General features: G+C 37.7%; 1 long non-coding RNA gene and 1 other non-coding gene across 11 annotated transcripts; both read left to right on the plus strand.

The window, feature by feature from the left end:
- Positions 1-8,957: 8,957 nt before the first annotated feature.
- On the plus strand, positions 8,958-48,659 carry LOC107010001. 10 transcript variants are annotated; one of them, XR_003575984.1, is made up of 6 exons: positions 8,958-12,837; positions 12,937-13,440; positions 13,544-16,521; positions 17,775-25,280; positions 26,756-26,885; positions 48,433-48,659. It is a non-coding gene; the product is annotated as an uncharacterized LOC107010001 (long non-coding RNA). The 10 variants fall into 10 exon arrangements; XR_003575980.1 differs by lacking the exons at positions 26,756-26,885; positions 48,433-48,659 and adding an exon at positions 25,979-26,688 and having other exon boundaries at positions 13,544-15,917; positions 16,002-16,521; XR_003575981.1 differs by lacking the exons at positions 26,756-26,885; positions 48,433-48,659 and adding an exon at positions 25,979-26,688 and having other exon boundaries at positions 13,544-15,601; positions 15,689-16,521.
- Positions 33,575-33,647, plus strand: TRNAK-UUU. The gene has a single exon. It is a non-coding gene; the product is annotated as a tRNA-Lys (tRNA).
- Positions 48,660-72,089: the final 23,430 nt, after the last annotated feature.

The raw sequence follows: 72,089 nt of genomic DNA on the forward strand, positions 1-72,089 counted from the left end.
GAGGATACACACAATGTGGTGATAGTCTCATGTTGAGCGTCGATTAGTAATTACACTATTTGTGACGCATTTTTCTAGCGTCTTTATGATGAATTATGTACCCTATACTTTGAAGGATAAGAGGTAGAGGGGGGTAAAACTAGATTACCATGCTAAAGTCACAACATTCAAGAGAACATATTCGATAATGTTTTGCAATTATTCAATGGGTAGAAATATGTGGGCTATTTGGGTACGATCTTATGGATAGGTATGATGTGTTCTAGCGAGGTATCTAATGGACTTTCACGGCGTGGCAGTACTAGGGTTATGTGGAAACGGGTACGTCGATTGTCAAGTAAGAACACTAAATACTAAAGGAATTATCAATCGTATGACATGGTCAGATAATAAGATTTAGTGTTGCATTCACATTTGAGAAACCAACTAGTTTATTACTACAGATGTTTAGATTGAGCATTATTTTAAAGGAAAATTTTAGTGGTGGATATTTGGTACAGTATTAATACATTTAGGTTGTGAAATGTATCTCGAGGGTTTTGAATAAGGATTGACGATTTTATCATAAGCTTCAAAAGGTAGATTGATACTAAAATGACAAACTTATAGGGAAAGAAAGTCTTATTGAGTATACTTGGGTGAACTAAATTGAAGATTTTAGTAAGAAAATGCTTATAAAATTGAGTTTGTCCCTTAAATTTGGTTGGTATACCTAACTTTAAGGTGTCATGTTGAGGAAAAGGTTCACATCTTGATGATGAAAAGGTCTAGCTGAGCATGATGGTAGAAAGAGAAAGTGATATATGAGATATATGATTTATGTTTGTTGTACTAGTATCGAAAATTCTCATTTAGAATCAGTTTTAGTGGTAACAAAGACTTAAAAGTGTTTCACCGGTTCTGATATCAAATTTAGTATTTGCTTAAGAGTTGGACACTAGGCCTAATCCTACTTGAAAAAACATTGAAATTATTCTCTTTATTTTGTTTCCAATTCTATTAGGAAAAGAATTGAAATTGTAATCATATTTGTGGTTGATTTTGACTTTGTAAGGAAAAACACAATTGTATAAATAGAGGATGGTCTTAAGAGAAAAAATTGTACTACTAATTAGTATTCACCTTCAAAGACATTAGGACATAACAGAGGTTTTGAGAAGTTTTCAACAAGAGAGAAGATAGAAGAAAAAGATTTATTTTGCTGCATATTTTTTTCTCCGATCAGCACCCTTCAGTTCGTTTTTCTCAATTAAATAACCGTTGGATCGGGCTAAAATTTGAACTACATGTTTCTGACATCTTGGTGTTTTATTTGAACAGTGGAGATTGAATTTGGATGTTCGCACGATCATTGTTTTTGTTCCGAACAACAGCTGTATTTAGGTGGTGCTTACATTAAAATTGTAGAGACATTGTATTTATAGTGTGTATTTTGAAGTGTTTTATTATAATATTTAATAAGAGGAATCTTAATTTAAGTAAATGGAGGTGATTAGAGTTCGTAAAGATGATAAGGGGTTGGTGATGGATTGTGGTTGAGATGAAATTATATAATAAGGATTATTGGTTAAACGAGTTTTGTACGGTACTAACGAATTGCGAGCATCTAATGTTGTGATTTTTCATTATATGATAATTAATGTGGTTGTATGGAAAGTTATAGGAGATGTGGGGACACCACTTTAATTGAATTTAAAAGAGTTAGAGTCACAATGGAAAAAAAAATATAATTTGTGGAAATAAAACAAATCTTCAGAAAGAGGTGAGAACAAGAATGTTTTTTCTAATTGCAAGGGATAAAGAGGTATCTTTTGGAGGTCTAGAATTGAGTTTTATAACATGTGGTTTCATATATTTTAATATGGTTATGGTTTTAGTGTTACATGTTTATCAAATTGGTTAAAAATTATCGAATAAGACTTAAGAAAGGTGTGTATATGCTCTCAACTCGAGTGTGATGATAAGTTCTCTTGTGATTTTGATTTTATTAATAAGCGCGTCGAACTTTTAGCGAAGGATATGATAAGATCGATGAAGAGGCGATCAACAATAAGTTAAGATATGTAAATTCATAAAAATCTTCAAGATATCAGTCATCTTGATAGATAAGGAGATTGAACTACATTGTTCGATTTACAATTCAAACGTTTCATTTTGAATCTACTTTTGTGGTGGTATATTTTATAAAGGTATGAATTTGTGAGGTAAAATAAAAATAAATAAAGTATTGTTTACATCAGATATTAAACATATGGAAGGACTAATGTCTAATGCATAGTTTTGATTGAAAAAAAATTGTTACCTTTGATTATTAAAGAACTGAAGGAGGATTTCACTTTAAAGAGTTAGTTTAGAGTATAAGGTAAAATATTATAGATTATTGTTCAAGGAATAAGATTGCTGAGCGAGTTAGTGAAATCAGCAATAATATGGTGTATTGAAGCATTCAAGGTATATGAAATTTGTGTCATGTGTAGAATTTAAGAAAGGTAAAGTAATCAAACCTTTCATATTGACCCGTGGATCAAAGTTGAATGTTGTATGAATTTTTTCTTATAAACTTAGATATGACTGTGAGATGTGAAATAGTTCGGTACATGCTTACTAGGAACTTATCATCAACTTTTATAAAGATTGAGTTTGGGTATGGGTGACAAACAAATGAGGTATGTAAAGTTTAGAGTTTTACGTATGGTTAGATTGCTCAAATTAAGATAGACGACTTGAGAATAATGCACTAGGTGTGATATAATTCTACATGGTTATTAATAATTTAGAGTTGGATTTATAATACTCTATTGATGGGACTACATAGAATATTATGATGTGTTACATAGATTATTGATGAAGGATAGAGGTTATGAGCTTAGAGTATACATAATAATTTGAGTGACCAAGAATTTTCCTAAGTGTTGGCATGAGGCATGTGATGGTAGCTAAAGCATGGTATGTGGAAGTAGTGTGAAGTTGACTTTGGGTTTGATTTAATAATTTTATCACGGTGGAAAGGTACTATCAAATTTTAAATTAGTATTTTTAGCCTTGTTTGGGACTCGTAATTGTCATTAAATGCTTAAATAGAAAGTCATAGTTTGAACATATATTTTATGAGAATACTTTGATACTAATGATGGTTTGGGAGTAGGGTAGATGATCGTTGTGGTTATGATACTTTGTTAGTATTAAGAGGGTTGATTTAAGTGGATGTGGGGAATAGGGGCTATGGGTTGCTAGAAAATTAATGAGATAGAGTCAGTTGAATGAAATTGTTTGATATGGACACTATGGAAGGAGTATTTAGAGTTTTCCACCTTGGTTATTTTTGATATGACATATTTATTGTTGTCTTGGTGTAGTTGAAGTATTTGAGTGGTTCTACATGTACCACTTTGCTTATGAGAATTTATACGAGAGCTACCATAAAAATTTATAGTTTTTCGATAGACTTAAGATTTATCACATCATTGGTATTATGTTTTGGCTACGTGTGATGGAATATGAGGACCATTGTAGTTTTCTTTCTTAAAGTTTGTTTACAATAGCTACTAATCTAGCATTTTGACAATGTAGTTAGAGGTTATGTATGCTTGGGTGTATCGCTCGATGGATGGTTACTTGATTTTTTTATTTTCTTTTTCTTTGGGTTAGATAAGTTTTGTTCTCCCTTGATGAGTATCTGATGTCTAAAGATTAAATTTGTATGACTTAAGCTCGTGGAAAGTTTATGTTGTGAGAAGATAATATTGATAAGATTTATTATGGTGTGTGCACTATGAGTGTGTGGTGGTTGTTTCAAGTTCACTACTTATTATAGCCCGTATTAGTTTTGAGATTTTATCATGGTTATGTGGAAAAAAAGATTTCACCAAATGATTGTGCCAAGGTTCTTGAGAATATGTTGAGGATGTGAATACGGTTAACACTGGTGGTTTGTGGAAATTATTTTGTTGCTAGTCGAGTTTCGATACAATAATAGTTATCATTAGAGTATTGAGATGACCCCATATGAGGCATTGTATGAGATAAGGTGTGGATCTCCAATTGGTTGATTTAATACTTTCGATATAAGACCTTGGGTACTACTATTTTGAATGAATTGTTGAGAGATTTACCCATTCTTATCCTTGTGTTTCTTTAATCGTTTGAGGACGAACGATGGGTAAATTGTTATCTATTGTAACGATCCTTTTGGTCGTTTCGAGTGCTAAAATATTTTATTTCATAAAATACTTTTCGATAGACTCTAAATGAATATTTTGAACTATTCATAACAATTATGAAATTAGTAGGGAAGTTTTAATATTTGAGTTTGTTGGTGGTTAAAGAAGATAATATTAAAATTGATAGTGGATCACTTTTCCTATTTTTATAATTAAGCATGTATTATAAATAGGGTAATAATAATCTGTAGAAGTGTAGAAATAAGAAGAGGCGAGAAGACTAAATAGAAGACCTACGCGAGAGGTAGAGGAAAGCCTCAAATCATACTTCATTAGGTAAAATCTTATTACGTTTAATTCATGTATGGGTTGATGTAATATTTTGATTACTATATTAATTAGATGGAAAAAACAGAAAAGTGATATTGGTGAAAGTGTTTATACGTTTGGCTATATGTTACTGCCGCAATAATCTGCCTGCAATCATGGGTAATGATTACCAAATGATTGAGGCATTGATTTGATTAGTGATGTTAAGATTGGAATTTGGGTTGAGGGTGTAATTGTTAGGCATGTATTTATATTATTATTATTTAGGGATAAGAAGATTGAGGTGTTGCTTTTATATGGTTCTACATATTAATAAAAATATTAATGGCTAAATGCAATAGTAGATTATATTATGAAATTGAAAACTATTTGAAGTGCGCTATAATTGAAAATTTATGACCATCCATTAATAATCATCAACTAAAATGTTGATTGGAACTGTTAATCAATTTGATTACTAAGGTTATAATTGAAGTTTAGGTGGACACTAGCGTGCCACTGGTTTTCGTAACCCAGTGGCTAGCATTTCATATTTTTGTTCTTATATTATTATTTTATTATCATATACTAAATTGAGTTTTAATATATTGAGATAAGTAATTAAATATTAAATGCATTATATAATATGAATATCATTGGATTAAGTTGTTTGGAGGAATATAGTCTTAGCCTTAGGCTTGAAGTCGAGAAATATAGGATTTGACCTATTAATTGAGATCAAGGTTGAAACTTCATATACAATTGAGTGTGTCTATTTACAAATATTGTATATTTGTTAGGTTGGAAACGTTGCGAGGAACAAGGAAAAGAAAAACGTTGGGAATGGACTTGTTTGACTCCGGTTCTTCGGTGGGGGCAGGTTATGATTTATGCTATTTAATAGTAAACTCTTAATAGTGATTGATATGCATTGAATGATATTGTGAAGTTTTCTATGTACTTGATTGTGTGATTGTGTGGCTTTGTTGTGTGTTTTGTGATTTGTCTGAAATCCTGAGACCGTGAAATTTATAATCTTGAACCATCTTTATCGAAGTGATGCCTTGAATAAAGAAGCCTTGATGAAATATTATCAATGAATTGAAAGTAGTCATAATAAATGATAAATTAATGACATTATTGAATCGGAGTGTCACGTTCCAACACGGTATAATTGGATCGGAGTGTCACATTTCGACACGGTATAATTAGATGGGAGTGTCACGTTCCGACACGGTTTTCTTGAATCGGAGTGTAATTTTTCGACACGGTATAATTGGATCGTAGTTTCACATTTCGACACGGTATAATTGGATCAGAGTGTCACGTTTTGACATAGTAACATTAAAGGAAAAGGATATTGAACTAATTTAATGTACTCAATCTCAAAGAACTCATTTTCTAACGAACGTGGTGTGGAGGCAAGAGTCCTCGTGTGTGCTTGATATTGTGATTGATTACGTACTTGCTTCAGTTGCTACTTGTTCATGTTGTTTGTTGCTTATGTCCTAGTAAGTGCTATAGTTGATTTTATACTATTATTATTTGTATGTTAGTTACTATTTTGGGTTGACTGATGATACCTACTCAGTACATGTTGCCTTGTACTGAGACCCTACTTGTATTTTACTTTATTTTTCTTTTATGGAGTGCAGCAAGTGTACCAGAGAATTTGACTTACCTTTAACTCTATCAAGTCTCGGCATATCATGCTCAAGGGTGAGCTATTTATTTGAGCTTGGGTTGGATTCTCTCGGTCATTACCTGATGTCCTTAGTTTTTGGACACGAATTACTTTATTTTATTTATTTTATTGTCTTTGATACTCTTAGACTTAGTAAATGAAGATTAGATGTCCTTGTTGTGATGACTTTCAGGTTTTGGGAAATGATAGTTAATAAGTTTTGGAGCTTTTGCATTATTTTGTTATTTATAGTTGAATTATTGGTATATGTTGGGATTGGATTCCTTGGTTCGCCCACCTAAAAGTCTAAGTGTGGGTGCCGCTCACGACTCATTTTGGGTCGTGACAATTTAATATCACAAAATTTAAAAATATTTTAATACACAAAATTTAAATAAACCAACAAATTAAACCCCAACATTTACCAATAGTTCAACTATGAATAACAAAAATAATGCGGAAGATCCAAAANGCTAGAATTAATAGCTTACCCTGAACTCTGATGTGCTGGAGACTGGCTAGAGCTGAGGGCGAGTCGAAGTCGATGGTACACTTGCTGCACTCCACAAAAGAACAGAGAAGAAAATACAAATAGGGGTCAGTACAAAGAACACGTACTGAGTAGGTATCATCGGCTAAATCAAAATAGAAATCAATATATATTGAATAATAATATAAAATCAACTACAATACTTAACAGGTGGCAAGAAACAAAACACATGAACCATTGACAACAACACCATAACAGGTACACCATCAATCACCAAATCAAGCACACCTATGAGGACTCATGCCTCCACACCATACTCATTTGAAAGATAGATTCTTTGAGGTTAAGTATATTAAGTTACTTCAAGATTCCTTTAATGTTATTGTGTCGGAACGTGACACTCCGATCCCATATACTGTGTCGGAGCGTGACACTCCGATCCCATAATATCGTATCGGAACGTGACACTCCGATCCAATAATATCGTGTCGTAACGTGACACTCTGATCCAATTATATTATAATTTTATTTCATCAAGCCTTCTTTATTCAAGGCGTCATTTTAATAGAGAGGGTTCAAGATTAGAAATTCAACAGTCTCATAATTTTAGGCCAACCAAAAACCACACAATCAAAACATACAGCCACACAATCAAGTAAATAGGAGACTTTACAATATCACTCAATACATATCAATCGCTATTTAGAGTTTATCTATCAAATAGAATTAAACCGTAACCTACCTCCACCGAAGAACCGAAGTCAAGCAACTACTTCTCCTATGCCTTTCCTTTCCTTATTGCCTCCGAACCGTTCCAATCTATCAAGTATATATATACATAAGGTGTAAGTTAACAAGACCATAAACACTCTGATTATTCTGTGTCTAGCCTAATACCCATCAATTCACCTAATTCTATAATCAATTTCCTAAAGTTTAAACTTAAGGGTAAGTTCTNCCGAAGTCAAGCAACTACTTCTCTAATGCCTTTCCTTTCCTTATTGTCTCCGAACCCTTCCAATCTATCAAGTATATATATACATAAGGTGTAAGTAAACAAGACCATAAACACTCCGATTATTCTGTGTCTAGCCTATACCCATCAATTCACCTAATTCTATAATCAATTTCCTAAAGTTTAAACTTAAGGGTAAGTTTTATTTCCTCTCATTAGCATAACTTTAATGTAATTCATATAATATACTACACCTTATATTTAATTACTTATCTCAATATATCATATAGTTTATAATATAATAACAACATTGCAATTTTTAAAAGTTAAAGCCACTGGTTAAGGAACCAGTGGCAGCAAACACTTCACAATATACCCACCTTTTTATATTCCAATTCTTAAAAATGAAATTCAATTTTTTTCTTGCAGTTTCTTCGATCCAGCTACTAACACAAGGCGAACCTAACCTTAGCTTATTTTCCATTAACTTTCACGTGAGAACAGGGAGGAATAGCCACGTCAATTCAATTATTATTTAGAAAATATATGTGACCCATCTTACCATGCTTTCTAAGGCAAATTTCCTTCTCATTCAAAATAATCTCACTGGAAATTAACCTAGGGAGACAAATTTTCCACGAACAACCTAATACCACTATCCATTCTAGATTCCTATCATGCCATAATTATATAAGAATAATCATAACACTACCACTGTTATAACCTCGTCCTTTCCAATATCTCTTCTAATTCTAATACTATAGTAATATTACACTATATAACAATGATATGACCATGCACATATAACCAATATCCAAGTAAAATTTTGATTACCTGATGAGATAATTGTTTCTTGACTGCTGCAGATAAGGTTTTCAACGCTAAATCCTTATTTCCCCTTTTTCAGAATATTTCCTCCTAATTATTATATGACTTATTATAAGAGTGGTGAAAGTGACCCACTATTTATTTTACTATTAACCTCTTTAACCACTAACTAAATAAATTATTAAAATTACCCCACTAATTTAATAATTATAATTATGAATAGTCCAAAACACCCATTTAAATCTATAGGAAAGTATTTTCAGACATAAAAAGTTCTAGTGCTCAAAACGACCGAAAATGGTCATTACATATAAGTTATGATTTGATTAAAAAAAACGTTTATATGTATGTGTCTATATATTATTATTATTATTATATTATTTATAAAGTGTGACGTTTTTATTAGAAAATATTAATGATGATAAAAAACTAATTAAATACTTCTAATATATTTAAGATTGTAATATTGGGCGAGTTATAATATATTATATAGAAAATAAAGATTTTAATAATAATAAATTAGAGACCGCCCTTGGCCGCCTTTGTGATGTTCTATTCCCTTCAACCCTGTAAATGTACTAGGCAGGAAGGCAATTGTTGAATCACCGCTTTACTTTCCCCCTTATGATTTGGCGTTATTTCGGTTATTGTTATTATTGATCAGAATCTTGGTAATTAGTGTATGATCAAAATTCAGGATAATTATTTTGTGATCAAGATACAAGTAGTTATTGTATGATCAAGATTCCGGGTAATTGTTGTGGCTTATCTTTATTTTTGATATGGGTCATTTATTGTTGATACTTGGCTAATTTTCGTTTAATTTGGATAACTATTGTTGTTCAAGATTCTGGGTAGTTATGGTTTGTTCAAGATACTGGGTGATTATTGTTGATCAGAATAATGGGTAATTGTTGCATACAATTCTCTTCAGAAGATGAGTTGATGCCTTCCTTTGGGAGCGCTCGATTGTGCAATGATTCCATTCCGGGATTCCGTGCTTCGAAAAGTCTTTTTTGATGTGTCGGTGGCAGCCTATGTGTTTGATTTTTGATTTCTTGGTCATCTCAGGATTATATAAATCTGAAGTTTTTGATATGGTTAAATTACTGTTTGATCAAGATAATCGGTAAATTATGTTGATTAAGATATAGACAATTATTGTTTGATCAAAGATAATGGGTAATTATTGTATATTATTCTCTTCGGAAGATAAGCTGATGCCTTCCTTCGGGTAAATATTCCGCACTTTAAAGTCCTTTTTGATGTGTTCCTGTAGTAGCATATGTGTTTGGCTTTTGATTCTTGTCGATCTCAGAATTATTTAAATCTCACGTTATCTACTTTCCAATCTATGGAAATCTTTGATCATCTCTTTAGAGAAGGAATGCTAGGGGTTTGGGGTTTACCTTTTCAGTTTACAATTGTTTTTTCTAATTTATTGATTCTTTATTGTTGTTTGTTTGATCAGGTATGGGTAATGACCCCTGTTAATGTTACCTTGGTCTCAATGTTAAGTCTTCAGATTTTGTTGTGACAATTCGTGTGTTTTGTCAAACTCTGTAACCTAGAAATTTCCTTTTGTTGAATCACAAATCACAATACAAGTATGATTGGAGATTTGGTTCGCATGCATTGCTTGCTTGGATCTTCTAGTCTAGTGGAGATGTCAGTTTGGATTTGATATCTTGACTTCCATCTTTAATGCTAATTATGATGCTAATCGTGTGTCTCCTCACATCAACTTCTTTTACCTTGTTATGTTGTTAATACATAGATGGGCATCTAGGTGCAAGTGGTTCTACAGGGACAAGTGTCTTGCTATGGTGTTTGTGGCCGGGAAAGATGTGGCAATTCCCAGGTCTGTAAAGGTTTTAGAGTGTTCAGTCCCTCAAAGCTTTGCTCAAAACTGGTATGAAATGGAAGTTTGTGTATAGTGTGTTCAGCTCCCAGTTAATTTTAGTTTTTAATTCAAATGTTCGTGATTTTGATGATCCTAGTGTCTTATGGTGTTATAGGCACTAGATAAAGTCAAGAGTAAGTTCTGGATCTTTGATAGTGCAGTAAAGTGCTCTTCTGCTACTTATCATCTCGCTGTTTTCCTTTGTTATCTCGCCAGCTTGTTTGTGTTCCTTGGTGAATGAATGTGTAGACCACATGGTGACAGTAACAGAGTAGTAGATTTGGGAACTTCTAAGGATTGTATCCGACATGCATTCATGTGCTCCTTGTTTATTGGTCTTCTTGGTCCTTGCACTTCAAAATGGATATTGTTAGGCTTCAATCAAAATAGGGGTTCTTTATCTTTTCTCTTGCATCTCTCTTGATTTCTTAGGTGATATGGGAACTTCTAAGGATTGTATGCGGTATTCATTCCTGTACACCTTGTTTATTGGTCTTCTTGGTCCTTGCAGTCCAAGATGGATATTGTTGGACTTCAACTAAAATGGGTTTCTTAGTCCATGTTTCTTGCATTTATAGTGTTTTCTTAGGTGATATGGGTTCTGTCAGCTTTGCACTTAACTGGTTCCTTTTTTTGTGCTTGTAGCTGGGTCTTACCGAGTAGGGAATTTTTTTTCATGGAGAGGCTTTGCTTGGCCATTTGTGTTGAGGTTTCTTGGTTCAGATAATTGTAAGTATTGAACCAATTTGTCAAAAATTGCTGCTGTATGGAACTTGCCAAGCTAAGATAGTTTTTCGTGCACTCTATCTGGATGTGTATGTTCCTCGATGATCTAATTGATGAGATTTCTAGTGGTTGATTGGTATCTAGTCGTATTGACACCGGATAAATACTCCAAACTCAATCCTGGATCTCTTGACAGCACGACCGCTATTAGACCATCTCTTTGCTGTTCTCTCTGGCTCATATTCTCCGGTACCTTTTTCTTGCATCACCCCAGCTTGATTTTGTTTGTTGGATGGATGCTAGTTGAGAGGAATAGATTTGGAAAATTTTGAAGATTGATGCCCAGTGTTCGATAAAGTGGTTTTCCAAAGTTTTCTTTGCCATTTTTGTGCTTGCATTGCAATCTGAATATCATCAGGCTTTGAGAGAGGGGTTTTGCAATCTTGTTGGCCTTTTCTCTAGTGGGTTTAGTCAGCTTTGCATGTAACTCTTCCTTTCATTCCTTAGCTTGCAACTATTGGGTCCTACAAAGCAGTAAATTCTTCTTTTCATGGAGGTACCTTATTTTTGTCCATATGTGTTGAGGTTTCATTAAGTCTTTTATGAGTATAGATAAATTTCTCTTCCCTATTGACTCCTTTGTCTTTGTCATAACTACTGTTGTATGGTATTTTTTTTCAATTAGAACATCATTTTCACCAATGTGTACTGTATTTTGCTGCCTTGGAGTTCTTAGTTCAGATGCTTATGTTCTTATGGTGGTACAATTGATAAGGTCTCTTATAGTGATAATGTCTCTTACTCTCTTATGGCTATGGATACCTGATAAGTACTTGACCAATGCTGGATCTTCTGATAGTGGCGTATATACTTCTGAACTTTTCTTCTTTTAGCTACTTAACAAACTGCTCTCATTTTTTTGTTATATCACTAGTTTTTTTGGTTGTCCAGATGTGTAGACCATGCGGTGACCACTATTATGGACGTTTAGATTTGGAGATTTAAAAGCTTGGTTAACTAACACGTGATCCTTTGCCTCCTTTTGATCTTTTTGGTGCTTGCATTGCAATCTGGATGTTTTCTGGAGTCTGACAAAAGGGGGTTTCAGTCTCATCTATAGCATCTCTAGTGATCAGTTAGGTGGTTTTGGGTTCATCAGGTTTGCTCTAACTGTTTCCTTCTTTCTTTTCTTGCAGCCATTGCCCAGGGCAGTGAATTTTTCTTTTCATGGAGCTTCTTTAGTCAAGTCTTCTATGAGTAGAGAGATTTTCGATTCAATCTCTTACCTAGTGGCCTTTTGTCTTTGATCAAAGCGAGTGTTGTATGGAAGTTTTTCAACTAGGACATTATTTTTCACCGGTGTGTGTTGTATTCTGCTGTCATGAAGTTTGTCCAGATGCTTATGTTCTTTAATCCTCCAATTGATGAGTTCTTCTATGGCTTATGGATCCTTGATAAGTACTCGTCCAATTCTTGATTTCATTTGATAGTGGCGTAGAATACTTCTTTACTTTTATTCTACCTACTTGCTTAACTTCTCTGCTTCCCCGTATTTTTCGTTGCCACACTGGTTTGGTTTGGTTGGATGAAAATGTACTAGTATACTCGGCCATGTGTTGTTTTGGTTGGATGGATATGTAGTAGACCATGTGGTGTCACCGTTATGGACGTTCAAATTTGGAAATTTCAAAGGTTGGTTTACCAACATGAGATCCTCTGCCATCTTTTGGTCTTTCTAGTGCTTGCACAACAATCTGGATATTGTTCGGGCTTCGACCGAAGGTAGTTTTCAGTCTCGTCTATGGCATCTCTAGTGATTACTTAGGTGATTTTGTATTGTCAGATTTGCACTTAACTGTTCCATTCTTTCTGTTCATGCAGCCATGGTAACATGGCAATGAATTATTCTTTTCATGGAGTGGATGTGCTTGCCTGCTTGTGATGAGGTCTTTTCAGTTTAAGTTTTATGAGTATCAAAATTTTTTATTAGGTTTTATTCGGGAGTTCCTCTACTAAGATAGTATTTTTCACTAGTGTGTGTTGTTGTTCTGCTGCTGTGAAGTTTGTAATCCAGACACTATGTACTTCGATGATCCAATTGATAAGGTCTCCTATGGCGATGGACACTTATTAAGTATTTAGCCAATTTTGGACTTCTCCTTAGACAGTGCCATAAATGGTCCTCTACATCTGGTCTTCTAGCTACAGATATCGTGGTTATCACAACTTAGTTTTTTGTTTGGATGGATGTGTAGACTACAGTATAGAGGTTAAGAGATTTGGAGATTTCAAAGGTTGATATCTAGAATGGTATCTCTGTACCTTCTCGGTCTGTTTGATTCCTGCACTGCAATTTTGATATATTGGTCAAGGCTTCAACAAAAAGTGAGTTTTAAATCTTGTCCATATGGCATCTCTAATGATTTCTTAGATGGTATGGGTTTCATTAGTTTTTAACTTGACTGTACCGTTCTCTTTCTGCTTGCAGCCATTGGGTCTGACAGAGCAATGAACTATTCTTTTCATGGAGCAGCTTTCTTTGTCAATTTATAACAAGGTTTCCGTGGTTCAGGCTTTTATGAGTTCTGACATTTTCAACTAAGATAGTTTTTTTTTCATTAGTGTGTGCTGGTATTCTACTGCCATTTGAGTGTTTAGTCCAGATGCCTGTTTTCTTTGATGATCCAGTTGATGAAATTCCTGATAGTTGATGGTATGGAAGTGTACTAAATTTTGGATCTTTCAAAACTTCATAAATGGTCATCTCTTTTGGTGTTCTTGCTGCTTATCTTCTCTGCTTCATTTTTCTTTTATTACGCTAGCTTGATTTTGTTTGTTTATTGTGGATGTGTCGTGACAGTTGAGAGTAATAAACTTGGATGAAGGTTGGTGGCCAGTGTGCATTTCTCTGCACCCTGTTTCTTTGCCATATTGGTGCTTGCATTCTAGTTAGGAGATTATCGAGCTTTGAAAGAAGGCGGTTCTCAATTTTGTCTGGAATTCGTAGTGAATTCTGTTGTGTTATGGTCTTTGCCGGATTTGCACTTGAACTTGTTCCATTCTTTCTGTGCTTGCAGCTGCTGGGTCTTACTGAGTGATAGATTCTTCTTTTCATGGAACGACATGATCTGTCAATTTAGTATTGAGATTTATTGTTTGATGCTCTAATGATTGAAGTCTTTAATTCAGTAATCTTCCCTAGTCAAAATGGGTCACTTCTTTCTTGTCAACATTGCATCAGTACTGTGTATTTTGTTGTGATATTTATTATTTAATAATCCAGATGCTTATGTTCTTTGGTGATCCAACTGATGAGATCTTTATGGTTATGGACAACACTTGATAAGTGTATCCGAACTCAATCATGTTTTTCATATGGCCCTGTAACGCATTCATGTACTTTCATGCTCTCGCTACTTAACCTCTCTCTGATTCGTTTGGAGATTTTATAGTATGGTTGCATCCATCCGTGGACCATGATTCTTGCCATTTTGGTGCAATCTGTTTGTTGGATATCACCAGGCATCAGGAACAGGGCACCTTGCAATATTATCTTGTTTGGCATCTCTAGTGCTCTCTCATGCATGGTATTTTCTACTTGCCTGTTACGTTCTTTTTGTGCATGCGACGATTGGGGCTTCCAGCATGAAACTCAGGTTTCTTCCTAATCAGTAGGTCCCTTTTCTCTTTGTCAAAACTTCTGTTGTGTGGAAGTTCTCAAGAATAATATTTTTCACTAGTGAGTGTTATACTCTGTTGACATGAAGTATTTAGTCTAGATGCATTTTCTTGGATTTACCCACGATGATTAGATCTCTGATTGCAATGGACACCTGAGGAGTACCCAAGCACAATTTTGTATCTTCTTATGGCCCATGGAGCTCCTCCTACTTCGGTGTTCGTGCTACTTATTGCCTGTTACATTCTTATTGTGCATGCAACGGTTAGGTCTTCCAGCATGAACTTCAACTCAGGTTTCTTTCTAATCACTAGGTCCCTTTTCTCTTTGTCAACTAACCTTTTGTTGTGTGTGAGTTCTGAAGAAATGATAATATTTTTCACTAGTTTGTGTTGTACTCTGCTGGCATGAAGTTTTTAGTCTAGATGCTTTTTCTTGGATTTATCCAAATGATGATGAGACCCTGATTGCTATGGACACTTGAGAAGTACCCAAGATCAATTTTATATCTTCTTATGACTCATGGAGCTCCTCCTACTTCGGTGTTCGTGCTACTTATTACCTGTTATGTTGTTTTTGTGCGTGCAACGGTTGGGTCTTCCGGCATGAAATTCAACTCAGGTTTCTTTCTAATCACTAGGTCCCTTTTCTCTTTATCTTAACCTTCTGTTGTGTGGAAGTTCTCAAGAAATGATAATCTTTTTCACTATTGTGTGCTGTACTCTACTGGCACGAAGTTTTTTTGTCTAGATGCTTTTTCTTGGATTTATCCAAATGATGATGATAAACCTGATCGTTACGACGCCTGAGAAGTACCCAATCTCATTTTTATATCTTCTTATGGCCCGTGGAGCTACTCCTACTTCGGTATTCGTGCTACTTATTACCTGTTATGTTCTTTATGTGCATGCAATTTGGCATGGACTTCAACTAATTTTTCTTCCTAATCAGCAGGTCTCTTTTCTCTTTGTCAAAACCTTCTATTGTGTGGAAGTTCTCAAGAAATGATAATATTTTTCACTAGTGTGTGTTGTATTCTGCTGGCATGTAGTTTTAAGTCTAGATGTTTTTTCTTGGATTTATTCAAATGATGATGAGATTCCTCATTGTTATGGACACCTGAGAAGTACCCAAGCTCAATTTTATGTCTTCTTATGTCCTGTGGAGCTCCTCCTACTTCAGTGTTCGTGCTACTTATCTTCTCTATTTCCATTTTCTTATGTTTATCCCACTGTTTGATTTTGTTTGTTTGGATGCATGTTTGTAGACTACGTGGTGATCATGAGGGAACCAAATTTGGTATATTTTGAAGTTTGGCCTCTGTGTGTGTCCTTCCCTTGTTCACCCTGCATTTTGGTGCTTGCGCTTAAACTGCAATTTGGATATTACCAGGCACTGGCAAGGGAGTTGCAAATTCTTGTCTGGCACCTCTAGTGATCTCTCCTATGTTGCATGGGTTTCGCAGCTTCAACTCTAACTGTTCCCTTCTTTTTGTGCTTTGCTGTTGTTGGGTCTTTCAAGATCAGAGGGATTCTTATTTTCATGGAGAAGCCTTGTTTGTCTTAGCGCTGAAATTCCCTTATTCAGGCTTTGTATTAGTACCTAGGTCTTCGATTAAGTTCTCTTCTCTCGTCATACTGATCCCCTTATCTCGTTGGTGGAAGTTCTGTTAAGCGGAAGTCTTCAATTATGATAACTATCTCCACAAGTGCATTTTCAGCTTTCAGTCCAGATGCTTTGTTTTGCGATGATCAAACTGATCAGTTATCTTATGGTGTGGATCTCTGGTAATTAATCTCAGTTCTGGATTTTTCCATAATCTACCTTTTGTGTTATAGCTACTTATCTTCTCTGCTTCCATTTCTATTTGCTCACCGCACCAGTTTGAGTTTGGTCTATTGGAACGATGTATATACCACAGAGTGAACAGTATTTGAGGATTAGATTTAGAAATTTAAAAGCTTATCTTCATTAAGGTGGTCGGTTAGGTACTTGCGTTGCAATCTGGATACCGTTAGGGCTTTAAGAAAAAAGGGGTTTTTTAAACTTTGGATTTAACTGTTATTTCTGTGCTTGTAGCTGTGTTCTTAAAGATCTAATTTCTTCTTTTCATAGAGCAACCTTTGTTGATTATGTTGAGGTTTCGTTTGGTTCCAGCTCCTGTATGTGTTCGGTTCTCTTCTCTAATCAGTATTTATCTTTTCTCACCACACTCTTTTCAAAGTGGTGCTCTTCTAGTTATTAGTTTAAACTTAAAATTTTACATGTCAGTGTGTTACAGTACATGGTCATTTATATTTGATTTTTGGTTCATTTATTGGGTGCAGCATCTGCACCATGTCACTACAATTTTTAGACTAATTATTATTAGGTAAATGAAGCCTCTTTTTTTTGAAGATCTCTCCCCTATCCTTTTTCTGAAACATGTGCATTATATACAGACATTGAATCATTTGACGAGCCGCTTCAGTGTCTTAGCTATTATGTAAAAGTTTAATATGAAAAGGTAGCTCCTGCACACTTGTTTTCTCCATAAAGCGTTGCCCGTCTTTGCACCAAAGAGAGAAATTCATTAAAACTAGAACAAAACAAGTAAACGAACATGCCTCATCTTTTGCGTGACAGGTCATGTACAGTCTTTATGTATTTATATCACAAAAGTAACTATTGTTTTTTGTGTAAAAGATCTTCTCATGAGATACCCTTGTAGATCCATTACATATTAGATCATTGTGCATGTTGGGAATTTTTTCAATGAATTTTGTTTTTCTAAATACTCTTCTCAGATGAGCTTTGTACTATATTCTTGATAAGGTTGAAATTGCCTTTGATTATAGGTAACTGTTGTGTTGTTTTTTCATTCGGTGTATTTTTGATGTATGTTTAGTCAAATGTCACTTCACTGATTGTATGTTTCCTAAGATGTCACTTAACATTGAATTTGTGCAGCCAATGTCACTTCACAAGTCTGTCACTGATGGTTTCTTTACTTCGTTCTCGTCATGTTCTATTCCCAGCTATAACTCATTTCTTATTTCAGGAAATTTCCTTCGTCCTTGGAGTTCTCTTATATTGTGAGGGATTAGGAACGTTGCACAGCCCCACCCAGACCAAGTTATGACAATTTTGAAATGTGATGCTGTCTTGTCTTGCCTTCATTCATCAAGTGCAGCTCTCCAATTCACCTCACTTACATATGGTTGTTAGACTTTAGATATCAAATGGTTATAGAGGAATTTCCATTTTTATCATTTCCCCTTGTAATATATATGAGTCTGTTCCATTGTGCTTTAATTTTCTCTGTTGCATCATCCGAATAATACTTTGGTAAAGAGGGATCCGACTATGATTTTTAAGGTATTCAGGTTCTTAGGAGTTGTCATATTTGTCCATATGTGCTGCTGAAGTTCCATTAGTTCAGTCTTTTACGAGTATAGATAGTTTTCAGTTCAGTTCTTTCCTAATGACTCCTTTGTCTGTCATAACTAATGTTGTATGCAAGTTTCTCAATTAGGACATTACTTTCACCAGTGTGTGTTGTATTCTGCTCCCATGAAGTTCTCAGTCCTGACGCTTATATTCTTTGATGATTCAATTGATGAGGTCTCTTATGGTGATGAGGTCTCTTACTCTCTTATGCTATGGACAGCTGATAAGTACTTGACCAACTCTAGATCTTTTGTGAGTGGCGTAAAATGCTTCTTACTTTTGTTCTTTTAGCTACTTATCTTCCCTGCTTCCATTTTTTCGTTGTAAATCTTTTTTTTGGTTGTATGGTTGGGCTGACCATCGACGTTCAAATTTGGAAATTTCAAAGCTTGGTTAACCAAAATGTAATCCTTTACCACCTTTTGGTCTGCACTGCAATCTGGATATTGTCCAGGCTTCAGTGTATGGGATTTGTTTTGGTCTCGTCTATGGCATCTCTAGTGATGACTTGGGTGGTTTGGGGTTGTCAGATTTGTTTTTAGCTGTTCCCTTCTTTTTGTTGTTGCAGAACACAACCATTGGTTTCAAGGTAGTGACTTGTTCTTTTTACGGAGTGGCCATGTTTGTCCGTTTGTGTTGATGTTTCTTAAGTTAAGTCTTTATGAGTATCGAGATTTTTGACTCAGTTTTCTTCCTTGATGTCGTATCTTCGTCAAAACTACTGTTTGGTAAAGAGGGATCTGACTATTATTTTTTCAGAATTCAGCTTCTTAGTTCTCTTGGAATTTGTTGTGTAATCAGGTAAGTGTTAGAACTATCTTCTTTCTTACCTCCCCCAAATCTGAGTAGAGCTGTTGGTTGGCTGCCTCTTCCTGATGGTTAAGAGATGTTGATGGTGGGTCAATTTGTGCAAGATTTTTAATCAGGTCTTCCATACTGTGATGATGAGAATGTTCTGTTGTCAAATTTGATTACATGATCTTACGGTTTTCACCAAGTTGTAACTGTCTATGGTGGTTTGAATTTGATATCTCTACGTAATGTCGTACTCATTTGTTTCATCCCACTGCCCTCTATAAACATCCCGTCTTGGTCGGAATGGGTATGGCTGGCACCTCGAGTTCTTTTCTCCCTCCAATAGTCTTATCTGATCCGGTGAGCTTAAATTTTGTCCCAGATGCATGTTTCTGCTCCTTGGTTGTGTCTATTGGATGTTTCGATGGAGGGGTCAAGGATTTTTTTAGGTTTCTTACATATTGCAACTAGTTTTGTGTTAGCAGTGAAAGTTGACGAGTTTTGGTTATTTACAGAATTGGATAGATCTGGATTCATTGATGTTGTGTCCTATCCAGAAGTTTTCTGATTTTGCTATATAGGCATGGAACATGAGGAGATCTGTCAGTTGAAGAAAAAAATGTCTGGCAAAATACTTGGCCTCCTGTGCAGGAAGTTAGACCTGAAGGGTAATCTTATGGTGTAGGATATCATTTTCTGGGTTTGCTGATCTATTTTTAAGTTGACTTGGCTGTAAATTCTCACTTTTGTTGGTTTCTTGAAGCATCCAAGGACTTCCTATTTAGGTTATGCCAATTCCTTTCTGGTTCTGCCCGAGGTAATGATTGTAAGGGCATACACCATGCAGTTTCTGTTTTTGGATGTCAATAATCTTTGTAACGAAGTAAACCTCATATCTGATACATCTTTTTCTTGCATCTTCTCCTCTGGAACACTATTCAGTAGAAGTTTCTCAGCCTTCCCTTGTAGATGTTGCTCTCTATATTCCATGTTATTAGGCGATTGACTCATCAAAAATCATGAAGAGGTCTCCCTCTGAGGTCTTCTGGTTTTCTTTATCTACCTATATCTTTAAATGGAGTACGGGTGCTGGAGTAGTGGAATTTTTACGTGTTATCTACCATGAACAAGTCTTAGTTGGGCAGTGATGTTGTGTTATCCACCCAATTAGTTAGATGGGGTCATACACCTAGAATGAGAAGGAACAATATCAAAGTGTTTCTGATAAGCAGTCTGTTATAGTCATTAACAGTGGTTATTAATGTTTGACTCCTGTATTTAGAGCATTTATTGTATTTGCTTATTTGGATCTCTTACCTGTAAAAGCACTAGATGTGAGTGTGCTATTTTTGAAGTTTTGGAAGGTATTAGCATCTTGAAGTGGCTAGGTTGCTTTGGCTTCAGTTTGTTGTGGTATTTCTTTTTTTAAATATGGCAACTGAATGTTATTTCTGTTTTCTCTGAGTTCCAGTTGTCCAAATTTGCCTAAATGTGCCAAATAATTTGAGTGGGGTATTTCTCTTTACGCTCTAGTTGTCCAATATCGCTAGATAACTCTGAATGTGGTACTTCCTCTAAGATCCAGTTGTCTGAATTAGCCAGTTTAGAATTATCTGCTCAAAGATGTTGCTTTGGAGTAACTGTGAGTCCAGCTTTCTTCCTCTTTTCTCTTAAGTTCTTATAGCTATTATGATAGCGCTAGGACTATAAGACATTTTTTTTGGCTAAAATACCCAAAGTTAGTTACATATAAGCGTATTTTCTCTCCTAAAGTGGAGAGAAGTTGGGAGGATGATGAATCGGTTGTTGTGGATCATGTCAAATAGAAAAGGTCTTAGTACGATATGTTAAACAGAAAAAGGTCCCGGTATGATCTCTTTGATTCCTGTTTTTACATTGACTTGTTGTAGTCATCTTTGCATGTTGGAAGTATTTTAATATGTATTTTGGATTAAGATTACAAGTTCTTCTTGTTATTTTGAATGGGGGTGTGTTCAACTACGCTCGAGTGTTCTAGTCCCTAAGTACTGTCTAATGTGCTTTCTCCTAGAATATTTATTAATCTATGTGCACCTTGCTGTGTATGGGAGGATGAGTGTTCTATTAAGGTGGCAGTGTCGGTGTCTTAATTATGAGTTAAAACAGAATGTTCTAGCTGTGTATGGGAGGATGAGTGCTCTATTAAGGTGGCAGTGTCGGTGTCTTAATTATGAGTTAAAACAGAATGTTCTCAAAATAATTGTCTCCCCTCACATGTCGAAATGCAGTTACTGAATATAGGTAATATTTTAACTATTATAGGTGTGAAGTAGCTTTCTGTTTTGGGCTGTTGATGAGTTGGGTATATATTTTTTTGGCTTATCTCACATGCTTATTTGGTCCCTTTTGGTTTGGGATTGGTATTTGTGGATTTGTATCTTTGATGTGATAAAGCTTGAGTACAGGGAAGCGAGGAAATACTTTTTCCCAAAAAGTGGACTGATGGAAGTTTAATTCTGGAAGAAGCACTTGATGAAGCATCCCGAAATTTCATGTGTGTAGTGATGTTACTGGTGCAAAAAGTTTATATCAGGGTTCATGTTATTCTCTCTCTGTGCAAATACGTTATTGCTCTAGAACTGGAGAGTCTACTTTTTGGATATTATATATACTTTTAGTTTTTGAAGTTGGTATGTTATTGTGGAGTTTGCGAATGCAACTTCATCATGGTAGAGATGTATTTGAGTTGTAAGATAGAATTGATTTTGTAGTAGGGTTAGTTTATTTGATGCTACATTTTGTGTTTAGGGAATCCTTGTAATTCTGCCTGTTAAATCCCCAAGCCCGGACCAAGGAGAAGGGAAGGTGTGTTAGTATGAAATTAGTTCCATGTTCTTTTTAATTAATAGAAATGTTTCTGGAGTTACATATGACCATGGTGCCTCCCTAATCAGAGTGAGTCCCTTCTCTCTTGTCAAAACACTGTTTAGTGTGTATTTTGTTTCCATATTTGTTTTTTAATGATCCAGATGCTTTATGTTCTTTGGTTATCCAACTGGTGAGGATCTCCATGGTTATAGACAAGACATGATAAGTGTATTCAAATTCAATCGTATTCTTTTGATGGCCCTGTAAAGCACTCCTATTCTTTTCGTGATCTTGCTACTTACCTTCTATGATTTCGTTTAGCCTACAAGTTGATTTAGTTTGGTTGGATGAATATCTGTAGGCCACGAGGTGGTCGAAAGAGGATGATAATTGGATGCTTTGTAGTTTGGTTTTGGTGTACATACCCTGTGGACCATGTTTTTTGCCATTTGGTGCTTGCATTGCAATCTGGATATTGGGAATCACCAGGTAGTAATAAAAAGGTGCTTTTGCAATCTTATCTTGTTTGGCATCTCTAGTGATCTCTCCTGCGTGGTACGGGTTTCCACTTACCTGTTATGTTGTTTTTGTGCATGTAACCATGGGTTTTCCAGTGTTATGTTCTTTTTGTGCATGTAACCATGGGTTTTCCAGTGCATGAACTTCAAGTTTTCTTCCTAATCAATGAGTCCCTTCTCTTTGTCAAAACTACTATCATGTGGAAGTTCTGAACGATGATATTTACACTAGTGTCTGTTGTACTCTGCTGCGATAAAGTTCTTTAGTGTAGATGTTTTTTTTTGGAGGGTCCAAATGATGAGACCCCTGATTTTCATTTACACCTAAGAAGTACCGAAACTCAGTTTTAGATCTTCTTATGGCCCTAAGAGCTCCTCTTCTTTGGTGTTCTTGCTGCTCTTCTGCTTGCCATGCCTCTTGATTTTGTTTGTTTGGATGCATGTTCGGTGATCAACATGGTGATCGTGAGGGGAACATATTTGGTAATTTTGAAGTTTGGTTTCAGTGTGTCCTTTGGTTGTGCACCCTGTTCCTTCGTCATTTTGTTGCTTGCCCTTGCACTGGAATTTGGATATCACCAGCCACTGGCTAGGGAGTTGTTCTATCTTGTCTTGCATCTCTCTACTGATCTCTCCTCTGTTTATTTTTGGAGATCTCTCCCTCTATTGTTAACATTTTTTTGGAAAATGTGTATTATGTTCAGATATTCAATCATTTACGGAGTTGCTTTAGTCTGTTAGCCGTTGTGTAAACAGCACATTGTTTTTGCCACAGAACATTGCCATTTGAACAGTCAATTCATTGAATCTAGAATAGATGAAGTAAAAAACATGGCTTATCTTTTGTGTAACAAGTCATGTACACTCTTTATGTTATTTATCAACACAACCAGTTTTGTGTTGCCAGAGACGGTTGATGATTTTTGGATATTTATAGAATTCAGTAGGTCTAGATTTGTTGGTGCAGTTGTATATCCGCGAGTTGCAGAAAAGAATGTCCGCAGAATGCTTGGTCTCCTGTGTTGTGGACGTGAGACCTGAAGGATGAGATGATAACGCAGGGAATCTCTTTATGGGTTTTGCAATTTTATTTTGAAGTTTGAATTTGCTGTGAATTCTTACTTTTGTTTGTTTCTCAAGGCATCCAAGGACTTCCTGTTTAGGTTATGCCAATCTCTTTCTGATTCTACCCGAGGTAATGATAGTAAACATATAAACCATGCAGTTTCCGTTGTTGGATATCAATAATCTTTGCAGTGCTGTAAACCTCATCTCTGGTACCTGCAACAGATATATTTTCTTGCATCTTCTCCTCGGGAACACTATTCAGTAGAAGTTTCTGAGCCTTCCCTAGTATATGTTGCTCTCTATATTCATTTTGTTATGACTAATTTCCTGCTCAAGTCTTCTGGTTTTTATAATCTACCCATAAGCTTTAAATGGTGTGTAGGTGCTAGAGTAGTGGAATTTTAATGTGTTATATATCATAAATAAGTTTTAGTTGGCAGTGACATTGTGTCATCCAACCAATTAGTTAGGTGAGTTCATGCAGCTAGCATGAGAAGGGATGAGATTAAGGAGTTTCTGAGAAGCGATCAGTTATGTCTTTTAAAACGGTTTTGATAATGTTTGACTTCTGTTTTTTGAAGCGTTTGTTGTATTTGCTCATTTGGATCTCTTACCTATAAAACAACACTACACATGTGAGTGTACTATTTTTTGAAGTTGACGAAGGTATTAGCATCTTGTAGTAGCTAGGATAGTTTGGCTTCTGTTTGTCATGGTATTTCTTATCTAAATATGGCCACTGTATGGGGTATTTCAGTTCTAAATATGACCACTGTATGGGGTATTTCAGTTCTAAATATGACCACTGTGTGGCGTATTTCTGTTCTCTTTGTGCTCCAGTTCAAGTTTGCGAGATAATTTGAGTGGGTATTTCTCTTTTTTTAAGATCCAGTTGTACAATTTCCAGATAAATCTGAATGGGGTACTTCTGTTCTTCTAAGCTCCAGTTGTCTAAATTTGTCAGCCAAGAGTTATCAGCCTCAAGATGTTGCATTGGAGCAACTGTTGGTCCACATTTGTTCCTCTTTTCTCTCAAACACTTTTTGTTACTCCGGTAGCATTAGAATTAAAAGGGAATATTTTTTTCGGCTAAAATACATGAATTCAGTTCCATATAAGTGGATTTAATCTCCAAAAGTGGTGAAAAGTTGGGAGTAAATCGGTTGTTGTGGAGCATGTTTGACAGAAAAGGACCTATTATGATGTGGAGCATGTTAAACAGATAAACGTCCTGGAATGATCACTTGGATTCCTGTTTTTACATTGACCTATTCTGGTCATTTTTTCATGTTGGAAGTACTTGAATATCTATTTTGGATTAAAATTACAAGTTGTTCTTATTATTTTGTGGGGGTGGGTGTTCAATTACACTTGAGTGTTCTAGTCGCTCATTACTATCTAATGTGCTTTCTCCTACAATGTGTAGTGATTATTAATGTATGTGCACCTTGCAGGATATGAGTGTTCTATTAGAGCGGCAGTGTCGGTGATAGAGTGTGAACTGAGTGAGAATTGGATACTCCCAGAATAATTGTCTCCTCTCACTGTCTCACGTGTATGAAATGCAGATACTGAATATAAGTGGTATATAGGTACTATTCTAAAAAGTATAGGTGTGAAGTAACTTTCTGATTTGGGTTGTTATGAAGAGTTGGGATCTCTTTGTTTGGCTTATCTCACATGCTTAGATTGGTCTCTTTTGGTTTGGAATTAGTATCTTGGATATAGTAAAGCTTGAGTTCAGGGAAAACAAGGATATACTTTTTCTCAAAACATGGACTAATGGAAGTTTAACTCTGGAAGAAGCACTCGATGAAGCATCCCGAAATCTTGATGAAGCACTTGATTCCATGTGTAGTGATGAAGCTGATGCAAAAATTTATTTCAAGGTACATATTGTTCTCTCTTTGTGCAGATGCTTTGTAGCTGTAGAACTGGAGAATATGATTTCTGCATATTATATATATACTATTTGTTTTTGAAGGTGCAATGAAATTGTGTATGTCACGACGAATGCCATTCTTTATGGTACGAGATGTATGTTGAGTTGTAAGATAGAATTGATTTTCACGTAGTGGTCCAGTGTTTCTTCCATTTCACAATCACCCCTTGGGGCAATCTCATGAAAAAACTAGGACCTGTTGGAGCCATGACATTTTTGATTTCATCTGCTATGCATTTGTGAAGTAATAGCTTTTCATTCAAAGTCATGTTTTGCCCTTTCCAGGACCCGATAGTTGTCTTTTGACATTTTTACTTTTTAGCTGTGATGTATCTCTCGAGTCTCGAGTAGTATGTTGTCATTTGAACTCATGTTTTGCTCTTTGGAGCCCAAAAGTTGTCTATCATATGACATCATCATATGTGAGAGAATTTCATTATTTTTCCAAATTAATTTGTGAGAATGCTCCGTAGTATTCTTACACAGACTTTTCTTCAATGAGGTTTGAAACAACATACCAGCACTATGAGTCTGTTTGTTTCTCCAATTCAAGATAATAGAATACAATACTTTTCTAGCATCACGACTTAGGAATTTCGATTTTGACTTGTAATTTTCTCCCTCATTTCTTTCCTGGAAGGGCAGGACCAAGTCTACTTAACTACCAAGTCTTCTTGTACAACAACACAACAGACCCAGTGCAATTCCAAAAGTGATAGCATAAGTGGGGTCTGGGAGGGAAGGACGTAAGAAGACCATACATTTCAACTTTGAGGAACAAAAAGGCTTCTCTAGTAGATCTTGGAGGTCATTTCCCAGTCTGTTCCTCTCTGTCTTCATTTCCAAGTTGTTCCTCGACTTTTTGTGTTTATGTTTGAATACACATTTATTTGAAGATTATTTGGTTAGTTTCTATGTAATCTCACATTGTTTCGGCAACAATAGCAGTTCTCCTTGTGGTTTCTTTTGTAGTAGTGTTGATTTATCTGTTGCTGCATTTTGTGTTTAGGTGACCCCTGTAACTCCGCCTGTTAAATCAGCCGGTCCCAAGCCCGGACTAAGGAGGAGGGGAAGGTGTTCACGTTTCTAGAGTCTCCTATGAGCAATTATGGCATCTCTAATTACAAGTATCACTTATTAGTAATGTACATTGGATGAAATGTAAAGAGATGCAATTTATTTATGATCCACCTTAGCACTGGAATTATTGTTTTCCTCATTGGTGTCTTTTGATGGTTTCCAGCACGGAATTCACCTAGGGGTTCTCGTTACATGTGCCGATTCAGGAATCACGTGTGCTATGCAATATATGAATGTCTGTTCAGGAATCATGAATGTGCTCCTCTCTTGATTGATCACCTATTGAGCTGATACTCTTTTCAACTGTTTGCTTTTTGTTTGTGATGTCGTTCGTGACTGCAGGTTAATGTTTAGCCTTCATGTTCCTGTGTTGAACAATGTTACAACTGTGAGATGCAACGCAGGATGTTTGTTCCCGTCTTTGGTCTTTTAAGGTCGATGGAAAAACATTGGAACCTGTTCTCTCAGGAAGGTACATAAAATTATGTGGTTCGTGAAGTTTACTTTTTTTTTTTTGTATATATTTCAAACAATAATAGGGATTTGAAAATATCGTGATACCATATGTCAAGCTACTCTAAGGAATATCCATGTTGTCGTGTGAGGGGCATACTCTAGGTAGTATTTTTAGGCCGTTTTCTAATATATAGAAGACTACATCAAGCTGGTGTTCATCGTCATGCCTGCTACTTCATAGATTAATTGTCGTTTCCTGCTTATATTCTTCATGCGGTGCTCCAAGATATTTCTGTCTCTATCCGCATCTGAATTTGGACGGTCTCACAACTTTGCAAACAATTTCTTCCTTCTTATTTGTGATTTTCTTCTTCCAATTTTGGGATTTCCTTCTTCCAATTAGTCTTTTTCGTGTTTAGTGAAGATTTTGTATAAGCTTTCTTTTACAGTCGGCCTATCTGATCTCAAAATCTACTTTCTGTGAGTTCCCTTTTACTTTTGATTGGGAAATTTTTTTTCCTCTATCGATGTTGCCTCTTCTGTTTAGATGGAAAGGACTATTTGGTTATAAGGGCCACCAGCAGTAGCAAGTCATTGTGCTGAACTTAAACCGACTATACACATATACACATGCATGGAACTTTTTGCTTCAATTGTTAGGTTGCGTGAGAAATTATATGTACCTTCATAGTATTTTTAAGCATTTTCTCCAATAATAGGTGATAGGAATTGAAGTTTGAATGACTATCTATGAACTTGACTTAGACATAGGCTATGAAAACCCAGCTTTCCTCTTCCTCTAGCTCAATTCCTTGCATATATCATTGTTAAAAAGTTTTGCTAGAAAAGATTTTGCCCAACTAATAGAGAGCTAACTTTCTTCAAAATTTCATTGTAACATATTACTATATAATATTAGAGATGAAGTAAAAGGCTCTTAAATAGAGCAGAACAAGGTACTGCCACAAGGATATTACTGGAGTATAGTTCTCAAGCCTGACTACTCCTCGACTAGCCAAATATTACTTTATTTTCACTTAATTCAATCTATTTACACTCTCAAAGATCTACCATTAGAAGCATGTAGAATACACCCATACTCATCCGATTGCAAGAGTGTTTTTAGTATAAGGAGCAAGCCGCAAGGTATTGTAATGAAGAAAAAGATTTAGTGATTGAAACAATGTCTACCCAAATCCCTTCTCAAGAACCTGTCAAGTTTTCTTTCCTTTTGGGAAGTTCATCATGTCTTCATTAGTAAAATGGACTAGAACAATGTTCTTGACCCTACACATGAAAATGAGAGAAAACCTTAACTTAGATAAGGCAGAACTTTAATAATACTCCCACTGTCCTAATTTATGTGACACATTCGGATTTCAAGATTCAAACAAGTTTATCTTTGATCATAATTTTTTTTATATATCTTTTAATTATTTTGGATTATCAATTATTGAGAATTATAATACTTTTTATTTAATTTACAAATATATAAATTTCATTTTAAAAAAATTTAAAGATTCCATGAGCAAATTGTTTGTCAAAATTAAACTGTTTGACTTTCAAAAAATGAAATATGTTACATAAATTGGAACAGAGAGAGTAAATTAATACCGTACTTTACTACTGGGTCTACTAGTGCTAAAATATTCAAACAGCAAATTCTAGATTAAACTTAAACTGTTTGACAATCGAAAAATGAAATGTGTCACATAAATTGGGACAGACAGAGTAAATTAATATCGTACTTCACTACTGAGTTTACTAATAATAAAATATTCTCTCTGTGGAGTGTAGCTTGGGCTGCCAAAGAAAAACACTTACATGGAAAGGTAAAGCTCAGTTTTTGAATTTAAACAAAAAAGAACTCTGTATAGACTATGCAAATTCAGAATTTAAACATATCAACTACAATTATTCTCCTATATTATGTAGTTTATGAACGACATAACGTGGACGAGTGAATGAAAATTGTTAATCTACTATAGCTTTCTGAAGTTTCTCCGTTGTTGTTGCCTTTAAAATGTTCACACAACATTGCATGGTAACTACTTTCTGATTTATATGGGTATTCAACACTTCCTCTCTATGTTGATAAAGTCATAAATTTCAAACCACTTTGAACTCAGCAGCTTGTCAGTTCATAATTAAAATTTCTAATTTTATCAAACACCTCAAAAGTGCTCTAATACTTACCCAGAAGATGAGATTCCTTTGTCGTTCAATAGCATAGCAGATTAGAACTTCTTACTTTCAGTAGAAAGTAATTATATTTTCTTTGTCATAGGTCGCATGTGGACTTTGTGTGTTTTGTGTACACTGAAACAAAAAAATTGGGTCTATTCGTTATGTATATCTATTATAGTCTCTTCCCTTTTCGGTCAAAATTATATACGAGACAAAGGAAGAAGAAAATGGAAGTGGATGCATAATGCATCCATACTCGTCGCAAAGAAAACAAGTTAAGTTTTTATGAGAATGTAGTTTTTGCCTTCGCTTCTTCGCCCCTTTTCAGAAGTGAGGGATGATTGCTAATGTTGCTTCAAGATATATCAAGTAATGATTGGAAACCTCTATTTTAGCTTAATCTATCAATCTTATACAAAACTTTTCTCATATACACAAGATAGCTTGATCTCACTTTTACACGTCTATGTTTTCCATTAATTGTATCATAAAGTTCTTTTGTTATAGTCTGATTTTTAGCGGCTGGATTCCGTTATTCACATATCTATCTATTACTACACACCGTTTATTTCATATTATATTTTTGCTCCTTTACATTTATTTCATGTATTGATCTATTACGCCTGAAAATACATAGACAATTTCAATTATTTACCCAACAGGATGGAATCGAATTCAAAATCCAGGCTTCAAGTTGGTCTTGTAAAAAATGACTTAGAAAAAGCAAAGCTACTGGAACATCCAGAGACTGTTCCTCAAGCGGGAAGTGAAAGGCCGGAAAGCAAGAAGGCATTGGATAGATGTCCGGACATTGAGAAAGATATGAGGCTAGCTAACACATGCAAATCTCTCTCGACGGCCCCTCCGTAAGTAACTCAGTGAGAAGTAGCTCAGCGACTACTTTCTACGCCTATCAAAGAAAAGGGATAGACCAATGTGGGTTCCAAACCTCACCTTGACTTCAATTCGAGCGACTCTTGCCTAGAAAAAGCCGATGAAATGGGACCGCGAAGACAACCACCATTGAAACTTGCTTTGCTCTCGCTCGGCTCGCTCCCACCTGTCTTCTTCCCACTATAGTGAAAGATCTTTCACTTCACCATAGCAGGAACCTCACTAGCCTTCTCGGCCAGTTAGTCTAACCACAGGGATCCCTTCCTGCTTATCCACCCACCGTAAACGATTACTAACGAACTTGGAATACGAATGAGATCAAAAAGGCCATCATTGGGGCAAACGATGCAATAGCTTCGGTTAGAGCAAAGCCCAAAATGGCATAACCAAATAATTGTTTTGCCAATGATGGATTTCGCGCCACGGAATGAATCGAGGGTTCGGAGGAGAATTGGCCATTCAATCTTGTGAACTAATCGAGACCGAAATTGGAAAAAGAGATACGAACGGAGAGGAATAACCAATCGATGAAAGAACATGAAACCATTCTGTTTCAATAGAGGTACGAGAAACGGTTGGGGGCAATGAAGTAGGTGAAGTGGTTGGATTTTGCGAGCTGTTCCAACCACTGCTGGATGTGATTCCAAGAGCCGAACGAGAATGAATACCACACAGAAGAGTCAAGACCAGGCTACCTAATGGAATGTTTAACCGATCCATTCCGGATCGACCGAATTGGTACGGAAGTTGTAACATGGGAAAACCACGGAAAACACGACTTATTTGAATAACCCGGTGACCTACCAATTGTAGAAGTAGGATTTTTGGCAAGCAATAAGCACTTAAATAATACAATTCAAGTGTACCATCTTCTTTCTCATTTCGAGGAAAAGGTGCGGAAGGAAAAGGAAACAACGGAGGGATCCGAATCGGACCTAAATGGGAATGACATGAAAAGTCTTTTTCAAAACCTAGCATTAAGGGCGTTACGACGATATACGAGAGGAATAGAGAAAAACTCGTGATTGGTGTGGAGGGGAAGATCTGTTTATGATATAGTTCAAGAAAGAGTCGTCTCATTTCCTTACTTCTTTATAATTCATTCACTTCAAGACTGGTTCTGAACGCCGCGTAAGATCATCTTCAACCAACCTCCACCGTACTTTCGGTGCGACCACTAAAGAATTGCTTATACACTAAAGAGCTGCTTATATACGTTTACTAAAAGACTGACTTTCATTCATTATCATTAGTCCAGCGTGAAACTAAGAAAGAGAGATGTGCCTAAGGCGGCATGTAAGCAAACTGTGCACGCTAAGAGAAGAGGAGAGATGTTCGCAATTACTACCACAAGAAAGCCGCCCCCTATCTTCTAAAGGGGCCCGTCACTTCGTTCGTACCTTCTTGGCTTAGGCTTCCAACTGAACAACATGGCCTTGCCGCCCCGCCACTAGCAGAAGCTAAGCGCTTGAAAAGCGCGCTAAGAAAGGTTGCTTCTGTCGCCCTTTCTGTGCAACAGTCCACCAGTAGCGGAAGAGAGGGTTACCGTACATACAAGAGTCTTCCAGTTCTTACGGAAGCTCTTTCTTACCAGTCAATCAAGTAGTACAAGAACTGTATCTTATCTTATAGCCCGGCGCGGCGGGTCGCCTTTTAAATTAATTAAGTAGATAGAAGAAAGTATTAAATAGATAAGGAGTAGATGAGTGAGTGAGTCCTCACTGACCTGAGCGATTTCGATCACCTAGCAGGCCTTTTATTTGGTAGGTAACATCGCCAAAGCGTATCATCAGATTTGACTACGAAGGAAGGAACTCGAAGTGAAAGGGCACCGTCTTGTGCAAGGCAACGATAGTTGGCCCTCTATCATCTTCTATCTGGTAGACTTGGTAAAAGGGCCCCGACTTATTTCCAGAATTTGAGTTCGACCGCGGCTTCCCCCTTTTTTTGGGGGGGATCAAGTTCCTTGCCAACTGCCACCTATCGACCCCGATCTCTTTTCATTTGTTTTGGATATTACCAAACCTAGCCTAGCCTTCGTAAATCACACTAAAGCGGACACCCAACTATGGAAAAGCCTCCTTAAGGGTGGGTTAGGTTAGTCAATCCGGCCCGAGACGCGTTCGTTGACAAAACCGCCGTAGGAATTCCTACTTTTCAATAGAGCGGAGGCGAACTGATCAACGAGAAAGAGGCCCTACTCACTACAAACGAATACACCACAAGATTGAACTGCACTCATGCCTCTCCCGCATCAAGTTGACCGCCCCCCCTACGTAGTGATTCTATCAATCATGTACGTAGGTAGGACCCTCCATTCTGATTGGTATATCATGAAAAAAGAAAGCCATTTGCACCAGGCGCACTGCGCTTTCCCTTGCCCAGATGTTCGCCTTTCTAAGTCAAGTAATGGTGACCCACCGAAGACTGGAGCTTCGTAACATGTTGACGAAGGCCCCCGAACTGAGGGTTCGGTCAGTAGAAGGGACGACTTTGTCTCCCCGGAAGAAGAATAGCCCCGCTCTCTAGCCGACTGATCCCGTTGACCCTATAACTGGGAGGGAACGTGTCACATTAGAGGTGAACGATCAGAGGTGTCCTCTAATCACCACGACGAGGCGGGTCCCTCTTTTAGTAGACTCAGCTATGAATATTCATTCAGAAATGAATGCCGGGCTCTTTCTTTCACTGCTAACCCCATTTTCAACATGCTGAAACTTTCTGTTTCGTCGAGCCCCGAGCTTGTGGTCCTCCTTTGAGTGTGGGTTCAATTGAATGAATCTGTCAAGTCAAGGAAACCGTACGTAGCAGCAAGGATGGTGCATCGCCTATTTATCGTTCTCGCTCGGGAGCCAAAACGAACACGCCTGCTACCTACTGTACTGGACCTTCGACCAGGCATTCTACCTTTGTCGAATCGGAACCAACACCACTGCATTGCGCTCGAACAGTTGAGAGGCCGCTAGCCAGCAACTTCCGTGCACAGATATAGATTCATTCCTCGTACCTAGTCCAGCCTCACAACCCCTCGCGGGTTGGTAAGAAGTTAGTCTTGTTTGTAAGACGGAATTGGACAAAGAAAAGAGAGTGCTCGACCAGAACAATGGCCAACAAAGACCGTAATTACATATATAACTGCTCCCCCCTCTCCTTAAGGCTTTAAGGCGAACCGTATGGCGGCTGGAAAGAAAGACGCCCTCACCTTCTGTGGTGTCAGTAAGATCAATTTGTGTATCCCCCGTTGACCTTCTTTTGTAGATAGAATCTTCAATGAGTGGAAACAAGCAACCTTACTAAGAAAGGTGCTTGTTGAGTAAGGCCGACTTTCGAGCCCAAGCCCCTTGTATAGGTTGGGCGCTTGAGCGCATCTTTCTCATATCGATCAAGGCTTTCCTTTGAGTTAGAAATAAGGGGCAAGAAGCAAGGGCGTAGCAGCTGCGCGAAAGCCGTTGCGCCTTAGTGCATCCCTTTTCTTGCAGGAGTGCTAACGCGCGACCTTACGTTTTCTTCCGCTTGCTCTGCAATACGAGCCTCATACAGAGCCGCACTCCTTTAATATGATGAGAAGAAGGGGGGCCGGCCTCTTTTCCGTACCAATCCTTATTTACTGCTACATCTTTTTTTGGGTGTATAGCTAAGTTGGCAGAGCATTGGGCTTTTAACTTAATGGTCGCAGGTTCAAGTCCTGCTATACCCAAACCTACCTTACACTCTACTATGAATAAGGATGCATAGTAGCCTTCAAAGATGACTCTTTGGCCTTTCGACTCGCTTCGGTGACTTCGCCCTTTAAGTGACAAGGTGGTGAGCCGCTCCAAGCGGAAAGTGATAGTGAATCCCGAACTTGCCCACGCTCATCAAAATCGGCCTAAAAAATCGATCGGAAAGCGAAGCCCTTCCTTCCAATCCAAGCCAGCGAAGCCGCCCCTATATCTAACCACCACTCACCCCGATCACATATTGGCACGTTCATGATGCATCATAATCAAAAGGCCGTAAAGTAAAGAAGACCTATGCATCAGTGTACTGTCATTATCACTAGCTCAATTTTATTGACGGCTTGAAGGCGAAGCCGCCTATTTCTTAGGGCAAAGGGCGCTCCATCCTCCTAACTCCTTCCACTTCTCCCAGGGACAGGAACTACGGCTTGACCTTCGGGGAAGAAGTCCGTGGGACCCCTCCTTCGAGGGCGCCTAGATAGTGAAAGGTTATCCCTTTGCAAGGCTGGAAGCTAAGCAAAGTCACGAAGCTGGCTGACTATGCTCGAGCAGAGCCCAGACCCGGAGGTGGTGGCTGAACTCGCCGCAGAGTTCAGGAGCGGAAAGCCACTTGACTGTAAGGAAAGGAGCGAGCAAGACTATCTTGGTGAATGCAATAAGAACCAGCTGCTCGCCGCAGCAGAGTGCTTTGACCATGCTGCTATCCGCCGCCGAAGTGCTCAAGGGATTCGTGCTTGAATGTCGAGATCAGGGGACTCTATCCAATCCATGCGGCAAATCTGTTTGTGGTGGAAAAAAGTCAACAATAAAGAAAAAAGAAATAAATAGAATATAGAAATTCATTGAATTTGTTTGCTTCGATACAAGAGATCGGCCCCGAAGCAAGATATGGTGGGTGCCAACAACTTTCACTTGTTAGGAGTAGGGGCTGAAAAGAGATCTTTGTATAGGTTGGGTTTTCTGGGCTTTGATGCTTACCTTCTTATTATTAAAAGGGGAGGGTTTAATAAAGGAGCTGAAAGCCACTTGACTGTAAGGAGAGGAGGTCAATAAAAAAAAAGAGATAAAATTAATCAAAGGTCCAACTGATCACCACGCCTGTATTGTAAATATGCAGTTTGGAATAATCCAGCCAAAGTAATAGGAATTAGGCCTAACACAATTCCAAATAGAAAAACTTCAACCATTTTTCTTTGTTTGAAAGGAGAAAAAAAAAGAGGTAATATCTATACCTAAATGTTAATCCGAATTCACATGAATCTCAATGACAATGACCAAGAATTGACAATTGGTAACATAAGTAAATATAGAATACACGTAATCCCAAAGAATGATTTCTTTTTTTGAATTGTTCATTTTGAATATTCAGTTTAAATAAGTCGTATCTTGCTCAGACCAATAAATAGAGCTGAGGTTCATTTTTCTTTGTTTGGAATGAAATTCTAGTTATACCCCGGTCGCTTTCTTGGAACTAATTGATAGGCACTTAGTTTTCTATAGAACAAGCGGGCGATATGCAGCATCAATCAAGGTAAAAGGGTAGTCATGACCTGTGCTATAATGCACAAAATCCCTCCACCCCACCAAAAAGTAAAGAACCCGTGGTGCCTGCTTGTGACACATAGGGCTTGCTTTTCGTGATTACTGTGAAATAGATGGCGGACTCAATTCATCAGGAATTGGAAGGACGACATCTCTCTCATAAAAAAGGGAAATAAAAGACGAGAGAATCCTGCCTTTATTTTGACTACCCTAGGCTAGAGGACTTGACGGACCACCTCAGAGGTCGAAAGAAGATTCTTGGAGACCACGGCAACCCTTGCTGAAAGGGGTATGGGGGACAAGCAGGGCATATAGCCCATAAAGAGGTGGAATCCGTTCGTTCATACGCACACCGACTGGATCATCCACAGAGAAGATAATACTCGAAAAGGGACTATGAGTCACCTTTTTTGAGCAATATTCTATTTTTCAGAGAGAAGAATGACCAAAAGTAGACCTGACCTGAACAAGTACATCCGACCTTTCGTCTTGATTATGAATCAAGAAAGACGGGATCTAAAGGCACGCAATTCTTGATCTTTTTAGAATTTTGAAGGACATCGATCTTTAGCCTTGCGCAAGGATATCTCTCTTTTCTTAGACTCCATAAGGAGAGAATAGTTCACTTGGGTGGAAGGAGAGGCCTGGTTTTATTTTACCTGGGCCGAAGACTGTCCCCTCTGCTCTTCCGAGAAAAGTCGCTTCCTTTTTTCGGGGACTTTTCCGCAACTTCTTATCACTATTTCGCTTTCTATAAAGCATAGTGTCAGTCTCCCTTACTTTATAGGGTATGATAAGGTATCTCAAATCTTTCCACTGGAGAACCAAACCAGGACTAGGTTAGGGGCCTTGAAAAAGGGAATTACCTCCTATCTTCCCCTTGTTGAAGAAGGGTTGACGTAATGGATAAGGTTCAGGAGGTTACCGGAGTCGGAGTTCCAATTAGAAATAAGAGAAAAAGAAAAAAAGAAGTGAAATAAGCCTTAAAAGGCCAACCCCCGGGCAGAGTTGGGCCAAGACTAACTGTGAGTTTAAAGTGGTTTACTATGTATATTTCAAGGGAAAGCAAGTATAGGCATAAGCTTATGGGACTAAGGCGCGCCACCTTTAGCGGAATGGAGCAAGGAGTTATCCACTAAATGATAGAAAGGCTACCTTCTCAAGGAGGAAGACTTCTTTCAATATAAAGCAAGGTGTAAGCAAGCTTTTTCCGACCAGACTGACCTGGCAATTATCTTCCTATAGATAGCTCATTGCTTATAAAAAGATTTATAATGAGAATCCCCTGAAGCTTATTCAGGATTGATCTTTCTTATCCGAGAGTCTTATCAAACTCTCTGCCACTGTAGGTGCGACACAGGTAGTAGTGACTGAAAGAGCTGACGCGACATGATCGCGATTATAAGCGTCCTATTTAGTTTAGGGATTTAGGGACTAGGCCTGTTGAGGAACTGAGATGATTCGGATGATTCATCTTAGTCTTGGTATGTCTTTGGCCAAGCCCAGGGATTGACAAATCTATAGTGGCGGGTCTATCTTCTTCTGGGCGAGCTGCGTAGCAACTTTTTCTTTCTTTCATTCCATCTGTCTTGGTTGATTGGTTAAAGAGAGCGCTTTGATAAGACTGTTCCGCAGAGAGTGTGGCTAAACACTTCTTCACCTTTCGGCCTTCAAAGGAATGGTCGGAACTGTGATCCCGATTAGATAGTTGCATTCTTCTCCTCTCTCTATTTTGGCTTGGGGCACTGTTAGGCTCATCTCTCTGAGTTCGAGCGGTTGAACTCATCCTAGGAGAATCAATAATGATTGTGGCTGGACTTCTCTATTCATCTATTAATCTCGTTTATGAATGTTATGATGGCCAGGCATAGCCGGAACTCTTTCGTAGGTAGCTCTCGAGGCAGTGGCTTGAAACTAATCTCCCGCAGTCACCCACCATGATCGGAGCTGAGATGATTCATACTAGCTTGGTTAGGTCAATATCTGTACCATCGCTTCTATTTGATGTAATATAGTTTAGAGGCTGAAGGTGAGAAATCATCAATTAAAGTAGATGCAGCTTCCTTGGCTTAAAGGACGGAACTCCAACAAGAAATCTATTGAAGAGTTGGTGCTGGGTTAGCCGAAAATCAAAGTTTATCCGGTCCCTGAAAAATTCGCTTTTTATGATTACATCGGCAATAATCCAGAAAGTGGATCTATTTCGTTTTTTTCTCTTTTAAGAAAAGGAAAATCTTATTTCCCGGATCATTGTACATTTCAATTTGAATTAGGCATTCTGTGTCCAACTCTAAGCAGTCCTTACCTACATATTCATCTAATCATATATGTATATTATCTATTCCAACAAACTAATAATACAAAAGAACGAGGTTTGGGTGCGCTTCTGTCCTTAAAGGGAGTTCGCCGAGGGTGAGAATGAGAATCGAATCGATTGAATCACAAAGATCTATTCACTTATATAGAAGAAGAATCAAAAAAGGAGCGGATGGTTCATGTAGCAGTGGAAGAGTCAGTCGCCTTTTATGAAGTCTGGGCTTTCGAGATCGAATCGTAGCCANTTTTTATAAAGTATGGGCTTTCGAGATCGAATCGTAGCCAAAGTCTTTTTCCAGGTTTAGAAAGACTGGTTCGAAAGGACCAGGAAAGATCAGCTGTTCACTCTTCTTCAAGGAGTGAGGGATCAAAAGAGAGTAATGACATCGTTCCGTGCCCCTACCCTAGAAAGGGTAATGTGATTAGCTTGCTTGAACGAATCCGCTCTCTTTGCTGTGAACAAGAGGAAGCTCTGCAGATGAAGCAGGCGACGGGTAAATGCTTTTTTTTGAGTTCATACCGGGATCCAGGGAAAGGCTTTTTGCTCACCCCGCGAAAGGCGCATGGGTTGACTCTATTTCTTTCTATGAGTTAGCATGTGAGAAGGAAAGAATAGTGCTTAGAAATCCGGCTGACATTGAACTTAAACTAGATGCTGCCATTGGAAGAGAAGAGAGCTCCGTGACTTCCGGGCTTAGCTCTTTTCTGGTGCAGATGAATAAACCGGTATTTTTTCTTTCAGTTGCTGCTCCGGGGAAAGAAGTTTCATTTGATTTGGTAGTCTCGTACGTATTCTAAATTAAAAGATTCCCGTGAGAGGGCTGAAAAGGAAGCTTGAACGAAGTGAGAGGGTGGATGTAATTGAGCTCGACCTACAGGGAGAGGGAAATTCTTTTTATTGCGTTCCCGGATCTCGGCTCTCTCTTTCCCTTTATCCCGTGCCTGGGGAATATATGAATGTATTTCTCCCGGCTTACTACGATTTCCGGGTGGGAAGAAAGTCATTGCCATCTCTTTGAACGAATACGCTCTTGGGCCGCAGGAAGAGCATCTCTCTCTGTCTATTCTAAGATCCGAGACTGCTAGTGTTGTTGGTGACATTGGTTCCCCGTCCCTACTCTCCTATCTCTCTCACCCTGGTTGGGATCTGTCTTAGTGTGATTAAACTGTGAATCGAGTCAGGAATAAGAAGTCCAGCTCCAGGCTTTCAAGAAGAGAAGAAAGACCTGGCTTCAAGGGAAATGCTTTAGGAAAGAAAGATCCCAAGCTTATGCTGAATTGAGAGTGGACTTGCCTTGGTCTTCTGTGAGTTCCAGAGATTCAGATCAAGGCAGTTCAGTTCTCCGAGGCTAATTCAATTCTTTCTTACTGTGAAAGAAAGCACTGTTGAAGAGGGACCTACTTTCAATGCTAGTTTTGAGTCACTTAGTCTTAGTCCTACTTTTATCTCTACGACTTCTGTTACATCTCATGAAATTCCGTCTTCTAAGCCAGAGCCAGGTCAGTCTAAATGGAAGTAGACCAACATAGGAAGAAATGTGAAAGTAGGGGCTGCTAAGCGCCCAGACCCAGAATTCTGTGAAAATGGAGTTCTTGGTACCGGTCAAGCAGAAATAATATAAATAGCGAGCCAGTACTATATTTATATATTGGAAAGAAGGGACTCTCCAAAGAGAGTCCCGAGCGGAATGAAGTTGTGTTAAATCAACGAATTGTCCTACAGGCCCCTTGTTAGCTGTTGCAGGAAGTGGTGAGGGCTCAGGAAGTGAAGCAAACTCGACCAAAGGACAAGTCTGTTCCTGCTTCGTTTTCGGTTCCCGATTCAATCTTCACCTTTCCTGAATGAAGAAAGAGTGTGAAAGAGAAGATATCAGTACAATAGGTACAGGGGTACGAGAAACTGTCTTCGTTCGGTTCGGCAGAAGAAAGCCGAGAAAACAAACAAATAGGAAAAGCACTATGCAAGCTTATAATTAAGCAAATATATAAAAGCTATCACCACCTCAAGCAGTAAAACAAAGTCGTTATGGCTATGTTACTAACATAGACAATCATGAATGGTATTCATTGACAGGAGTGACCACTTTTTAGTCGTAGTTGGTACCGCCCCTGTTCACTCCAGCATGCAAGGAACACCTTCGGGAAGAATCAAAGTTTTTCTCCTCTGCAAAGCTATCAATTCTTTATTCAAGATCTTTAGCAGTCGATCGTTCAATCTCCCTCCCCAGTGGCTTTCAAAAGCTCTACATGAAAGAATAAAGAAAATAGGAAAAAAGAGTACGGGGATATTTAGCTATTTAGCTATTTAGACTTAGAGAAAGGTGACTTGGTAAGACCATAATTTAGAACAGAGATTGGATGAAGAATTGCTTTTTCTTTAGCGGGAATGGAGCCACCTTTTTATTAAGCAACTTCCGCCCCACTTAATAGGAATAGGATGCACTTACCGACCGGTAAAAGGAAAGATCTGGGTCAACCATCGACAAAGGAATACCGAACTCTACCCGTGTGAGGCCTCGTAGCCAGGGAGAACCATAGAATCGGAGGGTTATATTATAACATCGGTGGAAAGGTCGAGAGGGCACCTAAAAGTAGCTTTATAAGCAAGATTAGGAAAGTCTTTCTCGAGTACGAGTAAATGCAATGCTACATCCAGGCAAAAAAGGGCTGGGGTCCGATCTGCGCATACATCACTAAAGAAGATAAGAATCCACATATATGGGGGAACATGTCAAAGGCCCATGTTATGGAAGTAGCAGAGGCTTATGAGGGAAAGAAAAAAACAGGGGGTGCTCCTCTCCTTACAGTCAAGTGGCTTTCCACTCCTCTACAACTACCTTTTGTCCAACATGATCACGAACGAAGACAGAGAATTGCGTAGATAGGAGGACGAAACGAACCAACCCACTTGTCCTGATCGGAAGAAGAAAGAAAGAGAATGGTGGCTCCTTTCCTTACAGTCAAGTGGCTTTCAGCTCCTTTTGCCCAGGGGACATCGCCGGAGAACAATGTCGAGGACAGGGTGAGAGCCTCCCACAAGTGTCGGTTCTTCCATATTTAGATATGGAGATAGATCCATATAGAGTTCTATATCTTTTTATCGATAAATAGATCTATTGAGAAATGGATATTGATCTGGTTTCAAGATCTATGAACAAGAGAGATTCCTAAATATCCATTTGAGAAAATAGATGAATAGATAGGGCGAAGCCAGCTGAAGGAAGGTCGCGTTAGCGCCCCCTATTTTACTAAAGCAAGAAGGGAGAAAGTTGACTTTGAGAAAGAAGGGCTTCTATTTAGATTAGTTTCTTAGTAAAAGATAAGGCAAGAAGCAAGGGCGTAGCAGCTGCGCGAAAGCCGTTGTGCCTTAGCGCACCCCTTTTCTTGCTCATTAGCGCCCCAACCCCTATTATTTAGATTATAGTCATAAAGGAACTAAAGGAAATTTGACAACCTTACTAATAGAAAGGGGATGCGCTCAAGTATGCGAAGAAAGCTCGAAGAGCTTCTCTTATATTATAGAAAGATTTGTAGAAAGGGGATTCTTCAAATATCCCATGTTGTAGGGGCTTCAAAGAAAGCTTGTAGTTTAGGGGTGCGCAGGTTTGGAACCCTATACTAGGGGCTAGCGCGCAATGGCTTTCTTTGATAGAGGCCCGCTTCTTCAAGTTCAAGTTCCGCTTGCTGCTTTTCATTTTGATAGGAGTAGGTGCTTGCAGCTCGCTCGATGTCTACTAAAGCCTTCACTGCCCGCCCGACCCCTATCTTTAATCTTAAGTAAAGTGAAGTCAAATCATTGAAGTGAACAGCCCAACCTCTTTGTTTGAAGCTTTTCCAGGAAGCTTCTATTTGTTGAAGCTTTGTTTCCCCTAATTCCGAAACACAACAATAGACTTGCCACTATAGTCTAGGAAAAAGATTCTCTTTGATAAGCGGTTATAGGGGAGTTCAGAAAGGATCTGATCGTGGATAAAGACTTCAACCTGTGCGGGGGGTAGGGGCGGATGTAGCCAAGTGGATCAAGGAAGTGGATTGGAATCCACAACGCGCGGGTTCAATCCCCGTCGTTCGCCCATCAATAAATGGACCGTTTGTTTCGGAGACAAAAGACAACCCCAGAAAGCATTTTTTGTGCAAGTCATCTCGAGGCTTTCAAACGCATCCAAGCAATTGGTATCCGATTGAAAGATAGAAAGCATAGATTCGCGTCGCCTACTTGCTGAAAGCAAAAATGGAATGGCCGATCATGAATTCTATGACGTTTTTAAGACCTCACTAATCAGCCAAACCACTTTTTAGTTCATAATGAATGAACCCCCGGATGAAGAAAAAATATCCCCTCCCTTTTACTAAACCATGCGGAGCCCCGAGTAGTTTACCGGACAAATTGAGTTGTCGTGATGATACCTTTCAACATCGGAAATTCTCTTCATCACGAGACTGATCGGATCTGCCGTAGACACTCGAGAGATCTTCACAAGGCAGGCTAAAATAAAAGACTAAGAGGCGTTGCAAGCGAGCAAAGAGTTATGCTTTCATTTCTTTGTTGAGATTGAAATCAAGTGAAAAGGTTAGGTATAATGCACACAGGCTAAGTCAAGAAAGGACTTCCTTACCTTTCATTCATAGTAGTCTTAATGACTAGTAGTTTGAAGCCTTAAGAAAGCGGTTTTTTTTGGGCACTCGCTTCCTTCGTCTTAAGTAAAGTTAAGTTTACTTTTTTGATTCGGAACTCTTAGTCGAGCTGATGGTGAGATGAATTTTTTGTTCGAGGTTCAAGAGGAAGGAGAGGAACCACCGCCCAATGGTTCTTTTACGAAAGTATGTTCACCGGTGGCTAATACCTTCTCGAGATTATTGAACCTGAAATCCACTTTGCATCGCTCTTTTTAGGTTGGCATAATATAGAAAGAGAGTGCCAAGAAAGAACACATACCTATCACTTTCGGAAGGTTCGGAACCCTTACTCAACATAGGGTCCAAAAACCCGACATACCCTTTTTTTAGAGCATATAAGGGGAAAAGAGCTCTTGCATCGTTAGCCTCTTTTCAGCATGTGATGTTCCGAAAAAAGAAACATGTGATTTAGTAAATTAGAACCCATTGTGGGGTGCAACCAGGGAACAACTATCAACAAGTTTGAAAAGTTCTTCCATTTAGTAATGGAAGTCATCCATTGTCACTTTCTAAGGGTATGGTAGAGAGGCTTGAGAAGGAGGACAATCCTTCAGTGAAGACCTAACGAGAGGCTGAATTCAAACACACCCAAAATCCACAAGAATCATACGAATATCTATGGAGCGTAGCAAGGAACCTTGGCTTCAGCTCTCGTCACCTCACTCAATCCTACAGCGGAAACTCGAGTCGAGGCACTGCAAGCGAGCAAAGAATCACTTCTTGTAACCAAAACAAAAACCCCATGGATATGCAAAGGAAAGGCTTGATCTGGACCACACCGCTAGATTGAGACTGCCACCTTCCTATTTGAGTAAGGAATGAATATCGGGCCCTACTGACGTTCAACCGACGACCGGGCCTAGTGGTGCTTGCGGCTTTTCCTATTTTGGCTTGGATTGAAAATACTGGATAGCAAAGGAAAAAACACTGTCCAGCCTTTCAAGCCCTACTAAGTAAAGGGGGATGCGTTGTTGGCTGCTTTGACCCCAATTCTGATCAACATCGATCCTCTCATATACTTCCTCAAGCAGTGGAAGACTCAATGCCCAAGCAGTTACACGTTGTTGATTTCAGACTCCTCCGGTAGAGCCAACAACCATTCAATGAATTGCCTTGTGTTACTAAGTTTCAAGACGTTCACTGTATCTTTCACGATGTTTTGGTGGCAGGTACTAGTAAATCGAAGCCTTAGAGAGCCGCTGGACTCCAGAAAAGCCGTTACGAAGCACCATCATCCCAAGTCAGGCGACCCGAAAGGACCAGACATAAACCACCCGCTAAAAAAAGGGTAAATATGACAAGCAATCAAGCTGGCAAGTCAGGGATACAAGATGGATTTTTCAAGGGTGTGTGAACTTCCTTATATATTCAGCCACATGTGCGGGTGTGAAAGGATTTTATGGTCTCGGTCATTCTTCTATGAAATATCGATTCTATCAATCATTCCATTTCAGAATCATGTCCCCCCTAAATAAGTAAGGCCCCGTGATTCCCCAAACCAGCTCCTGGACTTACCCGGCGGAACCGGCCGGGGGTATTCGGCATGGGCGGAGAGAGCATCTGAAGGGTTACTTCACCTTTGGTGATCACACACCGACCCGGGTAATCACTAGCTACAATCGATGGAATTTTGATTGAAACTATTCATAAAAAAATCCGCCTGAAGCCCCACCCGCCTTTTCTATATAGCCGCATAACCATAACAAGTTTTCTCTAATACCATACCAAACCAAGACCTTTCCTACAAGGAAAGAAAGAACCCGCGGCTCCCCTTTTTGAATACCCCCGTCATTCCCCCCGGAGTGAGTTCTTTTCTGCGGGATTTAGGGATTCCTGTCTTTTGCTCATATTGTCTCCTATGGAGATGGATTGATATGGGGCTTTCTACTTCTTACCTATTCACTTCTACTTGAACCATTCAACGAACGTTGTAACGATCCAAAGGAAAATCTCCTGGCTCAGCACTAGTCAACTTGTGGGGTGTCACATACCCTGCAGACAACAACCGCAACAGTCACCAGTCTGGTCCCCTACCCCACAAAGTAGCTTGATGGCCGAACCACTCCTAAGGCGAATAGTGCCCTATAGGGGCGGACCCGGCATCGACCGGCTGAGACTCCCGCGCAGTAGGAGCGGACTGAGTCGGTATTCGTCTACGAGAGGCGCACTCGTATGCCTTTCAAGTCTTCCCCCTTGTAAATATTCTCAGGTAAGAAAGCAGAACCTCACCTCTTTCTGTTGCTGAACATAAACCTACTTTAGATCCACTAGAGCATGTAGATCTACTAGACTACTAAAAAGAAGTTGGTAGCAACAGAACTCTTTCTAAACAACTAGAGACAGTCACCTACAATAATCAGTCTACCTACGCAACATTGTAGAGAGACGTTCGACTCCACGTGTCCGCTGAACAGTTTCGAAGTAGCAAGACGAGTGAATGAAGGCGCTGTAAGCAGTAGTGAATACTTTTTCCATGGCTCCGGCGGAAATGTTCCCTTTGTCATTATAGACTGAACTCGCTGTGAACCTTCTCGATTATTAGTAGCGGCTCGTGAAGTAGCCCTCTTTCTTTACAAAAAAAGTATACATGCCCCTTTCCGTACAGTCAAGTGGCTTTCCGCTCCTCTCTCTTTGTTTCGATGAAAGCCTCAACGCTCGCGTTCTACGGGGAACTTTTGTGACTATTTACCTTCGCCAGAAGAAAAGGGCAAAAACTCCAAAACTAGTAAGGGTGCTTGTGTTGTGGTTTTGAGTTTCTTGGCTTGTGTACTAATAGTAACCACAGGAAGAAAGCGGGGAGCATGGTCCCTAGTCTCGTTTTTGCCGAGCCTGATTCTCTATGGCATGGACGTCTTTGATTGAATGGAGACAGATATATAGAAAGTGTGCAGTGAGGGTGCTAACTACCTGGATTATAATTTACATTTTCAATCCTAGACCAAACCCAAGATCCTAATTATCATTTATAGATTTTCCACCATTAACGGCGGGTCAAAACCTTCCACCAACGATAATTACTCATGAATCTAAGTTCTACAGATTGACAAACACATTAAGGGAGTAATAATCATACCTTGAGTGCAAACAATTGTAGAAAGATGTCAAGAACATTCCCTGGGTACTCTATTAACTCTCAAGAATGAGTGTTTTTTCAGGAAATACTGTTTTTTACGTTTTTACTTAAGTTAAGTCGCGACTATCCTGCCACAGTAGGACCGAACCTGCCACAGCGCCCCTGCCCTTACGGAACTAAACCCTCCCTGGTAGCTTACACAGAGACAAAAAGTCATATTTTTTTTCAAACTCCTATTCCACAACACTCCTTCAACCCTTAACGTTCGAAAACTACCTGTTCACCCTAAGATCAGTTTTGGAAGTTTTATTCACCAAAATTCATTTCCATAAAGCCGTACAGTCACCCCTCATGTATTTTCTAACCCCTCATGTGATCAAATTCATCACTAATTGTCTCATTCATTTCCAGATTTCCCTAAACCTTACATAACTTAGATTTGTCCTAAAATGTAATACCTCGGAAATCCAAGGACATACGCTAGAGTATCACCTAGTGTATAATGTTTTAAATCAGTGTTTACAGGCCTAAATAGGGATCATAAACTTGATTTAGAAGTATTAGAGCCTAAACGTCAAGGGACGACCATGACATCCAGAAACTAGTGAAATCAAACTAGTAAATGTCCTTCGGTCTTGTGAAGGTTTGGGAGCGTTGTATGAAATCTAAAACTTGTAAAAACAGTACTTTAAATAGGTAAAATAATGTTTATAGTTTCAAAAATTTCAGGTCCGAACCCCCTAAAAACCAACCTAGGGGTCCATGAGGAGGACCCTGCTATTGGCCAAACAAGCTGCCCAAGGCAGCAGGAATTGTTCATGCATTAAAGCAGTACGCATCGCGGAAATGGTTCACCATGTACAAAAATATTTGTTCCACGTCGTGTACTCTACTGTCTAAAAAATTAATTTCGGAAATCTTGTGGCAACAACACAGTGACCCGGTCTCGTTCCCTGGCGAAAAATCTGAAATTTGAAGTCAAGTTTGACTTCACAAAAAGGTCTAATTAAGTGAAGGGTCTTTTATGTATTTTTGGGAAGGGGTATATAAATATTTTAAGTCAGTTTTATACCATATTCACCAACCCAAATCAAATCCCAATTTAAATCCAAATCACTCTCACTTCTAGATAAAATTCTCTTTCTACCCAACCTCCATTGAAGATCATTGGAGCTTGAAGAAGAAAACCAATTTTCCAAGTTTTCTACTCAAATTTGTTTCTAAATTATTCATCAAGTTATGTATTCTTTAACTCTTGGTTTATATTCCCCAAGAGGTTCATTCAAAGATGATTTCAAAAATCACCCATATTCAAGGGTTTTTTCTATAGATGGGTTTCCTTTTAAAACTGAAATTGTGAGTTAATTATGAAAAATTGTGATTTATTAGGGTTATTTAACTGTATATTGGGGGGTAATTGATGTTGTTTAATTGAGATTTCGTTTGATCCATGTTCTTCCCACAAATTTCCTAAATCTTGGATCTTGCTTATGATTGATTTGGTAGTGATGAATGTATCAATTAATAGACTTGTGTTAATCATGTTATTTCGTTCATTGACTGCCTATTTTCATGTAGTGTTGGGTTTTGATCTATTTATTTAAGAATCCATGGATGTCTCTCTTCCCCTAACACTAACCCTAACCTTTAGATTTTGTAAATAGATGGCTAGAGATAATGAAATTAAGGGTGTTGCGATATAATTGGTCATTGTATGATAAGGATAATTGGTTGATGGGTATTGATGATGAATGGGGAATTGAGTCTTGAATAGATTTCATGGAGGCCATTGGTAAGACCTTCATGGTCATGAACTAGTTATTGTTATTATGTTTTTGTTGGCTTATCTTTGGTAATGTTGCTAAACTGAAGTATGAATGATAAAGTTATGAAATTATGATCATGTTATCAATGTGATGAATTGTGAGATGATAATAGGTGTGTTATTATGTGAAATTGGAGGTACTCATCTAATAATTATATTATGAAGGAATGATCTCACATTATCTTGGCTTTGATGAAAGGACATTATCATCATATGACCGATGAGCTATGTATATGTTGTATAAGGGCTTAATATAGTAAGGCCTATCGTACGAACTTATGTTTAAGAAATACTCAAACGTTCTTTAAAAATGGAAGTTATATTAGTACCGAGTGAACTTGACAATAAGAGGTGCTCCTTCACAAAGGAAGGGAGGTTCCCCCGATGTTCTCATGAGGTGGAAACTACAATGAGAATTAGCATAAAGAGGGTTTCTAGGAACAACCTCCTAGTTCATTAACCATGTGCCCCCATAGGAAACCTAACTAGTGAATCCACCTAGATGCTACGATTATGTTTATGTCATACATTGGCAAGTGGGATACCCCCCTTTCAGTGTGAGGGGTTGATACCGTATTCCATATTTAGCTCACATGGTCTAATGTTGGTTATGGCTAAGTTTCCCGAAAGTTAAATTGAATGAATGAAAGTATGAAGCTGGACACTAACAAGGACTACTTAACGGGTGTTACATAGTGTAGGTAAGGATATGGGTCTTTAGTAATACATTGAACAAGTGGACCTTGAGGAGAGCTCTAGGGTGGTTTATTTTTGTATGAATGATGTGTGTGTGTATATATATATATATATATATATATATATATATATATATATATGATGTTGGTTTTATATGATTATTGGTTTCATTTGACATGCATGATGTTGGCCTAAATTGATATGAATGATGTTAACTACACTTATAATGATTTTATATGAGGTAACTGCAATGCTTATGATCTCTTTGCAAGCTTAGTTGGTTTATGTGGGGATTATGCGGCTTCACATATACATTGCACTAATGGACTTGGATTGGGGTTATGAGTAAGGTTTTGTGATGTATTGATGAAATGGACTCTAAAGTATGAAATGTTGATTATGGCTTAGTTATGATGTTACTCTTGAAAATGAATATTAATATGTCTTATTGTTGTTTTTGTATGGACTTGTATATGTTCATGGAATGTGCATGAAAGGCTTACAAAGTGAATTTGGCATGTTTATACTAGAATGTCACTTTGTGCATGTCTTCGAATGGTTTACTTGTATATATCCATACTTATAAATGTGGTTTGTACTAACCCATATTCTCTATAATTCTTCAATAATGTAGGTTCGGGCCATTAAAGGCTTTCAAGGCCAATTTTCAAAAAATCTTGAATAGATTCCCAAGTTGGTGAGTACTCAAGTCTAAGGACGAAACTTATTATTCTAGTTAATATTATTTGTTTGTTCTAGAGATTTTTCTATTTCCTATCTTTAAAGACTATACTGTATTCTCTTATGCGACATTTTGTAATGTTGTAGGGCCTATGTCCCAAATCTTGTACTCTTATGTTAGATGGTTTATGTGACATGATTATAGACTATTTTTGATATATGATAAGTCTACGTAAACTTCAAATGTAAATTTTTAATTTTTCCATGTTTTTATTTACCTATGAAAAGTGATGATTTATGCCAATGGATTGTCTAAGGCCTCTTCGTGGACGAATGCGTTGATTACGTCTAAGGGGTACTCTCCCGTGGTAACAAACTTGGTATCAGAGCATGAGATTGAATAATCTTAGTAATGATGTCTCACAAACCCACATCTACGTAGAGTCTTGTTAATGATTGTGAAGAGCGCCACTCTTATGAATGAGAGGCTATGTGATGCTTATGAAATTCTCACTTCTTTGGTATTCTTAAGTCGTGACTCAAGAGTCTGAACTCTATAAGTCCTTTTCTTTAAATATTTTTCTTGTATATAGGCTATGACTACTAGAAAGGCAGTCCTTTGAAGGTTTGAAGAGGAGATTGCTAATGCGGGAGTTCCTCCCCAAGGTAACCAAGCTCCTTCTCTAGAATAAGTTCCTCTAGATGGCCAAGCTACGGTCAATCCTTCGGTCATGTCAGATGGAGAAATAAGGGAGGCTTTCCTAAACTTGTATCGATTCATGACTACTAAGCTCAAGACATAACTACTCAAGCCCAAGCTCTGGCAGCTCCAGCAAACTGGGAAGTTGCAACCCGTCGAAATTAAAATATTAGTACCATGGATTCTCATTTGTGAGACTTCACAAGGACGAATACTCCAATGATCTTTGGGTCTAAGTTGAATGAAGATCCTCAAGACGTTCTTGATGAGATTTATCAGATCTTGTATGCTATGGGGGTGAGTTCAAATGAGAAGGTCGATCTAGCAATTTATCAACTCAAGGATGTGTCTCAAACATGGTACACTCAATGGAATGACAATAGGTCTTTGAGAGCGAGTAGCATAAGTTGGAAAGTCTTTAGTTCTTCCCAGGAGATAAAAAAGAGTAAAAGTGAAAGAGTTCACCAACCTTTGTCAATGAGGTATGATTGTTCAAGAATATTCATTGAAGTTCATCAACTTGTCCATGTATGCTTCTTCTTTGGTGTCTAATCCTAGATATAAAATGAGACGTTTTGTGACAGGGGTGTCCAATGATATTGTGGAAGAATGTCGGGCTGCAATATTTCATGACAACATGGACATTTCTCATTTGATGGTACATTCTTAACAAGTTGAGAAGACTAGGCTCAAGAGGAAGAACAGGGAGTTGAAGAGGGAAAGGACCCATGATTGAGGTACTTCTAAGGGTAAGTTTGAGATCCAAGATAAAACAAAGCTTATGAACAGATTCTCCAACCAAGTTCCTTCTAATGTCACAAAGGATCATATGGATAGGATGTCTATCCCTAGGTCCCAAGTATGGAAATGTGATGGTTCAACAAGTGAGGTCCCACAATGAGCCACCTGTGGAAAGAAGCACATGGGTAAATGTCTAATTGGAATGGATATTTGCTTTGGATGTGTAAAGAGTGTGCATATGGTTAGGGATTGGCCTATGTCCAAGAATCAAGGAAGGAGAGTAGTCAATCACATGTAAGTGTTATTAGTTTCAATCTCTCAAGTCTAGGGGTGATCAAAAGGGTTCTCCTGATGTTGTTACCGATATGTTGCAAATATTTTCAAGTAATGTTTATGCATTGTTATATCCCGGTGCCATTTGGTATTTTGTAACTCCTTTAGTGGCTATGAAGTTTGATGTGCTCCCCGATGTCTTAGTTGAACCTTTTTCAGTTTACATCCCAGTGGGTGACAACGTTGTAGCTAAAAGTCTATAGGAGTTGTCCTATACTATTGTCCAATAAAGTTACGTTGGTTGATTTGGTAGAACTTGATATATTAGAATTTGATGTCATATGGGGGATTGTTGGTACATGCTTGTTTTGTTTCAGTTGATTGTTTAACAAGGGTAGTTAAATTCCAATTCCATAATGTACCCGTTTTGTAATGGAAAGAGGGAAACTCAATCTGTAGAGGTCAAATTATTTCATGTCTTAAAGATTGTAAGATTATTTCTAAGGGATGTCTCTATCAGGATGTGAGCGTCAAGGACCTTGAGTCTGAGACTCATCCTGTAGAGTCGGTCCCCATAGTGAAGGACTTTTCGTAAGTCTTCCCCGATGATTTACCTGGAATCCCTCCAGAACGGGAAATACATTTCGGCATAGATTTGATGCCAGATACTAAACCCGTTTCAATTTCTTCTTTCCGGATGGTTCCGACCGAGTTGAAAGAATTAAAGGTTCAACTCAAGGATTTGATAGATAAGGGTTTTATACAACCAAACATTTCTCCATGGGGCGCTCTGGTGTTATTTGTAAAAAAGAAAGATTGGTCTCTTATAATGTATATTGATTACTGACAATTGAACAAGGTCACTATAATGAATAAGTATCCGCTCCCTAGGATTGATGATTTGTTTGATCAATTCCAAGGTGCGAATTACTTTTTGAAAATTGATTTGAGGTTGGGGTATCACCAACTTATGGTGAGAGGTGTTGACATAAATAAGACGGATTTCCGAACTAGGTATGGTCATTATGAGTTCCTAGTCAAGTCTTTTGGTTTAACTAATGCCCGACGGCTTTTTCTAGACCTTATGAATAGGATGTTCCAGAATTATCGTGATTCATTTGTAATTGTCTTTATTTATGATATCTTGTTATATTCTAAAAGTGAGAATGAACACATGAGTCATTTGAGGATAATGTTGCAAGTCATCAAGGAACATCAACTCTTTGCTAATATAGTAGTGTGATTTTTTATTGAGATCGATTGCTTTTCTTGGTCACATTGTTTCAAGTGAGTGTATATAGGCAGATACAAAGATAATGGAGAAGGTTAAGAATTGACCTATACCTTTGACTCCAATCGATATTCGAAGTTTCTTGGGTTTTTTTGGGTATTATAGAAGATTTATTGACAGGTTTGCATCTATCACTTCTCCTTTGACAACCTTAACCCAAAAGAAAGTTAATTTTGAGTGGTCGGAAGCTTATGAAACAATTTTCAAAAATTTGAAAGATAATCTTACCTCTGCTACGATTTTGACCTTACCGGAGGGTACGAAAAGGTTTGTTAAGTATTGTGAAGCTTCTCGACTAGGTTTAAGTTGTGTCCTTATGCAACATGGTAAGGTGATGGCATATGCCTCTAGAAAACTCAAGGTGGATGAGAAGAATTATCTAACTCATGATCTTGAACTAGCGGCCTTAGTGTTCTCTTTGAAGATATGGAGACATTATCTATATGGGGGTGCATGTGGATGTGTTCATCGACCATAAGAGTCTCAAATATGTGTTCACTCAAAAAGAGCTTAATCTTTGATAAAAAAGTTGGTTAGAGCTTTTGAAGGATTATTATATGAGTCTCCTTTACCACACCGAGAAAGCCACTGCGGTTCCGGATGCTTTGAGTCGAATGTCTATGGGTAGTGTATCCCATGTTCCCGATGGTAAGAAAGAGTTAGTGAAAGATGTGCGTAGATTGTCTTGGTTGGCTGTTCGATTAAAAGATTCTCTAAAAGGACATGTCATGGTTCATTATAATGCCGAGTCATCTTTAATAATTGAGGTGAAATCTAAACAACATCTTGATCCTCTATTGGTGGAGTTGAAAGGAATTGATCATTAGTTATATTAATGATTCATTCTCCCAAGGGAGGATGGTGTACTTAGGTATAACGGTAGATTGTGTGTGCCGGATGTAGATGACTTAAGAGGACATATTTTAGAAGACGCTTTTGTTTCTCGATATTCCATTTATCCAGGTGCCACTCAAATGTATCACGATCTCCAAGAGGTGTATTGGTGGAATGGTTTGAAAAAGGATATAGCGGGGTTTGTTGCCAAATGTCCTAATTGTCTTCAAGTCAATGCCGAGCATCAAAGACCAGGAGGGTTAACTCAAGATATATCTTTCTTTACTTGGATATGGGAAGATATCAATATGGATTTCATTGCGGATTTTCCTCGTACACAAAGTCAAAAGGACTCAATATGGGTTATTGTTGATAGGCTTACAAAATATTCCCATTTTATCTCTGTCAAAGCTACTTATTCAGCAAAGGACTACTCTGGGTTGTACCTTAATGAGATTGTAAGTTTGCATGGTTTCCCTTGTCTATCATCTCCGATAGGGGTCCCTAATTCACCTCTAGATTTTGGAAGGAATTCAAAAATGGTCAAGGTGCCAAGGTGAAATTTAGTACCTCATTTCATCCACAGAACTATGGTATGGCAGGATGAACAATAAAAACCTTAGAAGACATGTTGAGGGCGTGTGTTATTGACTTCAAGGGTGATTGGGATGACCATCTACCACTGATTGAATTTTCCTACAATAATAACTACCATTCAAGTATCGCCATGTCACCCTTTGAATCCCTTTATGGGAGGAGATGAAGATCTCCAATTGGGTGGCTTGAGGTAGGTAAATTTGCTCTAAAGGTCTCAAAGAAATAAATTTCTTTTTCATTTATTTTTAGGGTTAGATTAAGAAAAAATTAAAAAAAGTAGGGTTGGATTGTGCAGTCATGAACCTTTTTATCACTTCAAAAATTTGCGGATAAAATACTAGTTTATAAAAACTCACACATTAAATGAATTTCATCATTCCAAAAAAAAATTAAGAGAACGTCTACTCCAATGTGTCTCTTCTTCTTAGATCGAAGCCGCCTTCTTGAAATCATAAACATCTATAAAAACACGCCTTTCTCCAACAATCGACTTTTCAATATTCCATTCTTAAAATCATAAACAAACGTCAGGTCCCATAATTTTTCCTCAAAATTTCAAAATGAACTCGAATAGTTTAAAATATTGTGTTTCAATGAATTTAAGGTTTTACTTGGCAAAATCGTAAGTACAAGGATTCAATCTATAAATAGAGTCAAGTACAAGGGTCTCCCATCTCATTATGTCTTTTTTATATTTAAAGTGTATAATTTTAATATATTAGGTGGAAAGATAAAATTTAAAATTGACAAAAAAGAAAGAAACATTCTTTAATATTGCAATACAAACTTAAAAAATAGGTAAAGGATACTTGTGTGCTTTTGCTCTTCTCCTAATGCACAAATGAGCTTCGAAACTAGCTTGATCTTCATTCGAATTAAGTAAAGCATGGAGCACAAATAAATTTGAGTTACGGATTTTTTTAATTTGAGTTTACAGTATTGAATAAATTTTAATTAATTTCCCATTGCAAAACTAGAAAATAAGGTTGTTTTTAATTTGTGACATACATTAATCATATTCAGTTTAGTTAAATTCCCCCTTTCTTCCACTTTTGGTTATTTGGCTTAAGTATTTTACCTCACATAAAGAATTAATTTTGATATAGTGGAATATAATACTAAACTAGCTAAAATTTCTCATTCCTTGTTGTGATTTGAAGATATTATTGACCTAGCTTCATACAAAGACAATTATCGCTTTGCTGACATGAAGAGGTTTATCCGTAACAAAACACATCCTTAGAGAGACTAACAGAGTTGATGACTTACTAGAAGAAAGCGAGAGGAAATCAAGCTGATCCAAATATGACTATAAATCAACTCTATGTTTTTGAAGCGTTTGATTCTTTTGTATCTAACATCATCGAAAGAGATGCTACAGGAACTGTATTACGTAGATCAATTTCTTTTTGTATGGATAATTTGTAACTATGTATAAATAAATTCTTCTGTTCAAAGAAAAAAAGGTTGATGATTCTTTGGGTATGGAAACCTTCATTAGGATATGGTATATCAACTAGACAAAGAAATATTATTATGATGAAAATTTTAATCTCTCTCATTTTAGTAAGTGCAACTATGTGGAGTTGATCAAAATAATACTACTTGTGAGTTTTTATGATTCCTTTCATGAAATGACTTCATTCCAAATTGTATCTTCTGATCCAAATTGGTATCTAATCTTCCATCCTTTTATGTTAGCATATAGTCAATACGCGTTTCAATGGTGTCAAACCCGTCGCTCCCGTAAATGAGCCCGATGAGGGGTTTGCAACAAAAGATCATGATCAAGGCAAGGGTAGAGGAAGAGGAATGGGTAGAGGCCGAGAAAGTGTAGCATCCGCCAGGGGTGGAGCTCTAGTCGAGAATATTACAAGGGAAGAGGCACATCCTACACACAATGAAGAGTTAGAAGAGAATGTGGAAATTTGGGACAAGGAGGAGGTTGAACTAGAGAAGGATGCACTTGCAGAGGGTACAAGCATTCCTCCCGTAGAAACAATGTTTGCTCAAAAGATTATGACTAATCTAAAGGGATCGGTCGGTTTCGTTGTCCTTCCCACAGTGCATGCGACTCAGCCCCCTATTGTTGTTATCGTTCCCAAGGTAGGTGGAGATGTAGACGCTAATACCTTTTTTTTGTCCCCTATTGGATCCTGTTATGACTGGTAATGGGCATGAGGTTCTAACTAAGTTCCTGAAGTTGAAGCCACTTGTGTTCCATGGTTTTGAGAGTCACGACGCTTGGGAGTTTATTTTGTATTGTTATTAAAGGCTTCACAATTTAGGTATTGTATAACAACATGGGGTAGAGTTTCTAACCTTCTAGGTTCAGGGTGAGTCTAAGTAGTGGTGAAGGGCCTACGTGTAATGCAGATGATCAGCCTTTCCCCATTAACTTTGACACAGTTTCATGCTTCGTTCCTAGAAAAGTATGTGTCCTTAATCTTGAGAGATCGCAAGCAGGATGAGTTCATAGACATGCAGCACAATGGTATGACTTTAGCTGCTTATGAGGCTAAGTTTCATCCTTGTTTAGATATACTACACAATCAGTGGCTACCGAGAAGGAGAGGATTTGTCTTTTTTCAGGGGATTGAACTCTAAACTACTGGTATTGCATATTCGTATGACCTCTACAGGAAAATATTTTAATGGTGTGACTAAATTTGTGAACAAAGTGGAAGGAATTAGACGTGATGGTCACACTAAGGCTTTGGCTCATAAATCCAATAGCACATGTAACTTCTAGTGTTCCTACATCAGAGGTTCAGGTAGACTGACACTTTTAGTTCAGCCAATTTAGTAGGCCATTCTCGCTTTTGCAGGTAGTTACTCAGGAACTCCATAGCAGAATTTTATTCATGATAGCTAGGGAGTCGCAACTTCAGTTGGAGGCACATTTGTGTTCGATGATAGTTGTTATAATTATTGAAAATCTGCACATATGAGGAGAGATTGTCCCCATCCTCCTACAACTGACCCCGCGCAACAGAAATCTAGAGCACTGGTACCCGCGAGAATCGGTAATAATGGTAGAGGACGTCCACAAGGTGGGCGAGGAGGGAATCAACGAGGTCGTTGAGGCGTGCAAAATTGTAATGCAGGTAGAGGAGCGGTGCAGGTAGGGAAGGAGGTTGTTCTTCGAGATTATAGGGCTCAGTTTTATACCTTTCCACACAAGATCAAGGCGGAGACATCAGATACAATGATCCCAATTACTATTCTTCTGTGTGAACGAATGGATAATGTGTTGTTTGATCCATGATCGACTTTCTCATACAGTTCAATGAAGTTTTCCTTGAGATTTAATGTGTTTTTTTGATGTACTTTATGCCCCCATCAAAGTTTCTACCCTAGTCGGGGAGCATGTCAAAGTCGAACATGTACATTGTTATTGTCCTGTTATGTTTTTGAGTTCCAAATTTTGGCTTATTTTGTTATTTTATACATGATTGAATTTAATAAAATCTTAGGCGTGACTTGGTTTTCCCCCTATTATGTTGTGCTTAATTGATATACAAAGTTTATGACTCTAGAACTCCTGAGAAGGGAAAATTTAGAGTGGGAAGGGGAGTACATTCCTAAGCCAACTAAGGTCATATCTTCCATTCGGGCCAAGAAACTGGTCGGGCAAGGGTGTTCAATGTATTTGGATCATATTCGAGATGTTGATATTGTGTCTCTCTCCATTGAGTCTAGGATCTTCTTGATAAAGGATTCATCCGTCCTAGTGCTTCCCCGTATGGTTCCGCTTTCTTGTTTTTTTAAAAAATGATTGGAGTATGAGATTGTGCATAAACTGTTGACACTTGAATAGGGTCACCATTTAAAATAAGTATCCATTGCCTCGAATAGATGATTCCTTTTACCAGTTTCAAGGTGCATCAGTTTTCTCTAAGATTGATCTAAGGTCTTGTTACCATCAGTAAAATATTAGGCATGAGGATTTACCAAAAATAATGTTTAAGACCCGCTATGGGCACTATGTGTTTCTAGTGATGTCGTTCGAGTTGATAAATGCGCCGACAACTTTCATGAGTTTGATTAATAGTGTTTTCATACCATTTCTGGATTTATTTGTGATTTTTTTATATTAAGCTTTTGTTTATATGAATAGTAAGGAAGAGCATGTGATAATCTTCGTATTATTTTGGTTGTCCCTGGGAGACAAAATCTATATGAAAATTTTGCATGTGTGAGTTCCGATTGACTTTAATTACCTTTTTTGGGAATGGTGGTTTCAAGGGAAGGATTTATGGCAGATCCCCAAAGGATCGAAGTAGTTAGAAATTGGGTCCGACCTAGCTTTGTGACTCAAACTAGGAGTTTTATGGGACTCCCGGGCTACTATTGCCATTTGTGAAGAATTTTTCTTCTATCTCCATGAATTTGACGATACTGACCCAAAAGAAAGTGCCTTTCGAGTGGACTGGCAAATATGAAGAGAGCTTCCAAAAGCTAAAAAAATCTTCTGACCACATCACCTATTTTGGCATACTAAAGATTTGTTTGTTTATTGTGATGCTTCATATTTGGGTTTGATTATTATGTTGATACTGGATAAGAATATTATCGATTATGTGTTGCAGCAAAATGAAAGTGCATGAGTGAAATTATCCGACATGTGATTTGGAGGTGGAGGCAGTAGTGTTTACTCTTATGGTATGGCACATTACCTCTATTGTGTCAAGTGTGAGGTGTTTACTAATCATCGTAGCCTACAAGATGTATTCACTCACAAAGTCTTGAATCTGAGACATCGTATGTAGATGTAGTTACTCAAAGATTATAATTTTCCCATCCAGTATCATCGAGGTAATGCTAACATGGTTGTAGATGCATTATATCATAAGACGGTGAGTAAGGGTAGTCTAGCTTGCTTGAGTGTATCCAAGGAACCTTTGACCAAGAAAATGCAAACCATGGCGTGTAAGTTCATAACATTGGGCATCTTAAAGAACGGTAGGGTGTTAGCCAGTATAGAAGATTAGGCCCACATTAATTGAGAAGATCAAGCCCAAAGAGTATGAGGATGAGACATTGAATGAGCGCAGAAAGAATATAGTTCCTGGAAAGACACAACACATGACTCTTGATTCGGGGGTTGTGCTCAATTTTAAAAGAAGAATTTTTGTTCTCTGAATGGACGACTTGATTCCAAAATTGTTGATAAATTCCCATTGTTCGCAGTAGTTCCATTTATCTGGGTGATAGCAAGATCTATAGAGATTTAATATGACTTTATTGGTGGCCTTCCATGAAGAAATACATAGCTGAGTTTGTGGCTAAATGCCAAACCTTCTAACAAGTAAAATATGAACACCAAAGGTATGCATGTTTGCCTCAACAAAGGCCAATTCTTGAATGGTAGTGGGAAGTGTAGTTATACATTTGTTTGATTCAATTCGAGTAGTGGTGGATAGACTATCAAAGTCAACCTACTTCATTCTAGTCAGAAAAGACTATAATTAGTAGTAGTTTGCTAAGGTGTATGTGAAGAATATAGTAAGGCTGCATGAAGTTCCCCTCTCTATCATTTGTGGCCGTGGTACGTAGGTCACTTACAAGTTTTGCAAAAAACTTCATGATGAGTTACGAAATCAACTCACTTTAAGTATAGTTTTACATCCAGCGATGGAGGGGCAGTAATAAAGGACTATTTAAGTGTTAGAGGACATGTTGATGGCATGTGCATTTGACTTTGGAGAACATTGGGATAAGTTCCTACCTTTATGAGAGTTCTACTATAATAATAGTCACCACTTCAGCATTGGTATGGCTCCATTTGAGTCACTTTTATGGGAGAGGATGTGCATCACTCATAGGTCTTTTTGAGGCTAGAATTGGGAAACCTTTTTTACTTGATTTGGTGAATGATGCTTAAGATAAGGTAAGAAGCATCCAAGCTAAGTTATAGCAGCCCATAGTAGACACAAGAAGTATGCATAGCTTAAGGTAAGAGACAGGAATTTCAGGCCAGTGAACAACTTCTTCTTAAAGTATCACCCATAAAAAGGGTGATGAGGTTCGGCAAGAAAGCCAGGCTTAGTCCTCGATACATTCGACCATTTGAAATTCATGACTGTATAGGGCTATTGGCTTGTAGGTTTGCATTACCTCTTAGATTATCTGGATTTTATTAGTGTTTCATGTATCCATGTCCAAGAATTATCATGAGGACGAAGATTAAATATGTCGTGCTTTGAGCCTACACCCGGGACGTGGCTGGCACTACAGAACTATGGGTGGCCCAAAGAGAACCCTTGGTCTGGTTTACTACTCAATAGAAGACTATATATACTCAAGATAAATGCACAGTAAAAGTTAACAAAAAGCACAAAGATAACTGAGAATGTATTATAATTAAACATTCAATAGCCAAAATGTCAACTCAATCACAATTTAACTGAAAAAGGAAAAGTAAAGACTAATGATCTAATATTAACTAATTTTGTCTATGAAGCCTCTAAACCTATTAGGGATGTTTGGACAAGACCCACAAATATCAGAATAGCTGAAAAATAATGAAGCAATTAAAAGGGGAGCCTTTAGAAGCAAGGAGGCTTAACAAAAAACTCTGGAGCTCAATTGGATCAGCGAAACATTGAATGTTGATCCTAGTTTTCTCTATCTACATCATAATAAGATGTAGATCAATTGTCATCAATACATTAAATGTAAAAGAATGCGAGGGGAATTAAAAAATAATGCATAAGCTTGAAAGGAACTGAAGAATAAACATGGTCTCAATTCAACTAAACTAAACTGAACTTATTTTAGTATAAAACATTATAAACAAGTGCAATGTAAAGAAAAACGTTTAAAACATGGATATCAACTCCGTGTATTTAAAAATACAAGAATAACACTTTATTGATTGAAAAATACAGTATAAACAATTGTATTAGTGTTGTGGGAGTTTTTCTAACCGACAACCACAAGTAAGAGCTATTGTGATGATACATCATTTTGCCTCACGCTTCAAGGGTTGTCCTATACATTGCCGAGAGTATAGAACCTGACTATTAAGTGTATACACTATTCTATGATAAAAAGCACTAGGAATCATCTAAAAAGTATGAAACTTTTCTACTCATGATGGTTACATGGTTTATAAAGGCAGGAATTTGTCTGAACTCTCCCCCATATTTATGCTCAATACTACTCTAAAAATATAATACTAGCTCTTATCTATGAAGAAAAACATACTTCTTTCTATGGGTTAAAAAACAATCTCAAAACATATCTCAAAGGTTCTATTGGAATTCAATAATTGCTTTGCTGCCTAATTGTGAAACCATTTACTCTTTACTGAAAAATTAGCTCAAACGCTCTAATTGAAATCAAAGTTTCTTTCTCTTCTTTAAATATGAAAACACTTACTCTTTGGAAATATAGTACCAATATACACTTTTGAAGAAATGAAATTTAGTCTTTACTCTTTAATCAACACAAAAGTCGAGTCTAAAAACAAAGTTAACACATTTGCAAAAAGACCTTGCAAGACTCTAAGAACTTCTCTTGATTTGTCTCTTAATTTTCCTTAAATTTGAATTTATAGATTCAAGGTTATGATTCATGTTTACATATGATTTCTAGAAGTTAGAGGTTATTTAGAGTAGTTAGAATCAATATTATGTTTTAGTACACTTTACAAGGACTTAGACGAACTAAATAATGAAAAATGGGTGGGTAGGTGACTCTGGTGAACTGCTGGCGCGCCACTTCAGATCTTTCCATTTAAAGACCCCATTTTGACACACTACTAGAGCGTCAGGCCAACCTTTCTAGCGCAATGGGGGCACGTTTCCCCAGACGTCCTAGCCCTATGGGGACGCGTAGGGCCAGAATTCTCGGCCTAATGGTGGCAAGCCGCCCCAGCCTCCGTAGTGCAACGGGGGCGGGTCGCCCAACATTTCCCTAGGAAAGGATGACAAACTTTTTCTCTCGTTTTCTAACCATAATTTGAATTATTTCAATTATTTTTCTCAATATCTCTTTAAATTAATCTATCCAAATCAAATACACAAGAATCTAACCCAAAGTAACTCTCATAATTGACATTAAACTCTCAAGAACTCCTCAGTCTCACCGAAAATTCATGAATGAAAGCCATTCAACAATACAACTCAAGAAAATCAAAATCTCAAACTTTTAAGGACGAAAAGTCACTTAATTTAACATGTTTTGTGCATGGGTGAACAAACCTCGCACTATCTAAACTCATATACCTCTTAGGATCAAATCCTTGACGAACGCCAATATTGATTCATTACAAAGACAGGAATCTTGCTTTTTCTCTTCTCTTCTCTCTTGAGTTCTTCTTTATAATTCCCTAGCATGTATTTTCAATTGTGCAAACTGAACCATTTGAGTTTTAACCCTAATTAATTCACTTAAAATGAATCAAATCAAACGGGTATGGAAAATATTAAAATACCCCTTGAAAATCCAGTTTTGACTTTCCTTATCTAGACAACCCAAATTCAAATGAGAATATCTTCCTCATACAAACTCGAAATCGCACGAACTCGGTGGGTTTGGAAAGATAATTCAAATATATTTCCTACGATAACTTGTAAAATCTAACTCATCCTACTCTAGGAGTTCTGGTCATTTTCAGTTGACCCAAACTCAGACTTAACTTTAGGTAACCAATTTTCCTAATATTTTCTTCTTTCCAAAAATGACTATTTTTAATTCTAGATCTTTCTAGTTCTTTAAATTGGTGAGATGATACAACATCATTAAGAAGGACTCACTTTTTTTGGGAAAGTACCAATATTATGAGGAAGAACTGATTACTGTTCTTGATCACGATATCCGAATGTTAAGGACCAGGGAGATAATGTCTGTGAAAGTCCAATGTAAGTATAGTTTGGTTGAGAAGCTACTTGGAAAACTAAGAAGGACATGCAGAAAAGTATTCTCAGATTTCCTAGTTTATCACTCGAGGAGCAGTGATGGGTATATTGATATCTATTGTAACGGCCTGTTTTCGTCATTATAGAAAAGACAATGCGAAAATATTTTGGGTCTTGAAAACTTTTGAATAGTGACATGGAAATTCCTACCCAAGTCAAGATTTGGACAAAATCTAAGTTAGGTGAGGTCTAGGAAAATATGGTAATTAATGATAGAACGACCTGTGAATTTTACTATATGAGTGGATAGCCAAGATGTTAGAGAGCCTGTATGATATTTACAGGATCAAATTCAGGCGAGTAGAACTGCCAAAACTGATATTAGGTGAACAGGTAATTTTTGAACGTCAAGGGTTCAAAATCTAATTTCGAATCATTATCTTCATGCAAGCCGCTGATATATCGTGGTTTCACAGTATTTTTAATGCTTTTTACTTAAGTTTAGTGTGTGTCCAAAAGCCTTTTTGTATTAATTTTTATGTAAGTTTCTCTTTATTTGTAAGAAATCTGTCTAAAAATGAACGCGGAAGTTTTTTAGCAAGAAATGCAGAAAAGTTACCACCTACGAAGCTTGTGACGGTCCGTCGTGCCTGTGACGGTCCGTAGGTGTCATCGTAGTGAGGCTGCTGAAGAAAGATGGGGAAGTCTGACCAAGTGTGGGGTTACGAAGTACATGACGGACCGTCGTAGCCATGACGATCCGTCCTACTGGTTCGTCGTGATGATCAGAGAAGTAGTCCAGTACCCAAATTCCAAGAGTTTAAGTTTTATGGAACGGAGACCCTCGACTGACCGTTGTGCCAGTGACGATCCGTCATACCCGCCATCGCGAAAATGAAGAGAGCAGCAGAAGAATTTGCAAAGTATGGGACGACAGAGTCTTCTTCGGCCCGTCGTGGCCACGACGACCCATTGCGAGGTCCGTCGACCCAGCCGCGTTTTGACAGATTTTCAGAAAATAGAGTCCTTTTATTAGGTTTTTGTTTTTTTTATAGGTAGTTGTAAAAACATCGTTTTTGGGGTTAGACTCTCATATAGTTAGACTCTTTGTTATTAGACACTTTTATGTTAGATTCTTTGTGAGGAGATTATTTTTATTATTACACTTTGAATTGTTACACTTTTCTCTTGAGTTGATTGTTGGTGATTTTGTCGATTAATCAAGTAAATTTATGGATTATATTCTTTCTCATTGAAGTAAGTGCATGAATTCTTATATTATATATATGAATATTGTGATTATGACTATGGGTAACTAAACTACATAACTAGGGTTGTGGGAACCATGGGTGAATAATAAGATAAAATCTAACTAAAATAACAATTCTAGAATAGTGTCTTGCATGTATTGATAATTCTTTTGCTTAGAAGTCTTTTTAACGGATGGCCAATGTTGGAACTCGCGTTAATGCTACTTGCCGGACCAAGGAGGTAGATAATAGGTAAAGAATTATCAACATAGATTTAGTGTATACTATCTAATAGGCTAGTATTGATTGGTAAGAGGTAATGACTTAGTCAAATATCGAATACAAAGCTTAATATGAGGTAAAGGTAAGGGTTAGTATAACAACACAGGTAGCCAGACCAAGGTGCGGAGTAAAATTTTCTAGATGCCAAACCAAGGATTTAGCAATACATAACTTATCACTTTGCATGCAAGATACTAGGAAAGAATTGTTATAGTTAGAATTATCAAAATAGGAACCTGTGGGGAACAGGTATACCTTAGTTACTTTTATTAACTGATTAAACGCCAACATTTGAATCTGTTAGTTTTCTACTTTAATTTAGCTAGTTATTTTCATTCATTTAGAAATAAAAGCCCCCCTTTATTGTCTTTGTTTTCTAAAAAAATAATTGACTAAATAATAGTAATAATGGATTGAAGTTAAGTCTGAACTATTTTTCTCGTGGGAACGATCCCAACCTCATCAGTTGAGTTCTTTACTTGATACGACCGCTTTACTTCTTATTTGAGAAGTAAGTTTGAGCATATCAAATTTTGGTGCCGCTGCCGGGGATTTTAGCTCTTAGATTAACTTAAACTTATTGCTAAAGTTTAGTCGATATTTTCTTAATTTTACTTGATATAATGTTTTTGATTCTTGCAGAACTATCTTCCTTGTATGCCAAATACACGGAGAGGAAGAGAACCCTTGTTTCCCTACGATCACGAATTAGAGCGTACACTATGCAACATGAATCAAAACTTGGGTATTAATGATGATGATCCAAACCAGAACATCTTAGCTCCGGTTGATGTTCATGGTCAGTTATTACATGATGATCATGGTCAAAATCAACAAAGGGGACAAAATCCCGCCCACATCCTCAAGAATACTACAGAGGCTATGATAATATAGCAGACTCTGATGGGCCACTTGTCTTGCCCCCTCTACCACCAGGCCACACCTTTGTTGTAACTAGTAGCCTGCTGCAAATGCTCACTGCCAGAGGTTTGTTTTCAGGGCTACCTTCTGAGGATCCACATGCCAATATAGCTAAGGTAAGGGCAGTGTGTAAAAGTTGTGTAAGGAGGCCTGATTTGGATTTGGATGTAATAGGTCTAAGAGTCTTTCCTCTCTCACTGACTGGAAAGGCTTCTATTTGGTTCACTGAGCTCCCTTAGAACTCAATTTTTACTTGGAACCAACTAAGGGACATTTTCTTAGCACGCTACTACCCGGTCTCCAAGAAACTAAACCACAAAGACAGAGTGAACAACTTTGTGGCACTACTAGGAGAGTCAGTTAGTAGTTCTTGGGATAGATTCACCTCATTCATGAGAAGCGTCCCTAATCACCGCATAGATGATGAGTCACTGAAGGAATACTTCTATTGGGGACAGGATGATAATAATAAAGCGGTGTTGGATACTATAGCGGGTGGTTCCTATGGGGAGTGTCCTTATGCTGAGATTGCCGAAAAGTTAGAGAAAATCTCCCGAAACAATAAAGCTTGGACTACTAGGCAGTCATATACTGGGAGAAATACCTTCGCAGTGCAATCCACTCACAACCCAGCCATAGATGAGATTCGTGAAGAGATGGCTCAGATGAGAACTGAGCTTGGGTTTGTATGAAAACATATCACTGGGGGTGCAGAAAAGATAAATGCAGTCAACTATTTGTCTAAACTACCACCACCAAATGATGGATGCTATTATGTGAATGATTTCTATGCGGTAATTGCGCAGACGGGGGGTTTCCGACCGAGTGCCCAAGGCTCAAATGAGGAGAATTGGCGCCAAGGTCAAGGAAACGAAGGTCAGATCTATGGTAACTATAACCGTGAGGGTCATTATGTCCGAGATGGAAACTACAACCGCGACAACAACTTCAACAGGGGTAACTATGGTAACAGAAATGATAGGAATGGGCCCTATGTCCCTCCTCAAAATCGTGAAGTTACTCCTAGGGATGGTGGAGATAGTATGGCACGCGTTGAGGATATGTTGCACAAAGTGATGACGAGGTTCGATGCTAATGATGAGCACATTAACGAGTTAAGGATCTCTTTAGCGGGTATTGGGCAGAAATTCGATACACATGCAATATCGATTAAGCAGATTGAGTTGAAAATGGCCCAATTATCTGCGACTGTGAACACACGGCAACCGGGCACTCTTCCTAGCAACACTGTCCAAAATCCAACAAATGACGGACACTGTATGGCAATCACTACTCGGGGTGGTAAGAAGACCATTGACCCACCTATGCCGTCTAAGGACGAAAAGGTGATAAAAGATAATGATAAGGCGGTAAAGGATAGTGGTTAAGTAGAAGATAACACTGGAAAAGATGCTGAAGTGCCTATAAAGGTAATTCCCATGCCTAGAACACCCCCCCTTTCCTCAAATATTAGTGAAAAAGACCGAGGATGGTAAATATCGGCGTTTTATAATAATATTGAAGCAGCTTTCTATCAATGTCCCTTTGGTTGAATCTCTAGAACAAATGCCCGGTGATGCCAAGTTTATGAAAGATCTGGTTACAAAGAAAGGATCAGTCACTTTCGAGGATGATGATAGAATGCAACATTGTAGTGCTATTGCTACAAGATCTCTCGTACAAAAGAAAGAAGATCCGGGTGCATTCACTATTCCTTGTACAGTCGGGTCATTACATTTTGCGAAAGCATTATGTGATCTAGGGGAAAGCATAAATTTCATGCCCCTCTCGATCTACAAGAATTTAGGTTTGGGTGACCCAAAGCCCACTGCGATGCGGCTACTGATGGCCGATTGAACAGTGCAAAGGCCTATAGGGATACTCCACGATGTGCTAGTAAAAGTGGAGTCGTTCATATTTCTGGAAGATTTTGTTATTCTTGATTGTGAAGTCGATTTTGAATTGCCTATTATTCTTGGGAGGTCATTCCCTGCTACGGGTAGAGCCTTAGTTTATATGGAAAAGGGCAGATGAAATTTCGGTTGCACAATGTAAAAGCGACCTTCAACATTTGTAGGTCCATAAGGCAGAGTGGTGAGCTCAAATCGGTATCTGCTATATCCTACAAAGAAAAGATGAAGAAGTGCCATGACCTAAGAAGTGAAAAATGAGAGTTTATGGTTGGGGATTTGGTGCTTCTAGACAATTCTAGGTAGCGTTGGTTTCCGGGCAAGCTAAAGAACAAATGGACTGGTCCTTACTTGGTTACCCAACTATTCCCTCATGGAGTAGTTGAGTAGGAAAGTAAGGAGGGTGTGCAGTTCAAGGTGAATGGACAACGCATAAAAATCTATTTCGGGCATGCTGAATCAGCAAATGAAGTAATCGAGGCATACCATCTTGATGAAGTCTGAGTTAATCAAGTTCCTTTAGTCGTGCCGCGACGTTAAATCAGGCGCTTGTTGGGAGGCAACCCAATACTTATAGTTTTCTTTCTAGTAATGGTAGCATTTTCTACTAATGGTTTTTTAAAGTTGCAGGAACATCACCGGGAAATTCAGCAGAAAATCACTCTGCAACAGTCACTGATGGACACATCGACGGACCGTCACGCACGCGACCGACCGTTGCATGAGTCCGTCGTGCCAGGTACGTCTGTCATTTATTATCAAAACTAGGGCACACGTGATGGAACCAATGACAGACTGTCGCATCTGCGATGGACCATCGTCGGGGTCTCGTGGCGTCATTAATGAGCACACCCGACCTGACCCGTTGGGGGTAATTTGAAAAATTAGTAACATTTAAAAACCCCACCCCTTCATTTCTCCCATTTCCTTTTTTCCTTATGTTTAGTGTGTGTCCAAAAGCCTTTTTGTATTAATTTTTATGTAAGTTTCTCTTTATTTGCAGGAGATCTTTCTAAAGATGAACGCGGAAGTTTTTGAGCAAGAAATGTAGAAAAGTTACCACCTACGGAGCTTGTGACGGTCCGTCGTGCCTGTGACGGTCCGTAGGTGGCATCATAGTGAAGCTGGTGAAGGAAGATGGGGAAGTCTGACCAAGTGTGGGGTTATGAAGTGCATGACGGACCGTCGTAGCCATTACGGCCCGTCCTGCTGGTTCGTCGTGATGATCAGAGATGTAGTCCCAGTACCCAAATTCCAAGAGTTTAAGTGTTATGGAACGGAGACCCTCGCCGGACTGTTTTGCATGTGACGATCCATCATACCTACCATCGAGGGTAATAAAGAGAGCATCAGAAGAATTTGCAAAGTATGGGACGACGAAGTCCATGACGGCCAATCGTGGCCACGACGACCCGTCGCGAGGTCCGTCGACCAAGCCGCGTTTTGACAGATTTTCAGCAAAGTTTTATTAGGTTTTTGTTTTTTTATAAATAGTTCTAAAAACCTCGTTTTTGGGGTTTGACTCTCATATAGTTAGAGTCTCATATAGTTAGACTCTTGGTTATTAGACACTTTTATGTTAGATTCTTTGTGAGGAGATTATTTTGATTATTACACTTTGGATTTATACACTTTTCTCTGGAGTTGATTGTTGATGATTTTTTCGATTAATCAAGTAAATTTCTGGATTTTATTCTTTCTCATTGAAGTATGTGCATGAATTCTTATATTACATATATGAATATTGTGATTATGATTGTGGGTAACCAAACTCCATAACTAGGGTTGTGGGAACCATGGGTGAATAATAAGATAAAATCTAACTAAAATAACAATTCTAGGATAGTGTCTTGCATGTATTCATAATTCTTTCGCTTAGAATTCTTTTTAACGGATGGCCAACGTTTGAACTCGCCTTAATGCTACTTGTCAGACCAAGGAGGTAGATAATAGGAGAAGAATTATCAACATAGATTTAGTGTATACTATCTAATAGGCTAGTATTGATTTGTACGAGGTAATAACTTAGTCAAATATCAAATACAATGCTTAATATGAGGTAAAGGTAAGAGTTAGTATAGCAACACACGTAGCCGGACCCAGGTGCGGAGTGAAATTTTCTAGATGCCAGACCAAGGATTTAGAAATTCATAACTTATCACTTTGCATACAAGATACTAGGAAAGAGTTGTTATAGTTAGAATTTTCATATTAGGAACATGTGGGGAAAACGTAAACCCTAGTTACTTTTATTAATTGATTAAACTCCAACATTTGAATCTGTTAGTTGAGTACTTTAATTTAGCTAGTTATTTTCATTCATTTAGAAATAAAAAACCCCCTTTTATTGTCTTTGTTTTCTTAGGAAATAATTGACTAAATAATAGTAATAAGAGATTGAAGTTAAGTTTGAACTAGTTTCCTCTTGGGAACGATCCCAACCTCATTAGTTGGGTTCTTTACTTGATACGACCGCTTTACTTCTTATTTGAGAAGTAAGTTTTAGCGTATCAGCCGCCAGGGCTGGGCCGTTGTGGAGGGTTGGGGTTGTCCATGGTGGGACAGTTGATAAATCGGGTAAAATCCCAAATGTGTTATTTTCCGCAAACATTAATTCTTTAGAGCTAAGAGAAAACCTATGGCAAGTTCTTGACAGTTTCCCAAAACATCCAGAGCTAAAGGTGAGATTAGCACTCCCTTAATCTATATTTCGATCCGTTGAACTTAGATTCTTGGGTAATTATCTTTTCTTTGGGGGGGGGTTGATAATGGTGGAAAATGTCCTAATTGAACATCAAGATAATGGGTTTGGTCTAGAAGTGATATTATTGATTATAATCTAGGTAATTATGCCTTGATTATTGATCCTTGGCTTCATTGTATTCATGCATGCATGTGAATGAGGAAATGTGAATGAAGTCTAATTAATGATATGTATGAACAACTAAAATACATGAACCTCATAATTGATTGCATGAATATGAGTAATGTCATTATGGGTGTGCTTGTGACTGTAGTTGTGTCAATGAGTTGAGTGTCATGTTTCGACACATATATTTGATAGGGTGTCACGTTCTAGTACATATATCGGATAAGGTGTCACGTTCTAACGCACTTGGAATTTGGGTGTATGTTCCTCAAGAGGACCGCTTGTCATTCATACATTCATAACTTTATTTTATTGATAATGTTGAATTGTACATTAGTCTTCAGATAATAACTAATATAATATAATGTATATGTGTGATTACTTGTTGCAATTGCTTGCGTGTATTTTCTTACTAGAGTGGAAGTGTGATCCTACTAGTTAGTTGTCATTATGTACTTATATTGTACTTACTCGTTATTTTTTTAGTACAAGGCATCTTTAGGTGGCTACAAATAGACCTCAGCTAGGATGTCGGTGATCGAGACTTAGATTTAAGGGTGACCCAGTTCTTTCAGGTTTTCATAGATCCTGCAATTTTTTGAGTTTTCGGACTCAGACTATGTTTTAGGCTTTTCTTATGCTAGTCGTGGCGTTGTACCCCTTTTATAGATTTGTTTGAACTTTTGTGTTTCGGTAAAATTAACTTTCAAGTTCAAGGGATTTGTTTATCCACCATAGTTTGTTAGATATTTTCTTAGAACTTTCAGAGTTTATGGGAACTCGCTATTCCATTAGACATTTAAACCTTCTTATGTATCTTTCAATGTTTTAGTTTTCGCTAAATTATTTAGTTGGTTTGTAGTAGTGGTTATTCCACTGGAGGGTTACCGTGGGTTCCAATCATGGTGTTTTGGGTCGTGAAACTTAGAGTAAGCAATTAGCTGGCTTGAATGACTAAAAACAATAGCTAACTGAATTGAGAAGGCTGTAAGAAATACTCACCTCAACTGAACTCAATACAAAACAACCATGATACATGGAATATTTGAAACATTATAAAACAAGAGAGAAAACTCAATGTTCAATTAAAATAATCTTTACTCTTATTTGAGAGATTTTCTAACCGACAACAATCATTATGAGGTACGTGATGAGACAACGTCTCACCCACGGTGTAAGAATAGTTATGTATATTGTGTGGCTAGAGAACACATAAGCTAAGTAGATCCACTAAGCTTTGCCCTGAGGCACTCATGATTTATCTAAAAAGTATGATCATGTATCTATGTTGGCATACATGATTTATAAGGAATATGAGTTATCTAAACTCATTTCTATATCGATGCTCAATTCTACTCTCAATAGAATCTACTCATGCACAATGTTTAAGAACATACTCTTTCTCTACTTTGAGATAATTTCTCAAACTATTCTCTTAAAAGAGGTAACTTGTCTAAATTATCTTTAAACTCATAAAATCTTTTTAGACATCTTAATTTCTCTTTTCTCAATGTAAAAACTGATACCTTTGAGAATACTCAGTACCATTATACTCTTACTCAATTTGTATTGGTAAAGTCTTTATCAAAACTTATCTTTCTTTCCTCAAAACTCATCTTTCAAAACTTAAATTTTGAGTTTAAAAAGCTTCTCAAAACTTATAAATCAATTCATACGGTTAAAGAAGAATTATGGAGATGAATGGTTCAACTCAGGGATCTTAATATTAATGTGGAAACTCAGAACTCAAGGACTCGCAACTCAGAACTCAACGATACTACTCCTCTCAAAATTACACAATTCATAGAGTTCACACAAAATTATGGGCATGAATGACTCTTCTTAAAGATCTCAATACAGTGAACACTGTGAATACAACTCTTCTCATTCTCACACTCTTTTACTGAAGACTTAGTTCAAAACTATGACTGATTTCAACAGATTTATAAAATTTATCTTATGGGACCCTCTTGAACTTTGCTCTTAACATCTCATTAAATTGAAATATAACATAACATATATTATTAGGATATGTACTATATATGAATTATGAATGAAAATTTAAAGAGTCGATATAAAAAAAAAGATAGATTACACGACTCAAAGGAACATTTACAGAATGAGAAACAGAGAAGAAAAAGGGACAGGAGACCTTGGACAATCAATAGCGCGTTGCACCAGCCCCAAAAGTACTCAGAGTACTTTGGGGCGAACATCTGGAGAAGGGAGCCATATCTCTTGTCACTATTGGGGTTCAATGCCCTAGCTTGGACCCACAAATTTGACGAATTTGGCTTCAATTTCGGGTCCTAACTCATCAAGAATTGATTGGTTTCTTCCAAACTCTCTTTGATTCATAAACCCAACAAAAAATTATCAAGATCACTTTCAAAATCTATCAAGAAACACCACTCATTCGCATGATCCTCACCTCAATAACTCAAAACCTCCATTACAAATGAATGGGGCTAAAACTTAAGAACTACGCAAAAATATTTACTGAACAATTCCATGAATGAATTAATGAACAACTGCATGATTGACATGAGGAAAAAATTCTAGATGGTCTATGGAAGTACAACAAGTCTTTTCGGCATGTGTTTAGTTGTAACGAACAATATGAGCCAAAGAAGGTGGTCTATGGGTATTACCACCGATTTTGAGAAAGATAAGAAAATGTTAGAGAAGGATGTGCATATACTTGCATGACTACGAGTTTGATAAATAAATTACACAAATAGAGGAGTAGTGGTGATGAATGGGTCTGAATCATCATTAGTGTCAGATGTAAAAGCAAGCAAGACCTAGACCCTATCAGGCTTGAAATAAAGGCAAGTGTTCATAAGCAAAAAATGATGGCTTTTGAACAAGCGGGAGATGGTGTATTGAGATATGAAGGTAGGTTCTGTGTACCAATGGTATATGATTGAATTAATTTAAAAATTCACCCATGAGGGATTTATGAGATTTGAAAAGAAGAGAAATAAGTTGTGGAGATGATACTTGAGAAGCTAAAGAGGATAGGAAGAAGAGATACCCACATCTCTTTGAATTCGGAGAAGTTCCAAATTGAGT

This window comes from Solanum pennellii, chromosome 1 (genome assembly GCF_001406875.1).
Source record: "Solanum pennellii chromosome 1, SPENNV200".
Classification (NCBI taxonomy): Eukaryota; Viridiplantae; Streptophyta; class Magnoliopsida; order Solanales; family Solanaceae; genus Solanum; species Solanum pennellii.